The following is a 72,089-nucleotide window of genomic DNA, read 5'->3' as shown; positions in this document are numbered from 1 at the left end:
GACAGACAAGTGAGGCAGTTGAGAAACAAGTCGATATCAATGGTGAAAATCGAATGGGAGAAACATTATGGCGAGGAGGCCACATGGGAAAAGGAAGAGGAGATAAGAATCCGTTACCCGGAGTTATTCGTAGGACAAGGTAACTTAAGTTTGGGGACCAAATTTCTTTAAGGAGGGTAGACTGTAGGAACCCACACTTTATGTCCTCATCATGTTCATGAGTATCGGTATGATTATGACTTGTTTAGCTTGCATGTGTATGTTGTGATTTGTTTCGCTTGAGCTAACGCGATCCATGTCTTGATTTGAAGCCTTGTGATTTGTCTAAGTGTAGTATGCTTGTCTTATTCCTTCCTTGATGTGAAACTTAGGTTACGCCTTGCCTGAGTTATGCTAGCCGACGTTATTCCAATGCCGAGGTCATCCTTAGTCTAGTATTAGTATCTTGAAACCCCTTGTCGACCTCAGTCCTTGCCTTGACCACATTAGCCGAGATGTTACCTTGCACCCAAGTGATCTGGTCCTGGAAGTGGTACGACCTAGGCCGAGGTGTGGCGCATCTAGGCTAAGATGTGGCACAGCTTAGTCAAGTGTTGTCCTTCCTAGCCGAGGTCATTGCCACCTTAGTTGCCGAAGTCTTTGTTAGCCGATGTCACCCCTTGCCGGAGTGCCACTCCGTGTAGCTTGTTAGATATGCCTTGTTGTTAGCCGATGTCATAGTCTGTCAGAAAGCCCATACCGCTTTGCTTGTTGAACACCCTTCCACCATGCTTTGTCTGGCATGTCAGCCACCTTTTCAGGATGAACCCAACCAGTCGCCGCCACGTGTCTCAGCAGAGGGTTAACCCCAGAACCGGGTATAGAAAACTATCATTTGGTATCATAAACTTGCCTTGTAGAGAGAGAGAAGCTCTAGAAGAGGGAGAAGAGTTCTTGAGAGAGAAGTAGATCTTCAAGCTTGATTCCTAGAGATCGAACCGTTAGATCCGTGTTCTAAGGTTAGATTCTTGATCTGCTCATGATGTTCTTTATGTTTATGTTATTGCATTGCATGATTGAAAATGATTTGAGAGCCATGCATCGTTTTGAAGCTCGATTCTAGAAAGAGAAAATGACATTCATGTGTTCTTCAAGAAAGTCTTGTTTTGATCCGAAAGCTTTTCGCCTAGACTCAAGTTTTGTGTTTGTTCTTGCATGATTTTCAACTACGGGTACCCAGGTCCATGTTTTCAAACTCCTAGCACGAAAATCCCAGATTTGTGATGGCAGATTATGATCAAACATTCGTATTTTTCATGTTTTCACACTCATGTTCTTCATGTTCATCAACAGAGGGAAATCCAGAGTTTCCCGATCTCTTTTCCTTGCATGTGGCCCTCGGGAACACACCTCGGCGAAGAGGTGTGGAACCTCGGCCTAGACCTGGTTGGTGCCCAGCATGTTTTCGAAACCATTTGTGTACATACGAAACTTGTTGAAGGTGCATTCAATAGGCTTTGCCCTGTATTTGTAGGACTTGGGCTTGTCTCGACCCCGACGTGTGAAGAAACTATGTGAGTGGTATTTTTAATAAAGCTATGTTACACTTGCTTTCATAAATCTCGTCTTGCCTTGTTTTGAAAAGTACTTGATCTAGCATGAATGACTATCCCTATTTTGTATATCAAATGCTATCTTGTTTTGATGACTCGTCTTGAAAGTCCTTAGTTGCAGGGGACTATAATGCAACTGCACTCTTGTCTTGACAGTCCTTAGTGCTAGAGGACTCTAAACTTTCGCAGCACAGCTTGTCTTGACAGTCCTTAGTGCTAGAGGACTATAAACTTTCGCAGCACAGCTTGTCTTGACAGTCCTTAGTGCTAGAGGACTATAAACTTTCGCAGCACAGCTTGTCTTGAAAGTCCTTAGTTGCAGGGGACTATAATGCAACTGCACTCTTGTCTTGATATGTCATCACCCCTTGAAATAAGTAGATGTTATTAACATCCAAGGAACTTGAAAGCCGGCAAATGAACTTGACTTTTCCCTTGATTGTAAAGTATACTATTGTATTGTTTTGTAAGAAACCTTGGATATCAATCATGCAAAACCTTTATTTCTAATATCATTCACTGAGTATCCAAGCTCACCCTCTCTATATATATGTAGGTGATGAACAAGAGGGCATTGAGGCCTGGACGTGATTGCCGATGTGTTTTGGGTGCTTGCCGACATGTTTTGGATTGGCATTTTTGCACCATCTTGAAGATCATGCTTCTCGGCTTATTTTTCATTTGCACTTGTATATGTCGGCTTGAGAAGCCTTTTGGTCAAGATGTGTTTTGTATTTCATCTCATTCTTGTATTTAAGTTGTAAGACTTGTAAAGATGCTTGATGTATGACATTCCACTGGACTTATGCACGGCTCTCATGGACTATTTAGATTTTGTATATGTATATATATTGCTTCCGCACTTGAAAGCCCCATATTTTATACTCTGATTGTGTGTGATTTTTGTAAGACGGCCTTCGGTAACCTCGGGTTACTGGCCATCACGGCACCAAACTACTAGGGGCGGTTTGGGGGCGTGACAGTTTGCCTAATGTTCAAATCATTACTACAAGAATAATTAACATGAAACATAAGCAAGACAATTAACATGAAACATAAGCAAGACAATCTCAACAATTTCCATAATCATCTAATATAGCAACATCAATCCCAAATTCTCCATCGTTCCAACATCATGTGAATATCAACTCAATATGACTCCAATTCCACTTTTAAACATTACTTAGGTAAGTTATCTCATTTCTATTAAAATCCCAGGCTAAGGTTCCAAAATGATTTAATCCACAACTTCTATCCCCACAGTAGTTTCATAGAATTATTAGGATTTACCCATTTCATAATCTCCATGTATTCCAATACCATATTAATGTCAATTTTAACATAAAACTATCAATTAGTTTCAAAATCCCCTTTTTACTCCACATTTCAAACCTATGGCTTTAAAGAAAATTGGGGGTTTTCCTCTTTCCTTAGTCAAATCCTCAAATCATCAATTATTATTTATCAATATGCCAAAATATTCAACACCCTTGAAAGCCCCATTTGTACTCGAACAACTAGCCATTAATGTTTTCTAACCCATAATAAACTCAAAATCCCAAAATGTCACCAAAATCACTTTGAATCATAAATATTTAAGGCTAAGGAAACTCGCTACCTCAAGATTGGAAGCTAAAGATGAAGACCCAACTTGAAACTCCAATGAAATCGCAAAACAATCGGTAGAAGACTTGATCTATGCTTGCTCTTCAACCTTCTTGAAATATTTGTGGTGAATCTTGGGTAAAAAGGAGATAAATCAAGTGTTTGGAAGGTTGGGGTTTCGGGTTTCGGGTTTCGAGTTTAGAGGATGGGACGAGAAGAGAGGGAGAAAAATAAAGTTTTAGGACCAAGAAGCCACTTTATAAAGTCTGTTAGTGACCTGGTCGCTCGAGCGTAGAAAATAAACTCCCATAATCTCTGAAAATCGTGTTGTTCGCTCAAGTGAAGAAAAGCTCGCTCGAGCGAGTATGTTTCTAACACAGAAACTCAAAATTCAAACAGGCATAACTCTCTGGTTCAGACTCCATTTTAGGTCGTTCTTGTGTCCAAATCGAAGCTTCGAAAACAAGCTTTCCAATGGTTCTAGTCTCACATCTAAATTCAAAGTGTGGAAAGAGAAAAGGGCAAAAGAGTGAAGGTTAGTCAAAAACAAAAACTCAAATTTAGGGCTTTTGATCTAATCTTGCCTAATATCTTGTTAAGGCTTCAATCAAGGTTCCAAACATCACCCAAGGGTCCTCAATTATAATATTTATGGTTCACTTTGCCAACCCATCAATACCAAGAGTCCGACAACCATACAAGTTTTAAGGTGACGGGCAACACTTCACACCAATCCGATAATATTAGAATCCGAGTCATTACGTTAGGTATGGGCTGGGCCGGATTTTGTGGTCCACCAACCTAATCTCTTTAGGCCAGGTCTGCTACAAGATATGTATATACACATAGGTGTACGGTGTGTGTAACTCACACATTGAATCCCTATCAATTGTGGGCATTAGTTTTGCAGGAGTAATGGGCATTAGTTGCCAGCCTTCATTGCTGGAAGGTTACTCCTCTCTCTCCCATTGTGTATGAAAGGAGGCCCATCTCCCTTGGGTTCAACAGAGAAATTTTGCTCTCATATTATAGTCAAGTCAGTCTCTTTCTATAATATATTCTTCTTGTGTTGAGAGAGTGCTGCCATTGCCAGTTCGCCAAAGCTAACAGAAGGTGCTTCTACGTTAGTCGGTCTAAACTGTCGTATCCTAGGAGACAAAAGCCGATGTACCTCCAACACCCACGGTGAGGTGGCTAATCTATTTTAAGAAGACTCACACAGGCTTCGGTTTGATTCCTCTTCTTTCAATATATTATGTGTTATGTATTTCTGTTTCATGTTCCATAATGTAATTCATAAAATATAGATTTATTTGATGTTCTATAATTTAATTTATCAAATATGAATTTATTTGTTTTGTTTAATCACGCAATTTGTGCAACAAGCTTAAAACATATTATATATTCTTCATGGTATTTGAACAAATAAATTCATATGTAATTGGACTAGTTTATTTTCCCCAAGATTGTACACTGTTATAGGATTTCTCACTATTTCATGAGAAGAAATTCTAATTGTCCTTATGTACATCTCTTCGTGTGGGTAAGTAGTGCACTGTCCCCATAAATCTGCTACGTTTGCACATATTCTTTATTTTTTAACTAAGGTTACTGTTTCTTTTATATCACTGAACATGATTGTAAATTAATTTGATATGCATGCTGCTGTGGGTTTCTATAATACATGATATCAAATTTATTTTATTAAGGGAAAAGTGCTACTATTTTGTTTGGAGAACCTGGTGTTTTTTTTTTTTTTTTTTTAAAGATATAAAACTAAGGCTCATGTTCTAATGTTGGTAAAGAAATTAAATATTTGTCTTATGATGTTTGGTCCTAGTAGTGCTTTCCAGTGTAGTTTAATTTTTTGAGTCTAGGTTTTAATTTCCTACCATGGTGTACATTTTTCTAATGTTATAATATGTTTATTAGATCTTAGATTTTTAAGATAATTCACATGTTTTAAAATTTCTAGAATTATTTATTTACATGTTAATTGTACATGTTTAATGTGTAATAAGTTCATATGTAACTCTTGCTAATTAAAATTTTTAATTTAATTGTGGAGTTATGAATTTTAATTTTGTAACTTGTCTGTATTTATTTACTTTTTTATTGTGTAAATTAAATTGTAAATTTAATTTTGGAGTTTTAGTTGTGTAATAATTTCATACGTAACTGATGGGTATTAAAGTTTTAATTTAATTTAATTGTGGAGTTATAAGTTTATTTTTGTAACTCATCTAGCATTTTAATTCATTAGTTAATTTTATTATTAAATAGTTTTCTAGATGGTTTCAAGTTTCTTTAGATTGTTTGGCTTGTATTTTCTTGTAGTTTTCTGCTAATTTTCTTTACAGGAATAACTATGCGAAAGGGACTGGGAAAGCAAACACAAAACCAAGTGAATAGTCTTTGGGATGTACAAACAAAAAGTATGGACGACTAAGCTTTGTGATGAACATGAATACCTAAGCGTGGAAAGGATTTTGGACTATTTAAAATCCTTATGGATTGGTTACTCTCTTTATAATTGAAGCAATTTTTTGCTTGAGATGTAGTAGTGGTTAATTGCAAATTTTATTTTAAAGTAAGGTTGTTTGCTTGCATGTTGGAAGCAATTTATATGCATGTAATTGTTACAGCAATTTTTTACATTGCTTGTAATTTGGTTAGCAATTTTTAAATTGCTTGTAAGTTTGGAATTTGGTTTGATTTTTTGTAATAGAAACCAAAGTGTTTAGCCTTAGCTAAAGAGTAGTTCTTATTTGTTCAAAAATGACAACTAAGACGAATTTGGTTTCAAACCTTTGGGGTTTGAGAAAGTCTTTGGGTTTAATCGGTTTATTCCCAAAGTGTTGGAAAATCAAGTTTAGAGAAAGTGTTTGGTTATAATTTGATTATTTCCAAAGTATTTTTGTTTATAATCTGATTATTTCCAAAGTGTTTTGGTTTTGAGAAAAGAAACCAAATTTTAGTATTAGCCAAAATATTTCTGATTTTATTCAGAAATAATGGGCTCAATTCCGAGAGTACTGGTTAACTTTTATGAGTGGTATAATTTTGGTAGCAAATCTTATTTGCTTGGGAATTAGTTTGTTTTAACCTAGTTTTTCTCCTGAAAAACTTAATTCTAAATTTGTTTCCCATGGACTAGGAATCAACATGCTCTTCAAAGTTTTGTCTAAGGTTAACTGGGTCTTAAATGGGACCAATGTGACCCCTCCAATCTTCTTGGAAACTTTCCTGACCATGTTCGATTCTAGGGTAAGTGGCGAGATCAGTTTTGAATTAAATTTCAAACTTTGGATTTTCTAGTGTTAACTGGGTCTTAAATGGGACCAATGTGACCCCTCCAATCTTCTTGGAAACTTTCCTGACCATGTTCGATTCTAGGGTAAGTGGCGAGATCAGTTTTGAATTAAATTTCAAACTTTGGATTTTCTAGTGTTAAGTTTAGTGTCTGGAAAAATAAAATAGTGAAATTCTGTTGTGATTTTTCATAAATGGCTTCAAGAGGTGACCACAGAAATGTTGTTCCACCTACCAACCTTAAGCCTTGCGAGATTCGTAAAGGAAGATCTAAAGAGATCAAGTGTGATTAAAGGAAATCATAAGATTGCATGATAATATCTTTGAATTAATCAGAGGCGATTAGTGTCACGACCCAAACCCGCCCCTATGGGTTTAGCATCGTTACCGGCCAGTAATCCTTGGATTACCAAAGGCCTCTGAATAGGATAACATAAGATAGGGGCTGCGGAAGCAAATATAAAAAATAAACATCGTCCATTGAGCTGTGCAAACATACATGGAACAAAATAATTTTAAAATTTTATAAACCAACCCAAGGCATCACATAGGTACAGTAATTATACGTTACCCCATGTACAGATAACCAAAAGCAAACTGTTCATTAACAAGAGAACAAAGTGTTGATTGTTCAAAAGACATGGCCACACAACTTAACTTGATCCAGAACCTCCTCGGGAGGTGCAAAGGGTGGCTGACAAAACGGAATCCTAGGCCATCAACTTTGGCCCTAATCACGTGCCTGGTCACCTACATACATAATATAAATAGTGAACGAGAGCCTAGTGAATAATAACAAGGTAAAGGTTTTTAACGAATGATGTCCATCATAGAGTTAGAAATCAGAGTTTATATCAGAAATAGGGTCTTATGCATATTCAAATTTTCAAATCAAAAATAGGATCATATGCACGTTCCTACTCATAATCATTTTCATATTTGGATCTTGCATAAGATCATATGTGGTACATCCATTAGCTATCATATCAACTTGGTCCTAAGGCTTACATGTATAGTCGGTACCGACAACCATAAAGGTCCATATCTTGCGCGCAAGTAGCCATGGTATTGTTACCTCCACGCAAGGGCCACGTGAATATAGGCCTTGGTATTGTTACCCCCGGGCAAGGGCCACGTGAATATAGGCCTCGATTTTGTTACCCCTGGGTGAGGGCCACATACATATTGGCCATAGTATTGTTACCCCCGGGCGAGGGCCACGTGAACTAAGCATGCCACAAATACATTTCAGAAAAATGGACATTCATTCATAATTCATAAAATAGCATTTCAGAAAACATATCGTATCATATCAGTCAAAAAATACTTGTAATTAAACATAGCTTTACAGAGTTGTTACTCATAATTAACAGATGGCTCCAAGTAGACGAGTAGAATAGGTAATTCACTTAACTAGGCGCATGACCTACATTAACACATAACAAATACACATTTGAAACACGCGTTGGAATATATTTAACTCATTATGTTCTGTTCTTAGTGTGTTTCTACATTTTACCCTCATTACTATGCCTTAATCTTGGCTTAGGAATGCCTAGGATGCAATGAGGATACTAAAACACATTGGTAAACACTTGGCCAAATTTCTAAAAACAGGGTCCCCGCTCGAGCGGACATACAATATAAGAGGGGACGCTCGAGCGCAACTTCCCAAGCTCGAGCATTCTGCAAATTTTGAAAAGTACTGGTTATGCGATTTTCACGCTTGATGAACGCTCGATGGCCACTCAAGCGGGAGACTCATGCCCACGCTCGAGCGCAACTCTCGCCGCTCGAGCGGTCTGTAAAAATAAGAAACTTCTAGGAGCATGCATTTCACGCTCGAGCGTACTCCAGGTCGCTCGAGCAGAAATCCAAAAACAAAGGTTTCTGTTCAAGCGTAGAATCTTACGCTCGAGCGGAAGTGCAGAATTTGGAATTTTCAGATTGCACTCCCAAGTTGCAAATTCAAATTCAAATTCAAATCCAAAGCTATAATTCACATCCTTTTGGGCTCAAAACTTAAGATAACATGTGTAAACTTGTAAAATATGAAGGTGTAAAGATCATTTCATGAAATCAAGGCCCAAAAGTATGTCAATTGTGCAACATTCAACTTGAAATGTAAGAATATCATGTGATCATGTCATGCATGTGTAATTTGAGTTCATAACTTCCCAAAACATGATCAAATGAAATATTCAACTAAAAAACATGGTGAATTCTTAGTCTACAACCAAAATATGAACATGCATGTGAGGATTCTTATGAAAACAATTTCAAAACTTCATAATATGGACATGCACGTATGATTTGAGTTACAATTCTTTAATCCTAGCCCATTCTCATGTTAATCCACCTCTTTAACTTGAATTCTTACAAAAACTAACTCAATTACACAACTAAGGGTTAGATTCCTTACCTAGGCTTGTCAAGATGAGAGCTAGAAGCTTAATTTTGAGTTCCTAAGTCCAAATCCTTCAATTCCAGTAAATTCTTGCTCAATTCTTTAATCTTCTAGTTGAGATCCATCCTTCCTCTCTCTCTCTCATGTTGAGTTCATAGATGAGGAAACAAGGGTGTCAAAAATGTGTAGGAGTGATAGAAGTGGCCTTATATAGGCCCACTTAGTGATATTTAATTAATTTGGCTTAAGCTAAGCAAAGTGGCATTAAGTAATCTAATTTAATTGTTCCGAATCGAATTTCAATTGAACCTACCATAAAATTCTTAAAATTCTAATTAACACATAAATTAAGTCAATTTCTGAATCGGATGCCGACGAGGCCTTCAATTCACAAACCGAAACGAAAACACGAACAGATCTTTCTATGCTAAACAGATATAAGCACAATATTGCAACACACACAAAAGCAATTTAATTCAGAATTTCTCTTAATTACCGATTAAGCTTATTTAACCACGAATTAACGTAAATCAAGGTCAAGGTTATTACTATTAGTATGTTATCCTTATGTCAATTATAGCATATATGATTGCTACGTGACTTTGCTTAAAAGCAAAGATGAGACAATCCGTTAGGGTGGGTGAATATAATTTTGAATTTTTAAATTCCAAATATATTCTTAAATTTGTGGCTCCTAGTGAGTACAAGATCACTGATCACAGAGATACAAAATTGGTTGTTCCTAGGAGGTGTTAGACCACTGGCTACACAGTTATGAGATTGTGGTTCCTAGTAGTGAATAGATTAGGGATGGCAATTTGAAACCGGCCCGACGGGGATCCCCGATCCCGACCCCGATTTAAGCTGTTTTTCCCCAAAAAATACCCTCGGCGGGGAGAAGACGGTATCTGAAAATCAATCCCCGATCTGTTACGGGCCGAGGACGGTGATCAGTGTTTAAGCCCCGGCCCTGTCCCCGGCCCCGGCCCCATCCCTGAATTTCCCCGAAATGAAATTACTTTTATACCCCTTATATATATATATATATATATAAACAAAACCAAACCGTATATTTAATAAACCAAATCTGTGTTTAACTCTGATATATCTCTCACACTCACTCTTTATCTCTAACTCTGATATCTCTCTCTCTCTCACTCTCATCTCTCACTCTCTCGTTTCAACTCTCTCTCTCTCTCGTTGTTCTCTCTGGCCCCGACCTCCCTCTCTCTCACCGACGGCGACGTCACCACCACCATTGGTCTCGACCCCCTCTCTCTCTCACCGACAGCGACATCACCACCATTGCTGGTCTCTCTCACCGACGGCGACATCACCACCACCGCTGCCTCCTTGTTAGATCTGTCTCTGTGTGTGTGTGATCTGATCTGTGATTACTATTTAGATCTGTAATTTTTTTTTGTAAATTTATATCTGTCTCTCGTTGTTCATTTAGATCTGTGATTATTATTTAGATCTGTAATTTTTTTTGTAAATTCAGATCTGTAAATTTAGATCTCTCTCTCGTTGTTCTCTCTGTAAATTTAGATTTGTAATTTTTTTTTTAAATTTAAATCTGTGATTTGTTGTTCTGGTGTTGAAGCTCGGGGAGTTTTTGGGGCTGGGGAAACTCGATCCCCGTTAGGGGGCGGGGGTGAGGGCGGTAGTGGGTTCCCCGTCGGGGATGGGGACGGGAATGGGGGGAAGTTCGGCCATCGGGGATCGGGGACGGGGAGGGTGATCCCCGGCCCCGCCCCGCCCCGCCCCGTTGCCATTCCTAGAATAGATTACTGATCACATGTCAAGACATAATGGTTTCTAGTAGTGGTGAGGCTATTGATCGTATGTCAAGACATAATGATTCCTAGTAATGAAAGAGTCTATTGATCCTATGTTAGGACATTGTGATTCCTAGTACTAAAGTGACTACTGATCACAGGTTAAAACATTGTGATTCCTAGAAGTAGAAAGTCTATTGACCAAATGCTGAGAAATTAGTGATTCCTAGTGATAAGACTACTGACCATGTTATGAGGTTTCGAATAATAGACTATTGAACACTGGATTTGTGTTTCCTAATAGTAAGACTATTGGCTTCAGAGTGATAGGTTGGACCAAATATGTTTGGGTGCCTAATTCGATTGATGACATTATATGATTTTGAGAGTTTCATAATCATTGACCTTGTATGAATTTTTGGAAAAGGCCAAAAGCCTTTGTATAAATTCTACAAATGTGGGGGTGTCGTGCAAAATGTGGTAATACCTAAACCCAAGAGGGTTAGAATAAGCCTAAAAGTCCGTTGACTTTGTATTCAATGGTTATACACAATATAACAGTGCATAGCGATTTCTTGTGTTTAAGTCTCCTATTCCAAATATACACAAGAATACTATCATGGAATCCATAAATGCATCTTTTTTTGAAAATATATTACCTTGTCGTATCCAAGAAGGGGTTCCGAGTTCCATGAAAGAGGTTAAAAGTGACAATGATCACATAGATGATCATGTAAATGATCAAATCGATGATCAAGCTGAGGAAGTAGATAAGCCAAGAAGGGGCTAGGACTGTAAAGTCCTTTGGTCCGAGCTTCTTGACTTATATGTTAAAGGAAGAATCTCGAACTTTCCATGAAGTTGTGACTTCATTTGAAAGTCCTTTGTGGAAAGAAACAATTAAGAGTGAGATTGACTCTATCTTACAAAACCATACTAGGGAGTTGGTTGATCTAACCCCAGACAGTAAGGCCTTGGGGAGCAAGTGGATCTTTAGAAGAAAGATGAAAGTGGATGGATCAATTGATAAGTATAAAGCTAGGTGTGATGACCCCGACCTCCAAACTAGTACATTATATAATTTTAATGAGTTTAATTAATGTTTATGTGCTTAATTGTGTGATTACATGTTTAATTCTATGATTATCTGTTAACATATGGAATATCTGTTTAACTTGACAACTTAGAGTCAGAAATTGAAAGCCTAAACGACTTCAGAAACTGAAATTGACTAGCCTAATAGGCTAATTAGAATATTTAGAATTTTATGACAACTTTAATTGAAATTTGATTTGGATCAAAATAATTAGAATAAACTGATTGAATTAGTTAGAATTAAGCCTAATTAATTAATCTTAATCACATTTGATTAGGCTAACTTAATCACACCATATAAATAGCTTTAGATAGTTTATGAGCTCATTTTATACACACACTTGGCTGAGAATTGAGAGAGAGGAGAGGAGAGTTCAACATTTAGAGAGAGAAAAAGGAGATTTGTAGAGAATTGGTGGAAGATTCAAAGATTGGAGCTATAATACACTTGAATTCACATATTAGGTATGTAATTCGTTCTAAATTCTTGGAATCAAGCTATGTAGAAGTTGTATTCACCAAGGTTTTGAGTTCATTTGCATGGGATTGTTAAATAGAAGCTTCAATCACCTTGAATTTGAAAGTTAAGAGTTAAACATGTACATGCATGCATAATTTGTGTTGGAATTCATGAAATTCATACCTGCATGGCACAATTATACCTCAATCTGGAGAATCCTTCATGTTTTCATGCTCTTCATGTCACTTGATTATGTTTTGAATACATTTTGAAGAAATATATGCTCAAATTGAATTAAAACTTATTTTATAGCTTGAAATTGAAGTTTTGGTTAAGAATTTGCCATGGTTTCGAATAAATGGTTTCAAATTGGAAGTATTTTCATGTTATACAATGATTCTCCATGTTTTAGTACCAAAAACACAAGATTTGAAGCTTTGAATACCATGCTTGAACCTCAAACACAGTTCTGGAAATTCCAGAATTCGTGTTGTCCGCTCAAAAGAGAGAGACCCTGTTTGAGCTTGAAAATCGAGCTCCCAAAAGTCTTCTGAAATTTTACAGGTCGCTCGAGCGACCAAAGTGGCGCTCGAGCAAGGACCCCTTTCTCAGTCTTTCGCTCGAGTGACCATCGAGCAGGAATTTCATGTAACCAGTATTTTTATAGACCGCTCGAGTGACAGAAGTTACGCTCGAGCGACCACCTTTGTTTTTGAACCCCCGCTCGAGCGTAGGAAGTTACGCTCAAGCGGAGACCCTATTTTCAGTAAAATTCTACCAACTCTTTTAAGTGCATATTTACATCCTCATGTCACTCCGAGCATTCTTAGGCACCATTTGAACTCCTATAATCATACAATAAGTTAGAAACACATAAAGAGAATTGAATTAAAATGAAATGGAGTTTCATTTGTACTTTGTTATGTGTTTTGCTTAGATGGACGCTCGAGGCTTAGTGTCACCACAAACCACTGTGAGTAATAACTTTATAAAGATATGTTCAAGTTATTTCTATTTTCGAAAATGTTATTGCTATTGAAATTGATATATAATTGATTAAATGGTTCATTGAAGCGTTATGATGATTGATGAAATGGTCTATCGAAACATTATTTTCTCATAATGAATGAAGTTCTATTTTGAAATTATACTCGTGGCATCCTTTAGTGAGGCCCTTGCCAGGGGGAAATTAATACCGTGGCCCATTGTTTAATAGGCCCATGTCTGGGGGATATAATACCATGGCCCATTGGCCCTCGCCCAGGGGAAACAATACCGTGGCCCATCGGATAATTGAATATAATATATTGATTGACCCTCGAGGTCCTATTGCTACTAAAATATTGTTACTCTATTGGATGTACCACGTAATTTGTCATTGAATGAGAATTGTTATTGGAATAACACGGATCATTGAGAATTAAATTGAAATCGGAATTGTGTCAAATATGCTATCGATCAATGGTTTTGTTTATCGTGAAGGATTGACATGATGGCTAAACTAATTGATATTTGTACTGTTGTGGAACTTCATTCATATAACCTCTTTATCCTGTTATTACTCATTGGGCATTAGCTCACTATTTATGTTTATATATATATATATATGTAGGTGAGCATGTCGAACATCAAGGATAGAGATTGCCTCGGAGTCACCCCATGGTCAGCCTTTTGTGGAGCTCTTGAGATGGAGCACTTGGACTCATGACGAGCCAAGCAAGCCTAAACCCCTTTTGTTATGAACTCTTAGTTGAATTTTTGGTATAGGGGTTTTTGTATGTCTTTTATCTAGTTGAATTGTGGCTAAACCCCTGTTTGCTTTATTTTCCTTCTTCTTTTGAAAGCTTTTGTAATGTACAAGTACCTACCTTTGGAATGGTTGAACAATGCTACTGTAAGCTCTTTTCAATTATGCACAGCTCAATGGACTTCTTCTATATTTAATTTGCTTTTGCTAAGCCCCGTATTTAATATTGGTTGGATATTGTATAGAGGCTGTAGGTAATCCGTGATTACTGGCCGATCATGACGTAAACTTGTAGGGGCGGGTTTGGGTCTTGACACTAGGCTAGTTATCAAAGGATACAGGTAGCAAGAAGGCCTGGATTATTTTAATACGTATTCACTTGTGACAAGGATTACATCCATTCGCATGGTGATTGCGATAGCAGCTTTATATGGTCTGGAGACACATCATATGGATGTACAGACAACTTTCTTAAATGGAGATTTGAATGAAGAAATCTACATGGAGCAACCCGAGGGGTTTTCAACTCCAGGACAAAATAAGAAATTCTGTAAGCTTAGCAAATCATTGTAAGGTTTGAAGCAATCTCCTAAACAATGGCATGAGAAGTTTGATAATGCTATGTTGTCAAATTTGTTCAAAATCAATGAGTATGACAAATGCGTATATGTCAAAGACACTAACAGATGTAATGTTAGTTTGTGTCTGTAAGTTGATGACATACTCATTGTTGATAGTAATGATGAGATGATTAGAACTTCTAAGAGATTGTTAAACTCTAAGTTTGACATAAAAGATATGGGCTTTGCAGATGTCATTCTGGGTATAAAGATTACCAGAACATCTAGTAGTATTGTACTTTCTCAGTCTCACTATGTTGAGAAGATACTTAAGAAATTTGGTAAATCAGATACAAATGTATCTAGGACACCGATAGACATAAGTTTACATTTGACTAAGAATAATGGTGAGAGTGTCTCTTAGCTAGAATATTCTTGGGTCATTGGAAGTTTAATGTATCCGATGAGTTGTACAAGGCCGGATATAGCTGTAGACACCCCATTTTTGACCGTTCTCAAGACCTGGACGTCATTGTTTGTGCACTCAATGATTGTGATTATTTGTGCTCGTTTTGGTGCCCGAAGTCCTCGGCGAAATGCCTTGTCTTTGAGCCTTCAAACCCCATCCATTCTGTGCCCTGTTTTGGACCAAAATCTTCAAGCCTGCAACCCTTGGTGGCTACCAGCCACCAATTGATCCTGCCGGCCATCACTGGTGGCTGGTCGGCCACATTAGTGGCATGTTGGCCATTGATGCCTTTTTGCAGATATTTTCTTGACAGCTGTTCCAGTTGTTGGCACAATGGGCTTGATCACCATAAACGTGTATGGACTGATTTAACACAACTGAAAGCTTGTTTTTCTATAAATATGGGACCTTATCCCCCATTGTAGAGGGTTAGAAAATTTTGGAGCAATATTCTCTCTCTCTCTCTCTCTCTCTCTCTCTCTCTCTAGCAATTTTGTATACATTTACTCATAAATCCTATACTTTTGCATACACTTCCTTAATCAAACTTGATCACGTTTGAGCTGAGGTCCTTAGAAGCCTTCTTGGAGCTATAGAAGGGGTTTTTGGCTTGAATTTGTGCCTAAAATTGTTGCTTGCTTCAAAAGGTATAACACTCCTCTTTTACACTTGTTTTGCATACTTGTTTGTCCATCTCTTTCAACTATTTTTGGCCTATTTTTGAATTGTAAAAAACTCTATTTTTGTGGCCTAAAGATGGTGGTTTGAGGCCATTTTCAGTTAGGGGGTGGTTCACCCTTCTTACTTCCTTGTTTGTAAAGCTTTTGTACCTTTCTTTATCACTTTCAAACCAACTTTTTTGCGCCTCTTAACCACTGAATTTCAGAGGTTTTTTAGTGGCAAAAAACTTATTTTGAAGTCCAAATTTGGAGGGGTTAGCCTTCCCTTCTTATGTCTTGTTTGCATGCTTAGTTAGCTCTATATGTTAGCATGTTTTTCTAGCTTAACTTAGCTCAGGTCCAGCATGTTTTAGCCTCTAAAATAGCTTGCTTTAGCTCTGTTTTGGGCTGGTTAGTTCATTTGAGTCTTGTTTAGCATGGTTGTAGTGTAGTAGTCCTCACAAGTTAGTGTTTTAGGGTCTTAGACACCTCTTGTTTGAGTTGATAGCATCTTTTGGTATTGTTTTTCACTCCATTTCAGCACTATAAACTCTGTAACCTCCCTCTTTTCTTCACTCTTTCATTTTCTTTTGAGGGTTGTTTCAAGCTTGGGATCTTTTAAGCTTGAGATTGAGGTCATGCTTAATGGTTTAATCCTCTTTGAAGGTTCATTATCAATGGAATGATCTCTCTCTTGCCTTACATTTTTCCTTGGTTGACACTTCGTTCATCTTAGAGGACACTCACCAATGGACAAATTGATTAAAGAATGATTTGGTAACTAAAATGTGTAAACAAAATTGGCAAGTAAAAGTGGTAAGATAACCATTTCTTTGTGTTGCATTGCATGTGTTCAAATCAGACGTTAATCTGAACACAAAAAAAAATAGGACATTTCATACTCAAAAGTGATGAAATGTGCCGCTTTCTTAGGTCTTTGTTGCCCTTGATCATGCATGATAGGGTGATGGCATTTGAGTCTTGTTTTGCATTCATTGAATTTGTACAAATTGGTCCCTTAGCCATCATGCATGGAAATTGCTTGATTGATGGTTTGACGGCCAAATGCATCATTCTTTTGAGCTTGTGTTGATGATAAAGGGTGATACATGGTACAGACAACTCGTGAGACCACCCATTTCTTGCTCTATTTTGTCCTCTGTTGCAACAAGGAAAGACTTGGCTTCAGTGGCCGACAAACCCTCATCAGTGGCCGGCAACCCCCTCAGTGTTGGCAAGCAAACCCTTATCTGTGGCCAACCAGCCACTAGTGAAAAATTCAGTTTTGTGCTTCTGAAGCAAAGTAGTGTTGATCTGGAGGAGGAAAACAGTGAAGGTGTTGTGCAACAAAGGCAATTCGTAGCAGACAATGGATGTTTTTCGGGTGAAAAAACCGAGCATGCATGCATCCTTCGTTTCCCGAGGCCATTTAGTTAATTTGCTTAGTTAATTAGTTGTAGCTAATTCATGCAAATGTTGTAACTATTTAGCTTAGATAGTTAATTAGTTAGTTAATTAGTTCATGTTGTGTAATTAGTTAATTAAATAGCTTAGTTTAATTGATTAATTAGTTAAGTGTGTTGTAATAATTAGTTAAGTAGTGTAGCTTAGTTAGTTTCATTCGGACCCTCCTTCGCGAGGGCATAATGTTGTAATAAGTGTGCGTGTGTGCGTGTATGTCTTCTAATCCCATGTCTTTCTCCCTTTTATTTACCCGCTTTTGATGGTTAGATTAGGGGCATGTTTCAATTAGCATACTTTATGCTTGCATTCATTCATTCGTATTGCATGCACCGAGGCTTGACGCATCATTCAAACTGCATTGCCATTTCAATAATTCTTTGAATACGTGCTCAGACCGCATATTATTAAATTGCTTCATATGCCATATTAATAGTCGAGCCTATTAATTGCATTATTTGCATGTGTTGCATTAGGTATCTTGTATAGTTAGGAATCATGCATAGTTTTCTAACTCATATCTTCTTGGCTTGAAGTACAAGGTGAGTTTTAATGCTTTAGCATACTGGTATGAGTATGAGTGTTGCCATGATTAGCAGGCTTGCCATGAGGCTAAATGCTTACTTGTTAAACTGCATAAATGCCTGTGGATGAAGGCTTGTTGTTTGAATTGGAATGATTCAACAAATGTAAGTTTTAAGCCCACTTTGTTGAGTGGTAAATCAGTTTTAAGCCCACTATGTTTGGTGGCAAATCTGCAAACTTTACGCTCACTTGAGGTGGCAAATTCAAACCATTTTCGCAAACAAACATGAGTTGAATTGTTCCAAATTGAGCAAACTAGTCTATACTTGCTTGTGTGTATCACATAGTAATGCTAGTTTAATAACCAGAATAAGAGCACATAATGTTTATAAAAAATCATATCATGATTAGTAGAGGCCAATCTTTGATCGGGCGAGCAGAGATGCACAATTCATGACCTTGCCCTCTCGTACCTAAGTTCCCGAGCTGAGACAACTTTGGTGATGATGAATATGTGGCCTTTGGCATGAGTCACAGGTTTCCTAAATTTCTTCAAAATAAAATATTTCGGTGGTGACTCTGTATTTGGCAAAGCAGTCCAATTTTGGCATTTTTAATTCAAAATCAGTTTTCCAAAACGATTTACCGGATTTGGACTCTTTAGTATTTATCAGTTTCACATTGAACTTATGAGATTAGATTTAGAACCATGGGAGTCCAAACTGTAGGGCTTTCTTTCAAGCTTCCGAAAGGGAGCACGAAAAAGTCGAGCTACAATAGCTTACTCTGTTAACAGGCTTAGTAGATACATGAGTAATTCGAATGCCACTCATTGGAGAGGCATTATGTGGGTGTTAGGTTATCTACACTACACCTGGGATTATGTGCTGCATTATAGCAAATACCTAGTGATACTAGAAGGGTATAGTGACGCTAATTAGATATCTAATATAAAGGACTCCAAATCTATTAGTGGTTATGTGTATACCTTTGGAGAGGCAGCCGTGTCTTGGAAATCATCCAAGCAAATGTGTATATCGAGATCAACAATGGAATCTAAGTTTATTGATTTGGATAAAGCAACTGAATAAGTTGAATGGATTCAGCAATTCATTGAGGATATTTCACGTTGGTCGAGGCCTGTATCTGCTATATGTATTCATTGTGATAGCCAATTGGCGATTGGACGGGCACAGAGGCATATGTATAATGGAATGTCTAAACATATCTGTCGTAGACATAATTCCATATGACAACTACTCTCTAATGGAGTTGTCTCTCTAGACTATGTAAAGTCTAAGGACAACATTATGAATCCACTAACCAAAGGGTTAATTCTAGAGTTAGTAGAAACGTCATCAAGAGGAATGGGGTTAACGCCTTTAGTAACGTTACCGAAACGGAAAACCAACCTAGTTGATTGGAGATCCCAAGATCTAGGTTCAAAGGGACAACCTAATTTCGTGTAATGGGTGAATCACTAAAGAGGTAAATCCTCTTTCCCATTCCTTTGTACAGTGATACCTTGTAGGGGTGGAAGGTTAAGCTAATGCTTTTAATGACCTAAGTGATATGAATAATCAACTGTGATATAATGAGATACCTTATATAGGTCACCTATGTGAATGCGAATTGGGCCGCTTCTTTAAGAATTGGTAAGGCCGAATTCTTTAAAACCACTCACTGAACCAGGCTAGTGTTCTAGGGCCATACCGAACACAATAATGAGAACAAGAACAACGGTTGGACTAACTCCTATATGAGGTCTATTGTCTCAGTTTACACAAATGACAGAACAGTTCAAGACATCACATTCACTTGTCAGCCAGTAAATCCGATAGGCTTTCACTACGAAAGGTTCAAAGCCAACAACTAACTTTTTTAATGCAGGGTTAGTCTGGGTGCTCTCTCACCAAGTCTTTGTTGTAAACGCTGTTCGTTTTTCTTTTTTTGGTCAATTTTTATTCATGTAGGGGATTGTTGGAAAAAAATATTTTTTTGTGACTTTAATGGGAAATTAAAGTAGGTCCCAACCATTGGTTGAGGTGGGATTAAATGGGTTTAGATTCTTTGTAACAATGTCTTTACACTACAAAAAGAATGACAAAAAACCATTAAGAATTGAATGAGAAATTGTCTCATAAAGTTGGCCTCATGAATGAGGTATTGGGTATTATGTATAAGTACCAATCCCACATTGATTGTAGAGGAAAACTTTGATGGGTTTTTAAACCTCAAGATTTTGATAAGGGCATGAGCCCTTTGGGGCATCCAAATTTTTCGAAGGAAGGGAGTTATGGATGCTTCAAGGATGAGTTTAGGCCAAGACTATGGTCCAAGTTGGTTATGAAATTGCCACACGCGCGTGCACGCGCCGCCTACCTGCTCGGACCGGGCCTGGTCTGTGGGTCGTGGGTCATGGATCTTGGGCTTGGGGCTTGAGGCTTGCTGGAATGAGTTAGGGATTGGTGGTCTACCAACCTAATCATTTTGGGCCAAGTCTGCTACAAGATATCTATATACACATAGGTGTATAGTGTGTGTAACTCATACATTGAATCCCCATCAATTGTGTGCATTACTCCAGCAGTTTTGTAGGAGTAATAGGCATTAGTTACCAGCCTTCATGGCTGGAAGGTTACACCTCTCTCTGCCATTGTGTATAAAAGGAGGCCCATCTCCCTTAGGTTCAACAGAGAAATTTTGCTCTCATATTATAGTCAAGTCAGTCTCCTTCTATAATATATTCTTCCTGTGTTGAGAAAGTGCTGCCATTGTCGGTTCGCCAAAGCTAACAGAAGGTGCTTTTGCGTTAGCCGATCTAAACCATCGTATCCTAGAAGACAAAAGCCGACGTACATCCAACACTCACGGTGAGGCAGCTAATCTGTTTTAAGGAGACTGTAGTACCACACAAACTTTGGTTTGATTCCTCGTATTTCAATATATTATGTGTTATGTATTTCTATTTCATGTTCCATAATGTAATTTATCAAATATAAATTTATTTGATGTTCTATAATTTAATTTATCAAATATGAATTTATTTGTTTTGTTTAATCACGCAATTTGTGCAACAAGAACTGTGTCGCTGATCTCTCCGCCATCATTCTCTATCACAACTGATGTCTCACCGCCAAACTCTGTCCGTTGTCGATCTCTCTGATGCCATGTGGACCTGTATTGCCGAACAAATTACCCATGTTCAAACCTATATTACTAAACAATTTGTACATGCTCGGACCTATGTTACCTAACATTATAAAAACGTAAAATCCTATGCTTGTAAACAACTTTGACTCATCAAAGTTTAACAAACAGAGACAAGTGTGCATCAATTAGTTTGATTAACATATAAAACTAAAATTCATTGTATAACCAAAACATAAGTATGCATTAAGGTTACGTCCAAAGTGTCAAATATATAAATAAAAAAGTTTGGATCGATAGTGTAAAGCATATGAATAATGTTTGATTAGACACTGCCAAACTAATGCCTTTAATTCGGCCATGTGTTGTCATTGGTTTTGGCATATGTTAGGAGAGTTCAGTACCAAAAAAAAGTCAAACTGTTTTTACCATTTTTTTTTTGTTTTTTTTGTTTTTTTTTTTTGTGTGTTTGCTTTTGAAATAACTTATCATTACAAGGTTAGCCTCTTCTAAGTTGCGAATATCATTCAAGTTGTGAACCTGTTATGAGCTTACATTGTGATGCTTTATTCGTTTTCATGATATTGGGGTTACTGAAAATTTTTTTACTCACTGCCATTGTTGGTAAAGTATGTATTGTGAAATAGTTGCCACCATTTTTGCCAAAAGACTAGTCATCGGAAGATTTTGAAGGTTTTGAGAGTGTGTAGATTTGAGGCTTTTTAAGTGTGTAGGTAGTGATGGAGGTGAGTGTTCTCATAAACTCTATATTATGATTTAGTGGATGAGCGGATTTAATTGTGAGATGAGATGTCTCAAAATAATTCATGTCATTTTTAGGCGAAAAAAACACCTACGTAGTATGATCTGAAAGCTTGAATTATGAGCCATTTTTCCTGCAAACTCCACGTTAGTAGAGAGGCTACTAGAGTCTCTCTTATGAAACACACACTCCAAGTTTCAAGGTACAAAAATAGTGACTTTGGAGAGATGAACATAGAGAGAAACATTTTTTGAGAGATCTCTTATAGGTAAAATCCCACACAACACACATATATTTTTTTTTTCCATATCTAATATATAAAGATATGTAGATAGAGATCTACTATCATTCAAACTCTCTTATAGATAATTAAATAATTATCTTATCATACAATTCAAATAATTAAAGATAATACAATAATTATCTTATTATAATTATATGATAATAATCCTATAACCCATGTGGACGCGCCATGGGTTATGGATCGGGTCGGATCAAATCCAATTCCCAACATCTCCCACTCGTCGACATCTGGTATTATTTCTCAATCTCTCATTCAATCCACTTCTCATACGAAAAAATGAAGCGTGCGATCTGACAAGAAGGTATAAAGTAGGAATATTATATTAAGTCACTATCAAGCTAACATAGCACATCACTCAAAAAACTTGCCTATTCTCCGAATTCGCTAGATCACACCAGATCAAGCATTTTAAATCCCTTATAAGTCAACTCATAAACATGCTTAACCTCAAACGTTGTATTTGTACTCATGACTATGTCAAGAACACAAATCTGACATAATCGCCTGGGCAATGAGCTACAATATATGGGTTTGAAATCTAAGAATCTTCCCTAGCCACTCATGTTAATCCACTCAAACTTGATTTCTTTCTTAGACATGGTCCTCTAGATCATATTCATCATGATCCTAGGGTGACATGTTAAAGTAACAACATCCAGTCATCACTTCATGACATAGTTCCAAGTTCAAGGGCATAGTATAAACCAATTAATGGCTTAATAAGGCTCATGCAGTGCTAGAACAGGGACCCATCTAGTTACTCCTTTCTATGGTTGACTATAGCACATACAATATGATAAGTATGTTATGGTGGAGCTCCCACTCAATTGGATTTGTCACTCTCTAATGCCATACAAATCTTAGTCTAGTCGCTATACAAGCGCCTAACTTGAGTTTCTTAGCCTAGTCACTCATCAAGAGCCTATCTAAGACCTCACATTCAGCTATATTTAGGCTTCATGAAGTTGTGGAGAAACTCTATGTTCGACTTATGTAAGTCTCATCTCAGCTAATGCCAAAGCGACATCTACTAATAAACCAGTTTTGTTCACTCCTAAGTAACAAAACATTTACCTTGCTCGCTCTCCAAGCGCCAAGATAATCTATGTCTCATCATGCTCGCTCAACAAGCACCAGGGTGATCGCCAGTGTGAGAAAGCCAATCTTAGCCTGGTGACATATACATGTAATTCAAGATATGTGCTCAAACAATATATCATTATGCAAAATAAAAGGAAAACTAATTTCATTAATGCATGAGATCAAAAGGGTCCATCTAATACAAGTATATCAAATCCTACATAAGCCCAAACCCCTAATATGTCTATGAAAAAAATCCCTTGCAATGGGTTTGGTCAATGGATTAGCAACCATGTCGCTAGTGGAGACATGACTTAGGACCACCAAACCCTACGCAATGATGTCTCGAATAAAGTGATAATGGGCATCAATATGCTTAGTTCTTCCGTGATATTTGGGATATCTCACATAAGCTATAGTAGTTGTGCTACCACAATAGACTACAACAGCCTTATCCAAATAACTTGTTGCACTCAAGCTCTACAAGAATCTCTTTAACCATATTGCTTCTTGAATGGCAGAAATGCAAGCCACATATTCTAACTCCATCGTGAACGAGGAAACACACTATTGTTTCTTGCTACACCATGAAATGGCTTATTCTCTAAGTACAAAAGCATAACTAGCAACTGATTTACCCTCATCTCTATCAGCAGACCCATCTGCATCACTGAATCCAACCAATCTAAAAGAATCACCTTGGAACCATAAAGTGAAGTTTACAGTCCTTCACAAATATCGAAATATCCTTTTAACTGTAGCCCAATGTGCATATCTAGGATTACTTTGATATCAGCTAACCATTCCAACCATAAAACATATGTTGGGTTGAGTACACATGATAGCAGACATTAGACTACCAACAACACTCACATAGAGTGTAGAGATCCTAATTTTTGTAATTACCACTAAATCCCTAATCTTGAGTTTATTTCAATAAAGCCCTTGAATTTTTGCTTAATTGCATTTTAAACCCTAGAATCGGGAAGCATCGCGGATTTATTCGAGTAAACCCTAATCGATTCCGTAAATTAACAATCACCTTTAAAACCATATTATTAGTTATTAGACCCTATCATTAGATATTAATCACTCTAAAATTTTAATTCCCAGTAATGCCGTTTTTGCTCGGTTTCTCGCATTTGTTTGCGCTTTAATTTAACGGGACCCGAATTTGTTATTTTAACTATTTTCTAATGTTAGTATATTAATAACATATATCAAGGTTTCATAAATTTAGACTTGGTCCCTATATACTTTTATTTATTTCATTCCAACCCTTAATTGTAATATTTTATTAATTAATGTACTTGTATTATATTATGTTTATAAATGAAAATATCTCATAAAAATATCTTTTATATATATATATATATATATATGTGTGTGTGTGTGTGTGTCTTGGAGCCCAAGTTGTTGACCATGTGATGGATAAAAAGGGCCATAATTGCAACTTTGACAATTTGCACTTAGGGAACTTAGTCCCCAAGAAACCTTCCCAATCTTTTCTATATATATATATATATATATATATGCACACTTCTCCCCCCTCATTATATACATTTTCATCCATCCACTAGAGGAGTGAGAGAGAGTGATCTTGGAAAAAAAAAGAGAGAGGGAGAGAGTGAGAGAGAAGAAGAGGAGAAGAAAAGGAAGAATTGTGTTAGTCTTGTACAACAAAGGTAAACATACAACACCTCTTCTCTCAAGTTCTCTTACCACTTGTTTTTCCCCTCCTAATACATGCTCTTTGTATATATATGTTGTAGTCTAGGCCTACACTCTTGTATAAGTGTGTATTAATCAAGGAATGGTATGCTTCACTTTCTTTCTTAAATTTCCAGCAGCATATCTTTTCCCTCTCTTGAATTTATTTTCCCACCAAAACTCCATAAAATCAAAATCTGTTTTTATGGTACAATATTTGGTATGTCTAGAGTATGTGGTAATTTTTGTAGGTCCTAAGGATGCGTTTTATAACCTAAACAAATTTTCTAAGTTTGTTACTCACAGAACCAGAAAAACAGTCAACTTTATCTATTTTTAGAAAATTCCAGAAAAATAATCTTGAGCCCAATCTTATGTCAAAATCTTAATCTTGGTGTTATATTTTAACTAAAATTTGTTTGAGCTCAAGAGAGCGAGGGGTTTGAGAGAAAAACCGATTTGCGTAACGGTCAACGAATCTGGACAGATCTTGGTAATTCTGAATTATCTTAAAATCTAAAATACCTATCCTACTTTTGTAAATTGAGTTTGAAACTAGACTTATTTATCTACAAACTCAAATGAGACCAGGTACTTAGGGCCAATAAAAGTATTTTTTCAAAATTATTTTCGAACTGGTTCAAAATCTGGAAATCTGGAAATTTGTGTTAATATGCTCTTATTTGGTTTGCAACTCTTATATTCTATGTTTCTTGAATGTCTTAGTCTTGATATGTAATCTGTGATAAATTGTAAATTTTCTTTACCATGAATAAATTACTTCTTGTTTAGTTTGGATTCATAATTATACTGACCATGCTTTGCTATAACTAAGAACATAACGCACTTAATAAAGGGGAAATCAAATGGGATGGTAATGGGTTGCGATCATTGCATTAAATTTTATGAGATAATGAACGATTGATTCAAGAGTATGATATAATGGAATGTGTTCCATTTTTGTGAAGTCTTGCGCAAGTGTGTTTTCGAACCCTAACATGGCACGGGAGGTATTCTGGCTGCTTAACGGAAATGGGAGGCATAAGGGTGGCAGTGAGGGTCTCACACAGGGAAAGTATCCCTGGAAGCCCGTTCCCTTGGGGCAGACCGTGATGTCACCACTCGGATATGTAACCCAGGTGCGTGGGTATCATTGGTAAATTGTGCGGTAAGCGACGCATTGGTATTGTATTAACCAAGGGGGAGTCAGAATTGCCCGTGGCCAGTGTTTGTGGTTGGGTAGGAACGGCATTCTGCGGGGAGTTGCCTAGAACTAACTAAAATTGACTATTATTCATGAGAACTGAAATTTAATTATAAGCTCTGCTTAATTATTGCTTTCATTATATGTTATGATCATGCCGTTATGTTCTTGTGTATTTGGAATGGGAAAGGGGTCGGGGTGTGTATGTTTACTGGGCATTCCAAGCTCATGGCGTTTTATGCCAGGTAAAGGCGAGTTTTACACCAAGAACAGAATCCCTAAAAGCTTTGTGGAACCGTGGCTGTCTTAGAAATTAGATTGCATATTTCCTGTATTTTGGAAAATCTTTTTGTATCAAGGAACCGATATGTATCTAAAGACTTGAAGAATTTTATCTGTAACTATTATTAATATTTTGTTTTAGTGTAATTATTTGTATTTTGTGCTTAAAAATGATGTGTATCCTCTAGCTAAACCCCGGTGCATCGTTGTATTATATTATCAAAATTTGGGGCGTCACATAGAGAATATTAGCCATCTGCCTCTTTTCTTCCTTTATTTTAGGGCTCTGCATGGTACTAAGAATTTTACCTTTCTCAATTGAAGTGTCTATTGGTCTTAAATAGTGCATATGAAACTACTCTAAAATCCTCTTTATATAAGTCTCTTGGGATAAACTAAGAAGTCTCTTAGAATGATCTCCTGAGATCTTAACTCCTAGCACATAATTTGCCTGACCCATGTCCTTCATCTCAAAAGTAGAAGACAACCACTTATGAGTGGAACGAATCAATTCCAAATCATTCACAGCTAACAAAATATCGTCCACATACAATGATAAGATAAGAAACTTATTCTTAATCCTCTTGACATATACGCAATGGTCCTCTTCCATCATTACAAAGCCCATAGTGACAATAGCTTGATGAAACTGAATATACCATTGCCTAGATGACTGTTTTAGGCCATAAATAGAATGCTTCAAGTGACAAACCTTGCATTCTTTTCATTCAACCTGAAAACCTATTGGTTGATCAATATAGATCTCTTCGTCATCCATTTGGAACAATTCTAAATCTAGATGTGCGACGATAGCTAGAATGAAATGAATGGAGGCAAATCTCACTACAAGGGAGGATGTCTCCTCATAATCTATACCCTCTTGTTGGGTATAGCCCTTCACTACGAGTCGAGCCTTGTACTTGTCAATTGATCCATTATCCTTGTGCTTAATTTTTAAGACCCATTTGTTACCAATCATCTTGCGCCCAGACAGAAGGTCAACTAACTCCCATACATTATTCTTAGCCATTTAGCTCATCTCTTCCTGCATAACAGTTATCCATTTTTCAGAATTAGGTGATTTTGTGACTTCCTCCAAAGAAGTTGGCTCATCGGCATCCACATAAATACTCATAAAGGACTCATTCTATATCGAAGCGTCGGCAAGGAACTATTCAACATTGGCTTCTACGAATCTATGGATCTTGAGCGCCTCCTAATGGTATACTTCCACTTGGTAGAGGATTGCTTGTGACTCTCATCCTATTTGTGAGATCTAGAAGGGTCTCCCAAAGGTTCTTCTAACTCATAGAGTTCAAGATCCTTTTTTACCTCACCAATACTTGGAAAATCCTCTTATAGGAATTCAATATCGCATGACTCTGTTTCAATCATTCCCCCATCGGGGTGTTCATCATATATAACATAGCCTTTAGAGTGCTCTGAATACCTAATAAAAATACATTTATTAACTCCAGGACATAATTTCCCATACTTATGAGAAGTATTCTGAACATATCTAGCCGATCCTCATGGGCATAAACCTTATAAATTAGGCCTTTCACCGTTTCATAAATCATATGGAGTGGTAGGAACCGACTTTGAAGGCACTCAGTTAAGAACGTAGCCGCAATCATTAAAGCATCTCCCTGGTAACTTATTGGGAGATTAGCTTGTGCTATCATCGACCTAACCATGTCTAAAAGTGTGCAATTCTTTCCCTCTGCAACACTATGTTGTTGTAGAGTCCCAGGAATTGACAATTGTCTGCGTATCCCTTTTTCCTTATAAATTCTCCAAACTGATCAGACAAATATTCTCGACCCCTATTAGTTCAGAAAACCTTCAAGTTCCTTTCTTTCTGATTCTCAATCTCTGCTACAAAGTGTTTGAAATAATTCAAAGCTTCAGAGCGGTGAGATAACAGAAATACTGCGCCAAAATGCGAGAAATCATTTATAAATGTTATAAAATAGGATATGCCATGTTGTGACTTGACATTCATTGGTCCACAAATATCATAATGGACTAACTTTAATAGATGAATAGCTCTAGAAGCCTTACCAAAAGGCTTTCTACATGCCTTTCCAGCTAAACGAGGCTCAAATATAGGTAGGTTAACTTTGGTGAGAGAGGCCAATAGCCATTCTCTAGCCAATCTAGCAATTCTTTCTTGTCCTATATGGACTAGTCTTGCATGCCATTTAATGGAATCAGATACATTATCAGAAAAAGAAGGAGATGCAACACAAATAAGGGAATTATTATTCAATTCTAAATCAAAATCTAACATAAAGAAATCATACCTCAAATTACCATGACCATAAAATGTTCTAATGTCTTCAAAATGGAAAGAAAAACGTAACTTCAAAAGTGCTGAAACTGAAAGTAGATTACATCGGATAGTGGGTGCATGAAGCACATTATGAAAGAGCAAGTTGCGCCTAGTACGCAACTTGAGCTAAAAGGTACCAACTCTTAAGACTTCTTCTTGAACTCCATTTCTCTTCCTACCGACTGGTATCTGACGATAATCTACAAATCCAACCCGATCTCTAGGTACATGTTTGGTTGCTCCTATGTCTACAATCCAACCAAGGAGAGAGTAAGCAATAAAAACATGTGAACAAACAAATATATTTAGAGAGCTGGTAATAAGGTGTACCTGCTTCAGTTTAGAACACTCCTGAGCGAAGTGACCCTTTTATCCACAGTTATAGCATTTGAGTTTGGACTTGCCATTCTTTCCATCATGCTTGCCTCTGCAACACTTGGTTACTTTACCATCCCTTGGTGCCAGATTCTCAGCACTTGCTTGTCTAGCTCCTTTTTGTTGTCATTTGCGCTGAGGCTTGTATCCCTTGTGCTTTCCAACTTTAGCGACAAGTGTAGCAGTGCGGTTCGCATCTTTGCGCTTTGCCTCGAGCTCAAGGTATCGAGAAATGTCATCAAAAGTTTTGATTCTCTCATTGTGCGTGAGCACCAATTTCACATGTCCCCATGAAGGGTCAAGTAAGGATCTGATGACTGACAGAATCTGTTACTCATCAGTGAGATCATTGCCAGTTGCATTCATCTCTCTAATCATGGCAGATATCACCCTAGGGTGCTTAGCCATAGTATGTTTTGGGTCCATCATATATTGATTCAACTTCAATGTAAGGGCACACAACCTAGTTGCTATCGTGCCTCCATACTTCAGGCGTAATTGACCCCACATTTCTTGGTAGTTGGGAATTTTTCAAATTCCCCAACGAGGTCATCATGCATGAAGCTCAACAAGGTAAAGGGCACACTCTTATCCCTCTTAAACCAGTTTGCATAGGCATCTTGGTAACAACAATACTGTGCCATGTTCCTTGCCTCAGGTGTGGCCATGATGTTGGTCAAATGATCGAGCAACTCTTGCTCATTGAGAAGGTACTGAACCTTCCTGTGCCATATATCATAGTTATTTCCGTTCAATTTATCTCCCTTATTAAGTTTAGCAATAATATTCTTTGAGGCCATTTCACTAATTCATTGTGTAAGGATTTAATTAGTCACATATCTCAATATTTTATTCTAAATATTATTAGACCATAAAATTATTTTTCACATTATAAGATCGAAAATTTCACATTTTTAGGTGCTAGTAATCATCTCCCACAATGTAAGTAACAATAAAATGTCTATTTAATTTAAAATAAAATATAGGGCACAATTCTCATTATCCACAATTTTAAATTATACATGATATAAATGAGTCTATAAATTGTGCCATACAATTTGCACGTGGGCTCCACTTGAAGCTCTATTGGTATTTTAGTGCAACATGTTAAGGCAACCTTGAAATATATTGGTGATAATGAAACACATCTCCTTACATGGCTGTGGAAAAATACATCAAAATAATAATAATAATAATAATAATAATAATAATAATAATTTACAACCCAAAAGAATCCTACTACATTGATTCTAAATGCAAAAGGAAAAAACATGAGATGTCACTTCACCAATACATTTATGGGGTATACATTCAACCATACATGATAAAATAAAAACATGTGTACCAATGAATACCAATGTCACCTCCATTCAAAAAACAAAAAAAAAAAAAAAAAAAAAAACAAACAAACAAACAAACAAAAACAAAAAAATAAACAAACAAACAAAATTAAATTAAAATGAGCAATTAAAAAATAAAAGCAATTTAAATGGGTCACATGATGGAGTTCAACTACAATTCTATTTAAGGAATAGAGTGTTGGACAATAAAACCTAGGACTCATATTTAATATATTGATACATAACCAACATATTAATTAATCACAAAATAAATTAACACAACAACAAATATAAAGCATAACAAAATGCTAAAAAAAAGTTAATTGATTTTTTAAAATTAATCATGACAGTAATATAATAAATCAGAAAATTAATTTTGCTAAATATTTCAACAAAAAAAAAACTTAATTTAATTTTTTTGTTAATTTTTTTCAAATTATGAAATAAAACAAAAGCCCTGACATTTGCATGGGCCATGACTCCCAACTCACTGCTTGGACAGATCAGAAATTAGCAACAACATGCCCAACGTTTTTGGGCTGGACCAATGATCCATCTACCTAGCTTATGATACTAAGTCTGGCCCAACATAGCAAATATATTTATATAACAAGCCCACTTACCAATTAGTAAACACTTTTGCTCTACTGCTTTGCCATATTGGGAGCAGAACGCACGTCTGAACCGCGAGCCCGGTAGAGTTGTAATAGCAATATTCAAAAAATTATTTTCTGCTCAAACTGTTCAGAAAATACAAATTTAACTCAAAAAAGTTTGAAAAATCATATATTTTTTAATTTAACTCCGATTCAATTCTATTTTATATCAATAAAAAGCTTATGCAAAGTACAATCTAAATATATAAATTTCATTTACAAAAAAATAAAATAAAATGGAATCTTATTTTCTATTTTTGAGTACAAAAATCTGTTGTAATGGATAACCCCAAAAATCTCTTTAAATACGTCATAATATAAAATATTATTAATGATGCATCAATCTAATAATATAATATAAGCAATAAATATATCAATACCATACTAATCAAGAGGCAAAAACAAGCAAGAGGTTCTGATGCCACTAATAGAAATAATGGGTTACCTTAGGTAAAAAAAACACTCACGTGATAAGATCTGAAAACTTGAATTACGAACCCTTCTTGCAAATTCCATGTCAATAGAGAAGCTATTAGAGTCTCCCTTATAAAACACAAACTTCAAATTTCAAGGTATAAAAATGATGACCTTGGACACAGAGAAAAACATTTTTTTAGAGTTCTCTTATGGGTAAAATCCCACACAACACATGTATATTTGTTTTCCCCCTATATGATATATAAAGATGTGTAGATAGATATCTACTATCATTCAAGCTCTCTTATAAATAATTAAATAATTACCTTATCAAAAAAATTTAAATAATTAAAGATAATACAATAATTATCTTATTATGGGTTATGGATCTGGTCCGATCCAGTTCCCAATAGATGCTATTATTGTAATAAAAAAATGATAGAAATAGGCAGTCTAAATTATTAATTTGAGTGCTAATAGCAGCAAACATTCTTTAATGCACCTCAAACACGCTGACTTTTTGAAATGTTAATTTTCTTTTTTTTTTTGGTTTATTTTAGCCAAAAACTTACCACCCAAAGGAGGCTTGAGTGTATTTAATAGTTACTCTATTCTTGTAATTTTATCATTTAGGTAAATTACAGTGACTTTCTTTAGGTTTCTCCATAAATTTTGTATACTTATTTGTTTGGGAATAGAATTTAGCTAAGATAACTCATTAAAATATAAAATACGTTAAAATAGTCTATAAAATAAAATGTTACATTCGAGTTATAATCATTTTACTTTTCTTTTCACAATCATTAAATTAATTATAAAAAAAAATCAATTGTCTTTTCAAACACAACTATTTTAATCAAATTAAATAATTTAAAAAACTAATTAAAATAGTCAAGTTTCCAAGCAAAGCTTATATTAAACTCTCATAAAATTTAATTTATATAATATTTAATCTCATTTTTATTAAAAATTTCTTAATTATTTTAGAGATAAAACACAAACTTCTAGATTTGTCTTAAAAAGTTGGATCAGATTGAAAAATAAAAACATTAAAAAACCGATGTTGTTGACCAAAAAAATGGCCGAGCTCGAGAAGCAACGTAATTTACTTCTGGAAATTACACCGGGGGGGGTCACTTCAAAACGATGTCTCCCGCCAAACAAAATCACGTAATTTACGATCCGAACGCCACGTGTTTAGTTAGTTCAATCTCAGCCCCACGCGTACGAGTCCGGATCCTCTCCTTGAGGAGGGTCCTTGAGTTGCTGCGGGCAACGGCCACGATCTGTGGAAACAGATCCAACGGCTCTAATAAAAAAAAAAAAATTGAAAATGTAATGTTTTCGACTTCCTGCCCAAACGGTATATGCACACAGCTCTGTTCCCACCATTCCATTCCAGCACAGACCTTCTCCATTTCCACGCAGCCCCCTTCTCCTCACTCACCCCCACCCTCACCGGCGAACCCACGGCCAACGGCGACCCCCGACGACGACCCCCGACGGCGACCCACTCCTCAGTGAGTTCTTCTTCTTATGCTCTGTCTCTCTGTCTGTGTTTGCTGTCCCTTTCCCAATATTGATATACTATCCTGCATCATTGGGTGCATAATAATGAAAAGATTGTCATGGCTTGCTTGTTCTTTGCCTTGCCTTGCCTTGCCTTTTGACCTTGCTCTGCAGTATTAAGAATGAGTTGGGCCTTGGATGAAATTGGTGTCCATTGTGTTGAAATTTGGCTGTCAGTTGATGAATTTTATTGTTATCCATTTGTATTTATAGTTTTGTACTGTAATGGATTGTTGTCCATTTGATTATAATTTAATTTAGCTAATATATGATTTACAATTTGGCTGTTTGTTGCTGAATTCAAAATTATCATGTACATGTACTGAATTCAGTTGTTGTTTGTTGCTGTTCCAAGGTGGCTGAAATTTGGCTGTTATAGTTATCCAAATTAAGCTTTTCTATGATTTTTGTTTTTGTTTTTTGTTTGAAGTAAAAATAACCAAATAGTGTGGAAGCTGGTTTAGTTTAACATTTAGTAAAATGATGCCACTTAGCAATATTAGAGTGATTAATTCCCTAAGGATATAATTATTGTAACGCCCTCAAAATAAACACATTATATACATACACAATTGACATGTATTATTTAATGAAAACATTATATTAATTCATTCATCAGAGTATTACTAAATAAAAGCATTACATGTAACATCGAATAAAATGCCCTACAGGCTTACATCTCTCCAAGTCAACACTTGGATACAAAAAATATGAGTTCTAACCCAATACAAGAAAAGCCCTAGGCTTGAATGTTTACATGTACTAATAAATAAAGACAATTAACTAAATGTAGTCTTCTTCAAAGCCAAAAGCCAAATCCTCCCAAGCTAAGTCCTTGGAGGTAGTTTATCACCTGAACCTGAAAATGATGTTCCCATAAAGGGTGAGCCACGACCCAGTAGAAACATACTAAACCACATATAAGAAATGAATAAAGCAATAGTATTTGACAGATGGTTAACCAAGATAATCAACTACTTCATTTTACAGCCTCATGACACTATTGTCTAAGATACAATTTACTTTCCAATTTTATCAACATGGCTCAGAACCTGGCCAAACTTACAACAGTGAATTACATATACCATATTCACATCCTTCCAATATCAACAAACAAATGAGACTCAAGCTCAAATCACAACACTTCATACTTCCAGATTGATACACATTTTAGTGCTGTATCAATAAAAACACTTCTATATAATAAGCACACATAAAAGTGATGCTAATGGAGTCCATCCCCTATCTCCTCCCAAACAAAATCCGGTTTAGAGGTCCATCCCCTATCTTCCCCTAAACCGTGGAGTACATCCCCTATCTCCTCCCACACAAAACAATGTATGCAAATGCAATGCTCAATCAATACACGTATTTTCTGTATCAACACAATAGTCAAAGTTAATGACTTAACCAATGTGATTAGTTTCAGTTATTCCTAATCCTCATGCAATGTCTACAACAATCACGACTATCCTCCACCGATAGCCCAAAACAGTTATTTCTAAACAGGAAATAAATGTATCAACTAACATAATTCCAAAATTTTCATAGGTGAGTGATTAAACTAACCAACTACACCATTTAATCAATAATTTCCCCAATACCATGAATTTAGCCATATTCCCCAATTTCCTTAAATTAATTATACAAATTAATTTAATATTACAACTAGGGTTTTCCCAAAAATTACCAAAGTAAACCCAACATATCAATATACCAAAACTTAGAGCAAAACCTATAAAATGGAGTAGGAAATCCCTACCTTGAAGATAATAACCCAAAAGGAGAAGACAGAGATGATACCCCAAATACCAAAGTGCTCAAAATCGCCAACTATTCAGATTAAATGGAAGCCCTCGACTCACTCTATCTTTTTAATGAAGGATCTAGGGTAGAAACACTCCCTAAGTGGATCAAATCTAAGAGAGAAGGTGAGTAGAGAGAGAGAGAAGTCGGACCTAGGGTTTGGAATCAAAATAAGATGAAAAAGACTGATCAAATCCCGCTGCTGTGTATATAAACTGGACAGGCTCGCTCGAGCGAAGACTTGGTCGCTCGAGCGACCAGACACAGAGAAACCACGCTCGAGCCAAGGAAGCCTTGCTCGAGCCAACAACCCAAAAGCTCGCTCGAGCGAAAGAAAGCTCGATCGAGCGAAGAACTCAAACCCTCAGGTCTGTAACCAGACACACGCTCGAGCGAAGGAATTATAGCTCGAGCGAAGAACGGACCAACTCGCTCGAGCGAAGAAAATCTCGCTCGAGCCAAGAATGCAAAGCTACAGGTCCATACTGGACGCCACCTCTCGCTCGAGCGACCAACTCCTCACTCGAGCGAAGAACCAAAAAGCTGGACAGCAACACTTGGTTTCTAAACCCAACCAACCTGAAACAAACCTGCCCAACTCATCCTATAATTCCAAATGAGAAAATAAGGGACAACAACAACCATCATACAATGACAGAATCTACGGAACCTATGCCCGGACACAATAGTCAAAAGGGAAAAAAACCGGGGTCGCTATAATTATTGTCATAATAGAGTAAGTGGGAACTAACTATTTTCTTATCTGTTCAATGAGAATATTAATGGCAAGCAAGCACATGTACATGATAATTTTGAAAAAAAATATAAATAAATAAAATGTTTAGGTAAAGGAGAGTAAGTGTTATTCATGTCAAGTGTTGCCTTGAAAATACTGAATAACATTTTCAATATGGAATAGTTAGTCTGTTTAAAGCCAACCATTGACTCTGTATATCATTCTCAATATGGAATAGTTAGTTTAGTGTATCATTAGGTATCATATACTCCTTTTAATAAGTGCTTTCTTCTCCATTGGTAACAAAACTTGAATATGGAATAGTTAGTTTAGTGTATTATTAGTGTATTATTAGTGTATTATTAGGTATCATATACTCCTTTTAATAAGTGCCTCTACCTTACATAAACTGCTATTTCTTTAACCTTAAAACTACTGGTTTTTGACCCATGAGACTGCCAGTTAATAGAACACACTGTAAATTGGATAGAACAGGGTAATGTTATGGGCCTTTTGTAGACATGGCAGTCTCATGGGTCATGTAATTATTAACTGGTGTGTAGATATGTTATATTGAATCTCATGAATAATTTTTGACCCATGAGACTGCTAGTTATGAATAACTGAAATGCTTGTGTTATTAACTGTTATTTCTATCTATATTCAGTAATTTTCCTTATATGACATATGGTCCTATCTATAAACCAGATAAACCACATAAATTTCCTTAATTCGTTATGAATAATTCCTTATGAATAAACCAGATAAATAAACCACATAATTCCTTATGAATAAACCAGATAAGCCAGTTATGAATAATTCAATTTCCTTAATTGGAGTAATTTTCCTTATATGACATATGGTCCTATCTATAAACCAGATAAATGTTAATTATAAACCAATTTCAATTCATTTTCATAGCATTACAACCTAAGCAACCCAAAAATCTTATTAAGAAGCTCAACTATCATTAACTTAAGATTTTATTTATATGGGTTTTCAGTTGCATTTTGATATCGATATGGAACCTGAGAATGACTGTGATTGGAAGCCAAAATTGGGAATGATATTTGATTCTGAACAATGTGCGTATGAATTTTATAATACATATGGAGGAAGAATGGGGTTTAGCATAAGAAGAGATTATTGTAAGAAGAACAAGTTCACTAATCAACTTATTCATAGACTTTTGGTTTGCAACAAGGAGGGATTTCGAAAGGTTGACAAGCGAGACCCATTGTCAAAAAACTCTAGAGCTGAAACTAGGACTGGGTGTGAGGCTCGACTTTATATTAAATTACATGAGGGTAATGGAAAATATGTTGTGACTGATTTCAAAGAAAAACACAACCACGATCTTGTATCACCTGAGTGTGCCCACATGTTGCCATCACAAAGAAAGATCTCCACTACCCAAGCAATTCAATTAGATTTAGCGGCACAATCTGGTCTTCGTTTAGGCCAGTCTTTTGAACTCATGGGTAGGGAAGCTGGTGGAAGGCAATGTCTTGGTTTTACGAAGTTAGATTCTAAAAATTATTTGAGAACCAAAAGACAACAAAGTTTAGCATATGGGGAAGTAGGCAATGTGTTGCAATACTTTAAAGAAAAATCTTTGCAGAATCCTTCATTCTTCTATGCTGTTCAATTAGATAATGAGGAGCAAATAACCAATATGTTTTGGGCCGATGCACAAATGATCATGGATTATGCCCAATTTGGTGATGTTGTCACATTTGATATGACTTACAAGTTAAACAAAGAACATAGACCCTTCGCATCTTTTGTGGGATTCAACCATCACAGGGAAACAGTTATATTTGGTGCAGCATTGTTGTATGATGAGACCGCCGAATCGTTTGTATGGTTGTTTGAAAACTTTCTACAGGCTATGTCAAGGAAGGCACCGAAAACTTTGTTCACCGATCAAGATGCTGCAATGGCTAAAGCCATACCCATCGTTATGCCTGACACAAGTCACCGATTGTGTACTTGGCATTTGATGCAAAATGCATTAAAACATGTTAACTGTTTGTTCCAAGATAAGGGGGTCAAGGGTGTACTAAATAAATTCTTCTTTCACATTGAAGATGCAAATCAATGGAAATTAGAGTGGGCGGAAATGCTTGATAAATATGATGCGCATGAAAACCATTGGTTGAAATTGACTTTTGCGGTGAAAGAAAAATGGGGATGGCCTTATGTTAGATCAACATGGGCTGCGGGAATGAGTACCACACAACTTAGTGAATCTTTTAATGCTTTTTTGAAAGATTACATTCGTTCGGATTTCAACTTAAATGAATTCTTCATGCATTTCGAAAGGGTACTTTATGAGAAGCGATACAAGGAGTTAGAAGCGGGCTATGCTTTGTGCCAAAGGTTACCAAAGGTGAAAGCAACAATAAAAATGTTAATTCAAATGGGTAACGTCTACACAAAAAAGATCTTTGAGGAATTTCAAAATGAGTACTTTCAATCCATTGAATCAGACATAGAAGCAATTGAATATGGCGAAGCTAGTACCATTTACACAGTTGTTGATGTTGGTAACAAACATGCAAGGAAAGTGAAGTTGGAGAGGGATGGCTCTTTGGGTTGTAATTGTACAAAGTTTGAAAGGGAAGGAATCTTGTGTTCTCACTCATTGAAGGTCATTAGAGACATATTGAAGATGAAAGAGGTTCCTCCACAATACATTCTGAAGAGGTGGACCAAACAAGCAAGAGCCGAAACTGTGCAGCACATTAACGAAAATGACATTCAAGTAGATGTGAAATTCCAACAAGCTTCGCGGTATAAGACATTGATGACTGCATTTAGAGCAGTAGCAAGTAGAGCTGCTGAAACTGAAGAAACATATGATTTTTGTATTGCACAGCTTGCTACATTAGGTGCAGATGTTGAAGGCAAGTTAAGTGCACATTTTGGTGTTGGAAATGAAGCACGTAATGATGATGATACCGAAAGCTTTGAAGTGGAATGCGAAGATGTGAATCATGTGCAACCAAAAGGATTGAAGAAAAAGGTGGCAACTAGTAAGGGCAAAAGGAGGGTCAAAGGTGGATTCGAAGCGGCGTTGGTAGCGAACTCCAAAAAAAAATCCCGTGCTAATAGCTTGGCTTCGTCACAATCTATTGCAAGTTCAACGGTTGCACCTTCTCCATTATCTATTGGAGGAGATATATATGTTCGTGAACATGTTCCTCCGCTTCAACCTCTTCCTCCCCTTCATCCTCTTCCTCGATCTTTGCCCATGGGTGGTAATTACATTCCTCCGCCATTGATGTATCCCACATATCATGTAAGTTTTACTTTAACATTGTATTTTTTGTGTGGATATAATATGTGACTAAAACCATAACTGAAAGCATATATGACATTCTTGTAGGCGAACAATTTGCGGGAGATGTATGTGGTGCCAAATTATTTGCCAACTCAACCAACATTCCAGTCACTACTACAAGGTTCATGTGGATATGACATTGGGTTTCGATATTCTCAAGAATCAACTACTCCAATGTGTAGTCAGGTTCGTCGTTGATGTATTTTTAGTTTATAGTTGCTGAAAATTCTGTGATATCATGTATTTATAGTTGCTTAAAAATTCTGTCTTTTTTTTTGTAGGCTATGGACAACCATGAACAAAACCAAACTGATGCTGAAATTGGGCTGCAACGTGAAGTCATGGCCTCTGAAACTGTCAAGCAAACTGTTGCTGGAAAGTGATGTTAAAGTACTAATGTGTCAATTTTTAAGGACCAATGAATTAATTTAGATGTTAAAGTTGTACTGGTTGATGTTCATTTACAGTTGATTTTAATTTACATGTTAAACCCAAGTGAAATGGTTATTGTTAATGTTCATTTACCTTGGTTGATGTTGGTTGATGTTGGTTGATGTTAAAGTTGTACTGATTCTGTTATTCAACATTTTTTTTTAATTTATGTGTTGGTTGCTTGATGCTCATGTTCAGATTCAGGAAACTGGTATTGAACATGCTGTATTGAACATGTTAATTTAACTTGGTTGATGTTGGTTGATGTTCATTTAGGACCCTTGAACACTGTTATGCAGATTCTGAAATGGTTATTACCAGTAGGAGAATTCACCAGGTCTGCTGGTATACTCTGCTGGTTCTTATGGTTCATGTTCAGATTCTGAAATGGTTATTAACAGTAGCAGAAAATGGTTTTTTAACCCTGTTATTCAGATTATGTTTTGAACACTGTATGCTGGTTCTGGTATGCTGGTTTGAGCACTAAAAAGTTATAAACAGTAGCAAAATAACATGCAAAAGAACATGTATGCTGGTTCTGGATTCTGATTCTGTTTTGAACACTGTATGCTGGTTCTGGTATGCTGGTTTGAGCACTGAAAAGTTGTAAACAGTAGCAAAATAACATGCAACATAAACATGCAAAATAACATGTATACTGGTTCTGGATTCTGCACCCTGTTCTGCATTTTGTTGGTTCATATGCAAAAGAACATGGTTCATATGGTCCTGCATTCTGTTGGTTCATATGCAAAAGAACATGGTTCTGCATTCTGTTGGTTCATATGCAAAAGAACATGTGAAATGTGCCTATGCAAAATAAACAGTAGCAGATTTCACAACCAACATACATGCATTTTAAGCCACAGATTGTCCTGTAAATGAAAACATTCCCAAGTTCATAAAATCCAACTCATTCCCAAGTTCATTAAATCCACTAGGACAATAAACCATATAAAAACCATCTCAAATCATTCCCAACTTCCCAAATTCCATTCATAAAAACATCATAAAGTACAAACATCATAAATCCATAATAACATTAGTCAAATTTTTCGGATACTAACATTACATCATAAAGTAGATTACATCCATAAATCCATAATAACTTTAAATCCATAAATCCATAATAACATTACATCATAAAGTACAAAAGTAAAGCAAATACAATCAAATACACCATCGCCTTGAAAATATTTTCCACCATTCGAAGCCTTCGACCATAGTCGCCATGTTCATTTTCCACGTCATACAGCCTCCTCCTCAGCTCGTTAAAGTCTTCTACTGTAACACCATCAGAAGCTCTAGTGTTGGAACGGATTGTGGACGTCACATCTTCGTCATCTTCAGCCACGAACTTGAAGTAATTGCAATTGGGATTTTCAGTCTACAATGCAACCAACAATTAGTTAGTCTATTAAAACAAATTAAATTGTGACTACTTACATATTTAATATTTCCAATACAATACTTACATATTTTGATGGGCAAACAAAGAACAAACGCCCTTTATTTCCATTGTCATTAGTTTTTACGATATGTATGGCAGCTGTTCTTCCACAATTGCACATTCTCGGTTTTAATCTTATGTTGCTGTTGTCATTAGAAGAAGAAGCCATTTCTAAATCTACATAGACCATACAACACAAACAGTCAGCCCTCAAGAAACCAATTTAGTTTTGAAACCAACATTGTAGTGGGCTCATAAAAACCTATTCTATCTGTTATTCAGCATTCTAGTTCTACTGCCCTTCTCATTATTTGCTGTATTTTCACTCAGAAGGCTTGCTCTTCTGCATGTGCTAGGAAATAATGATTTTAAAATCTAGATTCTAGTACTCTTTATTTGGAAATAATGAATTTATCATGTGTCTTCTAGATCTCTCTCTCACTATACTATACAGATTCCCAATCCTCCACTACACTCTTCTAGATCTCTGTCTTCTCTCTTTCTCTCTCTCACTGACTCCTCAATTCTCAAGTAATACCATTACACCATATTCTTTCTTGTTGTTTGAGCAATTGAGAAAGTCACCATCTCTCTCTCTCTCTCTCTCTCTCTCTGGTTCTAGTTTTTAATCTATACCCATAAAACTCAAAACCATGATTTACCCATTAGTTCCTAATGGAAACCCATTAACCCCAATAAACTTAGCAATCCAAAACTCCTCACAAAGATCATTTTTTTCTTTCTTTTCTCAGAATCAAAACCCCATAAACACCATCGACAAGCCCTTAAGACCCAAAACTTACCTCCTCAAACCCATCACAATAACTCCAAATCAAGTCCCTCCCAATAAAACCAAGAAAAATAGGGTTCATGAGGACAGAAGAGGTTTTTCTCAAGTGGGTAGTCAGCAGATGTTGGTTTTGTGTGGATTTGGGTACTGGGTACAAGGTTTTAGGGGCTTCCCTTGGCTGGCTCTCAACTTCCACATGGCCCACAATCTCAATTTATATCCATCAACATTGCAGCTTGTGCAGAACACTGCTAACCTCCCTATGGTGATAAAGCCTCTCTATGGAATCTTGTTTGATGATCTTTATATTGGTGGTGATCACAGAATACCTTATATTTGTATTGGAGGTTAGTTGAATCCCCCAAATACACTTGTTAATCATTTTGGTTATACTAGTTGAAATTGATTTTTACCATAATGAGTTTGTTTTGTTCTTGTTATATTCTAACAATTGATAATGAGAGATTTGGGATATCAGTAAGCATATTTAACCTAAGGGTCAAGCTTCAATGACAAAGTAACAAGCAACAGTAAGTCATAGGAAAAAGTTTGGGATATCAGTAAGTTTACACTATCAACTTTCAGATATTCTATTAAACTACAATATATCTAAGCTTTACAAACATATAAAAAAGGAACTTTAGGATATGACCTTCACAGTCAAGAAGATGATGATTTAGGAAATCATTACATTGAGGATGATCTTTATACTTTAAGTAGAAAGCAACAGAATTCTTGTATTGCAATCAACACATATGCTGACATGATTGGTCTTATTTCTTACCATATACATTAATAATGAACTCATGCACATACAGTGAAACTTTCATGTATCACTAGTTTTCATTTACTATTAAGCATATTTAAATCTTAGTTTTCAGGAAACCATAAGCACAAAAAAACAAAGCCCCAAATTTGTGAAATGGTGAAAACACCTGCTTTGATTTCTTGCCATATACACAACCAACAAACTTACGCACACATGTCAAAACTAAATGCTAATTGCTGCTTATTTTCTATTCAATATACTTAGTTTTAACTAAATAAAAGACTAATGCAATATAAAATGACAAAGTTTGAGAGGACATGAAGCGTCCAATTTGTAAAATGGAAATAAAAGCTGTAGCCCCAAAGTTCAACAAAGCTTGGAGTTCAGCAAACTTCTTTTTTTTTTGGGTGAATAATGTTCAGCAAGCTTCATCTGTAAATTGCACTGCTGGGAATGACAGGTTTAAATCAACATGGGAAAAAGCTTCTAATGAAAAAAATTTGGAGTTCATGAAGATCACAATTCACGTGTTACTAGTTTCCTCATATTGGCTTGTCAATTTGTTGGTCTTCATGATTCTAGAAGCATCATAAAGAAGAAGAAGAAGAAGAAGAAAAACATATATCATCCTGATTTGCATTTTTTACTTTTTACCTACAATTCGAAATCATGTCATTGGACATTTTTTCCAAGTTCCCATATAAATTTAGGAATTGTACAAAGAAAACTCAAATATCCTAACACACATGGTTTCTTTCCATTCCCTCTTGTGCCCTTGCTGCACATACAGCTTGAACCATTATTTTTGTTGCACTTGATCAAATAATATCAGCCCCATGTTTTCATTCCCTCCATCCCTTTGCTTGTTTAGAGAGATTTGTGCTAACTATTATGATTCTCACAATTGATAATGCTAATGATTGATCAAAAGGTAATCATTATCCCCTGTAAATATTTGTAGTGAAATATGTAGAAAATGTATATAAACAAATGTTATACTAATTAATAAATCTTACTAATTTCCAAAATTAGAATAAGACCTACTTCAATAATATGGTATAGATGTCATATCAGTTAGTAAGAAAAATTAGCAATGTTTGGAACACAAAATAAATCCTGATAAGTTGGTTCTTAAATAGATGTCAAATCCTCATTCTAGACAGATTTAGGACATTAAAAGATCTGATAAGTTGGTTCTTTTGCGCATTTTCAGATCAAAGAGCAATGCTGAATTGATTTCATGAATCTGTCTTGCTTGATAAACAGCCCACTAGTTGACCAATGTGATGCATATGGACAGAGATGGAAAAAAGAAGAAGAAGAAGAAGAAGAAGAGGAAACCAAATCAAAGCCCTAAATTTGTAGCCGTTGGAATCCCAAATGACAGCCCTAATTTTGAAATTCCAAATCTAAAAGCCCTAAATTTTTTCAGACGTTTCAAAATCCCAAATCAAAGCCCTAATTTTGAAATTCCAAATCTGAAAAGCCCTAAATTTGTTCAGAAATTCCAACTCTAACAGCCCTACATTTTTTCAGACTCCTAACTTCTTAATTTCAGACGTTTGAAGACCAACCTGGTTCGTGATCTATGCTGAACTGATGGTGGTCGTCGCGGTGGAGTTCACGCAGCGTAGAGGCTGAAGCGGTGGAGCTGTGGTCGTCGTGGGGTCGCCGTTGGGATTGGTCGCCGGTTCGCCGGTAAGGGTAGGTTCGATGGACGAACACGATCGACTGTAAGGCTGAGTGAAACTGAGAGAGTGAGAGAGTGAGACAGTGAGACTGTAAGGCTGTGTTGTTGTTTTGTTTGGGCGGGAACTCGAAAAAATTTAATTTAATTTAATTTTTTTTTTTAATAATCTCAGCCGTTGGATGACCAACGGCTGATCTGAGCCGTTGCCCGCAGGAACTCAAGGACCTCCCTCAAGGAGAGGATCCGAACTCCACCCGTACTCCGGTGCGAAATCCAAGTCGCGGTTCCATTTCCCGTACTAGAACGCCACATTTAGTCCAGGTGGCGCTAATCCAGCGGATTATAATATTTGTTTTCGCATTTCTTCAGATTTTAAAATTTCAAAAAAAAAACTTCCCCATCTCATCCCGCATTTTAAATCATGAACGGCCCGCGACTCACGTCACCGTCTTTGAACTGTCGCCGGAAAATGACGTTAGCATGTTCCGGAGATGATCAGTGTTCAAAGAAGAACCGAGACCTTTCACAAACCGAAGATTGTTGTGAGCTTTTGTCGAGAAAGAAGTCGCGGAGTGTCACGTGCACGTCACATGGATCGACATCAGTGATCGGCAGAAGAAGAGAAATGGAGGACGCAGTGACAGTGGAGCTAGGGTTTCTGAGCAGAGATTCGAGAGAGTATGACTTCTTTGGCGTATACGATGGGCACGGAGGGTCAAGAGTGGCGTATTCTTGCCGTGATCGATTACACTGCTTGCTGGTGAAAGAGATCGAAGAGGAGATTGATGTGGAAACGAGGTCGGAGGAGGATTGGGAGAAGGTGATGGTGGCGTGTTTTGGGAAGATGGATGGGGAAGTGAATGATATAACGGCAAATATAGGTTCCACGGCGGTGGTGGCGGTGGTGGGGGAGGAGGAGGTGGTGGTTGCCAATTGCGGCGACTCAAGAGCTGTGCTGTCAAGACGAGGTGTCGCTGTATCTATGTCTAATGATCATAAGGTAATTTTGGATCTTTTGGATATTATGTTTCTATAAATTTTTAACTTTTCCTCATTTGTGCTTTAAAAAATCTCTGGATATAATCATTGAGGATTTACATGATAGTAATCTTTTATGGCTTTGATTTTGTTCCTTTTTGTATAAGTTTTTTTTGTAAAGTGTACAAATTGAGGTGAACTATCTCACGGTAATGCTCTGTTTGGTTGATAGAAATTGCAGATCATGAATTGATAGTTTATTTTTAGGAATTTCTTCCCAAAAGCATGACATCTGGATAATCTCATTCAAGTGCTTGGATAATTTAGAGTCTTCTCCAGGGAAACAATTTAAAAATTATTGGAGTGTATTAAGAAATGAATCAACCTCACTCTCTCTCTGTTTTTTTTAAAGAAGGATTCCAAGATTACTTTGGGGAGTAGGGAATCAGATTCCTCGGTCTAGGAAATTGATTAAGGTCAGATTAGAGATCAAAAATCACATTCCCATTCCGATTTTATCCAAATGGTAGAATCATGGTGATCCAAAATCACATTTTCATTCTCTCAGGGTTCCTATAAGCTAAAGTTTGCCTAACATTTCACAACACAGAATGACGGATGAGTGAGATTTCAACACCTATTGGCAGGGCAGTGGTTAGTATTTTCGAAGAATTATCCCCTGTTTCTGAAAAGTATAACTTATCCGGTTAGCCATACTTTTTTCATATTACCACTTATACCAAATTCTGTTCTTGCTATCTGCATAACCAAAATAGCGGTATTAGAACTACATTACTCCTTTGGCTTGGCTTCCTCGCAAGACCTATGCCATTTGGGGGTGTTGGAACAATCTTCTGTTTAAATATAATAATATGAAACAATTCAAACAAAATAAAATAAAACTTACAGTATTTATTTTGTTGAACCGAATAAATAATTCAAAGACCAAGTTGAGTGTGTGACACTCTGTCCATAAGACAGATTTGCCCCGCTACGGTACTTACGGTTGAGTGGCGTCTATCTCCCAAGATACAATGATCTTCACAAATTGTAATAGCACTCCAAACAATTTGTTCGACGAACCAAACCTGTGTTCTAACTCTCTGAAATTTATTCTAAAACTAAAATGTAGAATAATGCAAAACAAAACAACGTTGGACAACAAAAGGAGTATTTTTCAGACTGTTTTCCATGAACAAAACTGCTGAAAATGTTTGGTATATGTAGGCAACAAAAGCTGTCCGAACAGATAAGTTTCTATAACTTCAACAGATGCTAAACCCTTGAATAGATTTAGTATAGAAACTGGACAGATTTGAATCTGTGCAGATTTAGAAACTGTCCAGAATTTCAACAGATTGAAGAACAAGTCTGGACAGAATTTACTTGAAGTTTTGATCAACTCCCATCTGCAGAAACAAGTTGTGAATATATAGACCCGAACAAGTATAAAAAGAAGTGAACAGATGCTATTTGAATTGAACAGATGTCATTCAAAATTCAAACAGATTTGGAACAAAAACTGCCCAGACTGTTAAGAAACTGTCCGGTTTAAAACAGTTAGAAAAATCTGTTTGAAACTGAAAATCTGTTGTGGAATATTTGGACAGGAAAAAGTTTGTTTGGACAAAAAATGTAAATTCAAATTTGAATTAAATTCCCGCAATAATTTTTGAAAAAATTCAAAAGAATTTTGTCCAAAAAATTAATACAAGAACCGACCCGACCCACAACCCACACCCGCACATGGCACGGCTCGGCCGAACGGACGACGGCGTGCACGCGTGTGTGGTGGTTTGGGCTAAGGTACACTTTGTCCATAACTCCTCCCTTCTATAAACTTGGGGTGCCCCTTGGGGTGTAACCCAAGTATTGTAGGTTAGAGCTTACAAACCCAACAAAACTATCTTCAAATTTCAATGTGGGACAAGCCTCACAAGGAAACCCACATTCAAAACTTAAATGTTTAATTCCACAAACGCGAAAACGACGTTATGTTCCCATTTACTCATAAATGGTTTTGATGAACCGTCTTCACCGTGTGACTTGCCACGCGGCAAGGAACACTTCACCTCTTCGGACCCGCCCTAAAAGACGTTCGGGGCCCATTCAATTTTGGGCTCAAAGTCGGCCCAAAATATGCCTATATTAACCATTTTTCCAACAATCCCCCACATGAATGGAATTTGACGGAGAGAAAATGCAACAACATGATCTAATTACAAAGAGTAAAGAAATTGGAAATATTCTGCAAATGATAGGTAGCTTTTGGCTTTGAACCTTTCCTTGTGAGACACTATCGGATTTACTAACTAACCAGTGAACATGATGTCTTCAACTGTTCAGCCGTTTGTGTAAACCAAGACAATAGAACTCACACAGTATATTCCCAAACATAGTTTTGTTCTCACTTTTGTGTTCATTTTGGCCCTGAACAACCTGGTCTTTCATGAGTGCTCTAAAGACTTGTAGCCCTTCACAAATCTTATAGAACCGGCCCAGTTCACACTCACATAGGTGATTCTTATGAAGAGTATCATGCCATACTCCACTAGGTTTACCTAAATATAAGAATCATTAAAATTTTACTTAACCTCAAACGCTGCAGACATCACTATTGCATCAAAGAAATGGGTAGGAGTTAGATTCCCCAGTGATCCTTCTGAGTCAATCACAACTCGGTTGTCCCTTTGAACCTAGATCTTGGGATCTCCAGTCAACTAGGTTGGGTTGCCGTTGTGGTAACTCTTATTTAATAGGCTTAAGTCCCATTCCCCTCGACGAATTCTCAACTAACTCTCTTGCTAACCCTTTAGTTAGTGGATCCGCTATGTTGTCATTAGACTTAACATATTCTATGGAAATAATTCCATTAGAGAGTAGTTGTCTTACGGTGTTATGTTGACGATGAATGTGTTGTGACTTACCGTTATACATATGACTCTGTGCTCTACCTATAGCTAATTGACTATCACAATGTATACATATAGCAGGCATCGGTTTTGGCCATATTGGAATATCTTCAAGGAAGTGGTGAAGCCATTCTGCTTCTTCCCCTTCTTTGTCTAAAGCTATGAATTCAGATTCCATAGTAGACCTAGCAATACAAGTCTGTTTGGAAGATTTCCAAGATACAGCCTCCCCACCAAGAGTAAAGACATACCCACTGGTGGACTTCGAGTCTCTAGTATCCGATATCCAATTTGCATCACAGTATCTTTCAAGTACTGCTAGATATCTAGTATAATCTAGCCTAATATTACGAGTGAATCGGAGATATCTTAGAACCCTTATAATTGCTTTCTAGTGTTCTACTCCTGGATTACTTGTATATCTACTTAATTTACTTACTGCATAAGCTATATCCGGGCGAGTGCAGTTCATCAAGTACATTAAGCTTCCAATAATTTGGGCATACTCTAATTGAGAAATACTTTCCTGTATATTCTTAGAAAGATACAAATTAACATCTACAGGTGTTCTAGCAAGATGATCATCATCTTTGCTGAATTTGTCAAGTATTTTCTCAATGTAAGGAGATTGTGACAAAGCATATCCTTCTGATGTTTTGGTAATTTTCATACTAAGAATTACATCAGCAATGCCCATGTCTTCCATGTCAAAATGTTTATTCAACATTTTCTTAGTAGTTTTAATCATATCATTACTACTACCTATGATGAGCATATCATTTACATAAAGACATACAATGACATAACCTTTGTCTGTGTTTTTAATATAAACACATTTGTCACACTCATTAATTTTAAATCCATTTGACATCATTGCCTTGTCAAATTTCTCATGCCATTGCTTTGGCGCTTGTTTTAAACCATATAATGATTTAACTAATTTATACACTTTCTTTTCTTTTCCTGGAACAGAAAAACCTTCTGGTTGTTCCATGTAAATTTCTTCATTTAACTCACTATTTAAGAAAGCGGTTTTCACATCCATTTGATGAATTTCTAGATTGTATAGAGATGCAATGGCAATTAGCATTCTAATAGATGTTATTCTAGTAACCGATAAGTATGTGTCAAAGTAATCAAGACCTTCTTTTTGTCTAAAACCTTTGACCACAAGTCTTGCCTTGTATTTGTCAATTGATCCATCTGCTTTTATTTTCCTTTTGAAAATCCACTTGTACCCAAGAGGTTTACAACCTGGTGGCAAGTCCACTAATTCTCAATTGTGATTTTGCAAGATGAATTCAACTTTACTGTTGACAGCTTCTTTCCATAAAGGAGCTTTAGGACTGGACATAGCCTCTTTAAAAGTTAAAGGCTCATTTTCTAACAAATATGTTAGAAAATTTGGACCAAAAGATTTTGAGGTTCTAGCACGTTTATTACGCCTAGGTTCCTCTTCTTCATTTTGATCTAACTCTTGTTCTTGATCATTTTCTTGATCCTGACTAGTAATAGCATCATGAGATATTTTATTGTTACTAGTTTCCTGTCCAGTCTTATTTGGAAATACATGTTCAAAGAATGATGCATTCCTTGACTCAATAATAGTATTTACATGCATTTCGGTATGTTCTGATTTATGAATAAAAAATCGATATGCACTACTATTCTTAGCATAACCAATGAAAATGCAATCAATGGTCTTAGGACCTATCTTAGTCTTTTTAGGACTAGGAATAGCCACTTTAGCGAAACACCCCCACACTTTTAAGTATTTGTAGGATGGTACTCTTCCATGCCACAATTCATAAGGTGTTTGATTCACTTTCTTTCGGGGTACTTTATTTAAAATATAATTAGCAGAAAGTATTGCTTCCCCTCACAAGTTCTGAGGTAATCCAGAACTGATTAACATGGCATTCATCATTTCTTTTAAAGTCCTATTTTTCCTTTCAGCAATTTCATTTTGCTGAGGTGAGTAAGGAGTGGTGGTTTGATGAATTATTCCATGTTCTTTACAAAACTCACCAAAAGGTGATTCATATTCACCACATCTATCACTTCTAAGTTTTTTGATTTTCTTACCAAGTTGATTTTTAACTTCATTCTTATATTGAATGAAAGTTTCCAAAGCTTCATCCTTGGTTCGAATTAAATAAACATAACTATATCTAGTATAGTCATCTATAAAAGTGATAAAATACTTTTTCCCACATCTAGTTTGAATTGATTGAAAATCACAAATGTCACTATGAATTAATTCAAGTGGTTCCGTACTTCTTTCAATTGAATGAAAAGGAGTTTTAGATAATTTTGCCTCAACGCAAATTTCACATTTATGATTTGAATCAATGTCAAATTTAGGTAAACATTCCATATTGATTAATCTACGCAAAGATCCATAATTAACACATCCTAGTCTACTATGCCATAAATTTGAAGACTCAAGCAAGTAAGAAGAAGATGTATTATTATTAATAGCTGAGGGTACAACAGTCATTATATTTAACTTGAAAAGACCATCAGACATGTAACCTTTTCTTACATACATCTCGTTTTTGGTAAGTACAAACTTGTCACTTTCAAAAACTAGCCTAAACCCATTCTTACTCAACAAAGATCCGGAAACTAAATTCTTGCGAATGTCCGGTACATGCAGCACATTGTTGAGAGTGAGTTCCTTTCCAGATGTCATCTTGAGTACAATCTTTCCTTGTCCTTCAACTTTGGAAGTTGAGGAGTTGCCCATAAAAAGTTGTTCACCATTGTCTACTGAAGAATAAGATGTGAACATCTTTTTGTCGGCACAAATATGGCGAGTAGCACCAGTGTCCACCCACCATTCTTTAAGATTTCCGACAAGATTTGCCTCGGAAACAACTGCAGAAATATTTATGACATCTACACCATTGGAAATTATATCCATTTCAGTTATATCGACTTTAGTAACCTTCTTGTTCTTCCTTTGCCTTTGCAAAAATCAGTTCTTAAGAACTTCTCTGGCTGTTTACCATGATTCACTGGTACAGCCCCAACATAAGGAGAGGTTGGCGTAATGGCAATCACCATACCAGTACTGGTTTGAACATTAGTTCGACCAGTTTTAGTAGCCATAAATTCTAAATTATAAAATAAAATTATAATTAGAATTTTATACTACACAGAAAATTTAAACCGAAAAATACAAAATTTTAAATTCTGTAAAAATAAAAGAAACAAGAATTGTTACTTTTATTTTCAATTAACTTGAAAATAAAATAAAATTTTATTTAAACAAATTAAACCAAAACTACAGAAATAAATTCTGTTTAAAATAAAAGAAACAAAACAAAATGTAACTTTTATTTTCAATTAATTTGGAAATAAAATAAAATAAAATTTTATTTAACCAAATTAATTCCAAAACTACAGAAATAAATTCTGTTAAAATAAAAGAAACAAAACAAAATGTAACTTTTATTTTCAATTAATTTGGAAATAAAATAAAATGAAATTTTATTTAACCAAATAAAATCCACACAGAAAACTAATCCAAATTCATAGAATTAAATTCTGTAAAAATAAAAGAAACAAAAATGTAACTTTTATTTTTCAATTAATTTGGAAATAAAATAGAATTTTATTTAACCAAATTAATTTCACACAGAAAATTAAATTTCTGTAACATTCCAATAATTAAAATACTGAAATAGAATTTTTAATTAATGAAAATCCAGAAAATAATTTCTAAAAAATTCAAAATTAATTTCTGAAAAAATTTCACAAAAATATATTCTGAATTGTTAATGACACCAGTATCGTACTACTAGTTGTCAAAGAAAATAGACAGTATATTACTACTATCTGTCAAATAGCATATAATCACTATTTATTTTTCCAATCAGAATATTATTTTGTAAATCCACAGAAAATAATTTTCTTAAAAGAAGAAAGAGAAAAGGAAACAAACGAAAAAATTCTGTAAACAGAATAAATTCTTATCTGGCTTAAGATTGTTGGAACAATCTTCTGTGTAAATAAAATAATATGAAACAATTCAAACAAAATAAAATAAAACTTACAGTATTTATTTTGTTGAACCAAATAAATAATTCAAAGACCAAGTTGAGTGTGTGACACTCTGTCCTTAAGACAGATTCGCCCCACTACGGTGCTTACGGTTGAGTAGTGTCTATCTCCCAGGATACAATGATCTTCACAAATTGTAGTAGCACTCCAAACAATTTGTTCGACGAACCAAACCTGTGTCCTAACTCTCTAAAATTTATTCTAAGACTAAAATGTAGAATAATGCAAAACAAAACAACGTTGGACAGTAAAAGGAGTATTTTTCAGACTGTTTTCCATGAACGAAACTGCTGGAAATGTTTGGTATATGTAGGCAACAAAAGCTGTCCGAACAGATAAGTTTCTATAACTTCAACAGATGCTAAACCCTTGAACAGATTTAGTATAGAAACTGGATAGATTTGAATCTGTGCAGATTTAGAAACTGTCCAGAATTTCAACAGATTGAAGAACAAGTCTGGACAGAATTTACTTGAAGTTTTGATCAACCCCCATCTACAGAAACAAGTCTTGAATATATAGACCCGAACATGTATAAAAAGAAGTGAACAGATGCTATTTGAATTGAACAGATGTCATTCAAAATTCAAACAGATTTGGAACAACAACTGTCCAGACTGTTAAGAAACTGTTCGGTTTAAAACAGTTAGAAAAATCTGTTTGAAACTGAAAATCTGTTGTGGAATATTTAGACAGGAAAAAGTTTGTTTGGACAAATAATTTAAATTCAAATTTGAATTAAATTCCCGCAATAATTTTTGAAAAAATTCAAAAGAATTTTGTCCAAAAAATTAATACAAGAACCGACCCAACCCACAACTCGCACCCGCGCACGGCTTGTGTAGTGGTTTGGGCTAAGGTACACTTTGTCCATAACTCCTCCCTTCTACAAACTTGGGGTACCCCTTGGGGCCCAACCCAAGTATTGTAGGCTAGAGCTTATAAACTCAACAAAACTCTCTTCAAGTTTCAATGCGGGACAAGCCTCACAACGAAACCCACATTTAAAACTTAAATGTTCAATTCCACAAACCCAAAAACGACGTCATGTTCCCATTCACTCATAAATGGTTTTGATAAGCCGTCTTCACCGTGTGACTTGCCATGCAGCAAGGAACACTTCACCTCTTCGGACCCGCCCCAAAAGACGTTCGGGGCCCACTCAATTTTGGGCTCAAAGTCGGCTCAAAATATGCCTATATTAACCATTTTTCCAACAGGGGGCCCATAGACGTCTATTGAATTTCTTAAATTAGTACAGAAATTTGTAGAATTAATATGTTTTCTCACACTATTGACCATGAGATTATTAGCCTGGTTTGGCATGTGTAAAAAAAGTCAAAAAGTTAAAAACTTATCACTATTCACCAAAAAAAAAATATTAAAAAATTAATTTTACACACAAAATTACAAGTCAATCTTTTCAAAATCAGATTTGTGGCTGCGTTTTTTAAGAAAAATTGCACAGTTGGGGTGCAATTTTAACACACTGTTGTTCGGCCCGTGGGGGTTTATCACAGGTCCCGTTTTGATGATCTGAACCGTTTAATGTGTAGAACTCGTCGAGTACTATACGTCCATAAAAAATCACATTGATCGGATGTCACTAACTACATGATCAAATTAGTTTTGTATAAAAAAATGGATGGTGTTATAGTTAACGGTTGAAAAAAAAAACTAATCTGATCAGATAGCTATTGATATCCGATCAACGTGATTTTTTACAGGTATATAGTACTCGACGAGTTCTACACATTGAACGGTTCAGATTATCAAAACGGGACTCGTGATGTCCCCCACGGGCTGAACAACACTGTCCAGTGCAATGCCCGAAAAGTAGCCAATCAATTCTTAGTATTAATTCAACTGTGCAGATAGTACGCCCGTACAACTCACACTCTTAATCTTCTCCTATACACTAATTTATACAATTTTTTAATACACATTTTTTCATAAAAAGTCAAAAAGTTAACCCAAACAATTATCTTTTTTTCCTCAACTTTTTAGTCTAAAAAGTTAAAAAAATACACTTATTTAGGACACCCCAAACAACATGCAAACTTTTGAAGGGTTAATTATGGCCAGGACTTCTGCTTCCCTATGATATTGTATGAACTGTGAAGGCCTCTAGATAGAGGACTTTAGTGACAAAACGCTGATGGGTAGTAAAATAAAACAAAAGTTCGGAGCTTTAGTAGGAGGCAAGGTTCTAAAAAGTAGTTACGGTCGCCGTAACGGTGGCGGTAGCACGTTTGCGGTTGCGGGGTGTAAAGATCATAGTGTAACGGTTGCGGTAACCGAAATCACAAATTTTTTTATTTTTTGCACAATTTGATAAAAACTTACCGATACGCATATTTTTTTCCATAATCATATTTATTGAGTTTTAAAATAAATATTGATCAATTTTTTGTAAATTTTTAAGTATGATCCAATATATTTCATATTTTTAAATCACTATAAATTGAGTTTTTTACATTTTATTTTAATAATTAATGACTTTATATGTCATAAATCCATACTACACTTGTGGCAAAAAAATAAAAAATTTATTGGACTTAGATGTATAAAATTATTTTTTTAATTATTATACTTGTGGAAGCATATACAAGTTTTAACTTGAATGGTTTTAAACAATAAATTATACATGTTAATGTAATCATATAAAAATAAAAAATAAATTACAAAGAATTTTTTTATTTTTTATTTTTATTTTTGATTTGGATCACTTGAATATTCATTCTCTTTTTGGATAACCTGTAAATAAAAATAAAATAAACTAATTAAAAAAATTGGCATGTATAAAATATGTATTAATATATAATTATAAGTGTTATATTTTCTAAAAAAATTAATCATTAACTATTATATATAAGATAAATAATGACAAACGTAAAAGAATAAATAAGAGCCTAAATATATATATATATATATATATATATATATATATTTTAATCAAGCCAAATAGATAATGACCATTATTATTATTATTATTATTATTATTATTATTATTATTATTATTATTATTTTCAAACAATATATAGATAGACACACTCAAACAAAATAGTTGAGTGATAGCAGCTGAATAGAATAGCATAGGTCTTACAGTTTTAACAAATCAATAACATGTCCATCTTCCGTCTTCTCTCTCTATCTGTTACTCCTCCATCTTCCCTCTTCATCTTCCCTTTTGTCTCTCTATCCCTCTTCCCCAATTTTCTGTTTTTTTTTTTTAAAGAAGCAGTTCGGAACCGTTACGTAACGGTACGTAACAGGCCGTTATGGCACCGTTACGACCGCTACGGCAGCCGTTACGGCCGACACACCTGTGAATTTCAATCATACCACAAAAGTGGTCGTAACGGGTGGCCGTAACCACCACAACCATTATGTAACAGCGTTACGTAACGGTTGCGGCCGCTTTTTAAAACTTTGGTAAGAGGTTTACCAAGTATTATGCATCAAAATGCATTTTAGGAAGTTCTATTATTGTATAAGAATCTCATAAACCTGCACAAAGTCCTCAGTTATGAAAGTGAAGTCCTCCAAATTTGTATGACATTTGACATGAATTCAAATAAAGGCCTTTTTGCAAAACTAATTTAAGGATATAAATTTGAATTCTAAGGCTTTTCAGCTTGAGCATATTGGACTGTTGATTTCTCTCCTGGTTTCATTTTTGCACATTGCTTCAAATTTTTACTTCAAGTTTAATTCTTTGAGGAACCAAGTTCATGCATGCTTGGATTGTATTTGTGAATCAATACCTCAATTCAAGCATACCAGTTAAACAAATTCTGATGATCAATCTGGGTTTGGAGATAATTAGGTTGCACCTGCTATTCTTTATTTTGCTAAGGATGATCACTTTTAATGAATGTAGTCATCTTTTAATCTTGGTTAGTATGAGGTAAAAGTGTCCTAGTTAAATCTATGTATCCAAAATTTGCTAATGTTCGTAGAATATTAGGCTCAATTCGTGATGATGATGACAACATGGTTGTGGTGCTGCAACTTGCAATTCAGTGGAGTCGTCATTGGGCATGGCTGGAATGTGGAATGTGGCCATTGGTCAGATCGTGTTCTTGCCTTGTCAGGAGTTTATATAGTTTAAAGAGATGCTAGACATATTTTTACCTCCAGCTTTTGGGAATGTCATGAATGATTCTGTATATAGTTTTTGATTAGTGAGTTCACCCCTTGTGCATATACTGTAGGTCCAAAGTATTCTGATTCCAATATGACTTCTATGGGCGCTTAGTGTCACATCTCATCCCACATTGGCTAGGTAAGCAAAGTTCATGGCTTGGGCCTAGCCCAAAGTGGACAATACCATTACGGCTTGGATGGGGACCCTACATATAGAGTGAAGAATCTAATTAGTTCGAGGTGGTAAATCTCGATTAATTTATTTGTGGTCCCTCCACTTTTTCATACACGATAAATTTTCTTGATATTCTCCAAAATTATCAGCATAATAGATTTTTAACTGGAAAGCAGTTTAAGATATGCTTGAAACATTCAGCATTATGGAGTTCTACATAACACGCCATCTTTACAAAATTAAAGCATCTATTAATATATTTTTCCAGTAGAGAGAAATTATCAGGAGGTTTCCATGTTTTTGAGAAAGAAAAAGGGGACTCCAAATCTTCGAGATTAGTAAACCCACCATGCTTAGCTTGAAGTTGTATTGACCTGTTTGTTTGGCAGTAATGATCTAAGTGGCACAAACTGGGCCATGGGACATAAGCATAACACAAGATGGCAAATCCTAAAAATTTAGGACACTGAAACAAATAGGGTATATGATTCTCATATATACGTCAAATGCACAACTTTTGTTGACATTTTAAATATCTATTTAAGAATTCCATAATGTGAAGATGAAGCTTGAAAAGTTCATTTTGGTAGTTATACTTTGTATATTTCTACATTGTGTTTCTGTCAATATAGAAAAGTGTATTCTCGACTTGTGATTGGTGTGCATGACCTCAGTGTCAAATTCTATTAAAAATAATAAAATGTTGAGCAGTTTGGGCTGTGTTGTAGAGTGTTATGTATCAGCAAAATTTCCAGAATAATGAAATCTAATTTTGAACACATCCACAAGGTATGAGACACATGCTTGGAGTGTCATGAGGAGTTGGTGTCCCCACGGAAATGGCAGCATTGTAGTAAATGCTCATGCTTGTTGCCTATTATTCTGGTTGAACTGGAAAATTCAAGTGAATTACATGTTGGTTCTTTACTGCCCTGGTTGCTAACCTCTTGTTTGAACAATTATGCCACATGAGTCATGAACTTGATTACAAAAAAATTAAAAAATAAATTCACTCTACATCCATCATATTTATCAATTTATCATTATATTGTAATTAATGGATCCAATTTCTATTAAAAATATATATATCTCGTTTGATCTTGCATATACAGTTCCAGATTATTTTGTTGATATCATTTCTATGCACAGCCTGACAGACCTGATGAGTTGGAGAGAATTGAAGGTGCTGGTGGAAGGGTTATAGACTGGAATGGGCCTCGAGTCTTAGGAGTTCTTTCTACTTCAAGATCCATAGGTATGTAAAAATTTATTATGCGATTATACTTGATTCCATAGATGAATCTGGTTTTCTGAGAAAATTATCAAATCTTGGATTGATACTTTGGTAATTAATTAGCTGAGTGTAGCAAGTAGTTGGTTGTTTTGGAGTAGATTCTGGTGGTGGAATGTCTTTTCTTGGTGTCCATTGAAAATTTGGGTTCAGCATGTAATTGTTTTGTGTTTGAACTGCTTATTTGCACAATCTGACTGGAAATAACTTTTGAGCTGATTCTTGGGAAAGCATATACCATATGTTTCTAGGAGCACGAGTGAATCTTTCCTAAACATTACTTTCCTAAGCAGGATTTTCATAACCACCTTAGAATAGGTTTCGTTGGTTAGGCTCCTTCTAATTATTGGTTAGACAGAGAAGAAGAAAATGAAAATCTAGCCAAGCAAAAATAAAGGATTGTGTTGGTTTTGTGCTTCAGCATGACCATTTGTGTGGTGGTCAGAGTTGTTAGACAGGGATAATGACTGTATTATTTGCTAAGAGTTGATATACTATATTGTCTTTCTTCTTTTGCTAGACACCAACGTCCGCATCTCTATTTGTAGTATAAATGGACATGTTAAACATTTTAAGTTGATGTTGGGCATGGCCATGTGTCCTTTTTACAAAATTTATAAGGGTGCACATTGTTTCTAAAGACCATAGAAAATCATTAAAATCCATTTCACCTATTAGTTAATATATCAGTTTCTCAGGAGCATTTGGCAGATCCTAAACTCTAACCTGATGCCTTGGGTCAAGTTGGGGGATGGATTTGGGCTCATAATTGATGAGCAAACTCTTGACCCATACAACAATTAACTTTAAGGACAACCATGAGGCCCACAACAATCATGTTAAACTCAGTGGCTCAAGTGCTCTTAGATACTGGCGGCTGCAATTTTGTTTCCTCATGAGGTTTTGAAATTTGAATGCAGGGGATCACTACCTCAAACCATTTGTAATACCGAAACCAGAAATCATAGTGAGCAAAAGAACTAGTGCAGATGAATTTCTGATTCTAGCTACTGATGGCTTATGGGATGTTGTTTCAAATGAGGTTGCATGCCAGGTCGTGAGGAGATGTCTGGATGGCAGAATTAAGAGGAGACTAAAAGCGACTCTAAATGAAAGCAAATTCAGTGAGGTTGTAAATCAAAGCCGGGCCGCGGAGGCAGCAGCAGCATTAATTGAGCTGGCAATGGCTCGGGGTAGCAAAGATAACATCAGTGTGGTAGTAGTGTACTTGAATAAAACACAAAAATGTACAGTGCAATAGAGTACATAAGTAATATCTCCCCTCTTTACTCACCGTTTAATTGGGTGTTTTACTTTGCCTATCTAATTTTGAGATTGACCTTGTGAATTTCCAATTTCTCAGCTTTGAAACATAATGATTACTTTGATTGCAACAATCCAACGATTCAGATAGTAACGGGTGCTCTATATTGATAGGTAACCACAACTCTTTTTTAAAAGAACTTTGTTCCCGAGTCCAAAGAATAGGGAATGATGGTGTACATACTTATAAAGTAGAGTAAATTTAAGCCTGAGGAAGTATTAGTGTCGTTTCCGCGATAAGGCATGTTTTATCAACTGCAATTGCTTCGATAAAGCGTGTTTCACATGAAAGTAGTGTGGGGTAAGTATTTCTTCATCTTTTTATTGGAATGGTCCACCCACAACCATCTGTCGTTGTCCTCTTTTGAATGCATAATCTCAGAATAATGATTCCCACGAACTACCTCCCTTTTTTTTTTTTTTTTAATGCTCTATTGATTGCAAGGAAACTCTTATGCTGTGTTTGGTTGGGGTTTTTGGGATGGGATTTGGAAAAGGAATGAGAAATGTAATCCTATTTATGTTTGGTTATAATAAAAAATATATGGGAAAAGAAAGGGGGTGAGAAATAAATAAAGAAATAGGAGACCTTTTAGGACATCAATTCTATTTTATAACCAACACAACCAAACATAGTTGGGATTTGGAATTCTATTAATTCTTTCTCCTTTTCCTTTCATTTCCATTTCCCTTTCCATTTCCCTTCCTAAATCCCCTAACCAAACACAGCGTTAGAAAACTAAAATATTCATGGGAAAGCCAATCTACGACTGCGAAGGTCCAAACACTTCTAAAAACGTGTCTGGGAATTCAATTACTGTTTTCCCTTCAACAGCAATTTTCTCGGCAGTCAAACAGAGCCTGTTTACACCTTCCTTCTGCAATTTTGGATGAGAAACAAAGAAAGCCACAGTGGTGTGGTGTTATGTTGCCAATGACTTTGTAGTTTGTACAGTCTTTTAATAGATTGATTTTCTTCTTTTTTGGAATCCAATTTCCCAAACTGCATATTTGGAAGTGTTCCTATAAACCATTTTCCTTCTTAACACGGTCACTAGGTGGTTCCCTATCTTTAAAATAAATAAATAAGTAAATAAATAAAACACGTGGTCAGAAAATGGTTGAAATACACACTTCAAGAATTGAATAAGAAAAATATTTATAGCATAAAATATATACATATGGTCTACAAGAGTGAGCATAGTTTGAATTGATTCGGTTTAGGAATAAATCAAAGATTAAATCATTATTTATAATTTTATAAAATTTGGAATCAAACTAAATCATGAAAGTCTAGTAAAACGCTATCCAATTCAATTTGAAAGCACGATATTTAGGAATTTTGTCATTGTTCACAATTTAATAAAAAATATTGTTTACAATCTAAGAATTGTATAGTTAATTATTTATAATTAGTTCTATCACCATACAATATGATTGCAAGTTTGTATATATATTTGATATTAATAAGATATTTGAGCATTTACTATATGCAGCAAATTATATATATATATACACATACATATATTTAGTTTGGTTTGATTTCAAATTGGTTCCATAACTATAAAATCATTAACTAAATCATGAATTCATCTATTTTAATAATAAAGATTGAACTATGCATTGAGAAAATCAAATCAAATCAAATCAAATCAAATTATGTGGTTCGATCTAAATTTAATCAATTTGTGATTTTTTCAGTTTCTTTGTTCAGCTCCAATTTTTAGGAATGAAATTGATAAATGTAAACTTGGAGAATTGCAGTGATACGCAATGCGTATTTTGAATCTAGTGAGAATGGTTTGGGATAAGGGATTGGGGTAAGAGGATCTGACTCAATCTCTTCCAATGTTATCTTATTCTGGAAAGAGTATTTTGATCTCGAGAGAAAAAAAAAATTAAGTTATTTATATGAAGAATTCTTAAATTATTAAAAAATATTACTTTTATCTTTTGAATTATAAAAGTGTACAAATAGACTTTTTAAATTATTGAAAAGTATCGCTTTACCCTTTAAACTATAAAAGCATACAAATGGACCATTTAAACTATTAACGCGTTTTAATTTGACCCCTTCTATTATAGGGTTCAATTAGTATGCTTTTAACATTTAGGAGGTCTATTTATATGCTTTTGTAGTTTAAAGAATTAAAGTTATACTTCTCAATCATTTAGGAGTTTATTTATACGTTTTTATAGTTTAGAAGGTCAAAGCGATATTTTTTAATAATTTACGGGATCTCCATATAAATAATCCAAAAAATTTATTCAAAAAAGATTGTTAGAAAATGAAGTGTTCAAATCGAATATAATTTGAAAGTAGTTTACATCATATTAAATTTGAATTTATACAATGTATTTATTTTTTTTGGGAATGCACCATTAAATCCCAAATTTCAATCTTTTGATCCATTTAGTCCTAATTTTAATCTTATGAATCAATAAGTCCCATCCCAGTGTTAAAGATGAATTGGCCCATGGTTTAACACGTAAAGCAAGGGTAACTGTGGGTTTTGTTGATGTTGAATTTATGTCTATGCCCCAAATCTTTTCTGTGGGTAATTTTAGTTTCCCTCCAAAGCAAACGGAATGGAAGAGACGCAAATGGGAATTTCTGCTGTGTTCTGATGTTAATGGGATAGTGATTGGTGTGCTTGTGATCTATGTGCAATTGGAAACATTGAATCCGTGCAGATTGGGATTGTGAAAAGGACGTGTTCCTCTCCGGCTTCTCTTTGGCAAAGGCCTGGCTGGTTCAATCTATCATGGTGGAGGACAATGAGAACTATGTAAGCACCCAGTCCATCTACATGATGAACAAACAAGGGCACATTCCTGAATCGGGACTGGACAAGAGTGGTAGGCAAGGAGATACCATTGCTAGAGAGTTAGGTCACAACCCCTATGCTTTTGGGCTGGGATACAAGCCTACTACCGAAGACTGGAAGAGAAAGGGGGATGATTTGAGAGGGAGACTTAAAGCAAAGAGGGCCGGAAGGCAGTATGAACTAGTCCACAAGCCAATTCGGGGAACCCTGAACGGACGCTTTGTCCGCCAAGGGGAAGATTTCCCTTTCTGTGGATGTTCAGAGCCATGGGTCGACCAGGAAACAAAGACAAGGTGCTTGGGATTTGAGATCTTTTTCGGACACCAGTTACCAGAAGATGAGGATGAGCAAATTGACCTGAGTGTTAGTACAGAGCAAGGCAGGAATGCAAGCCTGGACGTCGATGAGGAGGAGTTGTGAGGGATGGCATTGGCTGACCTACTAGCAAGTTCCAATGCTAGGGTTAAGCCCGTTAACTTGGGGGATAGTATTACTATCTGTATGATCAGGGATAAACTAGCAGTGGATTTCACTGGTCTCATCGTGGACGCAGCAGAGGCTCCACCCCTGGTCTGGCAATTTGAGAAGGGCACTATTGGCTATTCTGAACCGAATAATGAGTCTGAATCTAATTCCATCGAGTTTGTTGAGTCGGGATCAGATTCGAGTTCTTCTGAGGAGTCTGAGTCTGGTACTTCTGGGGTTGGTAACTCGAATGCCACGGTCCTGTCTAGGCCTTCTTTTAGTTTTTCTTTCGAGTCAACTGTAACCGAGGATCTTGACTTTTTGAATGGGAATGTAGTAGATTTCACTTACTTCTCTGTGCCTTTAATTTGTTGCACTGATCTTGATTTTCAAAATTTTGAATTAAATGAAAGGAAGAAACTCCTCGGGCTTTGAAAATTCTGGTTGATCACGAGGAGGAGAGGCGTGTTAAGCCATTCATAGATGAAATCATTGTAATTAATGTGCTACTGAGGAGGATTCCCCGCTTGGTCCAGATCGGGTCCACGTTGTCTTCACTGGAATGTGAGCATTTTATCGCTTTATTAAAAGATTTCAAAGATGTTTTTGCGTGGTCCTACGAAGACATACCTGGAATCGATCCTGAGATTGTACAGCACCGGATTCCTCTTGACCCTAAGGCCCGATCAGTGAAACAGAAGCTCCGCAAAGTTCGTCCAGATAGGGCGTTGAAGATTAAAGAAGAGATCACCAAATAGATTGATGCGGGTTTCTTGATGGTGTCTAAGTACTTGTCTTGGCTGGCTAATATCGTTCCAGTTCTGAAGAAGGACGATAGAATCAGGGTTTGTGTCGAATTTCATGATCTGAACAGAGCTAGCCCGAAAGATGACTTTCCACTGTCGCACATCGACGAGTTGGTAGATTTCACTGCTGGCCATGCCTTGCTTTCGTTTATGGATGGGTTTTCCAGGTATAATTAGATTCTAATGGCACTGGAGGACAGAGAGAAAACTGTTTTCACTACGCCATGGGGTACTTACTGCTACTGAGTCATGCCTTTTGGATTGAAAAATGCTAGGGCTACCTATCAGAGGGCTGTGACCATGATCTTGCATGACATGATCCATAAAGAAGTTAAGGTGTATGTAGACAACGTGATTCTCAAGTCTAAAGAGCGCGAAGGCCACTACACCGCACTGGAGAAATTGTTTGAACGGATCAGGGAGTACAAACTGAGGTTGAACCCACAAAAATGCACCTTTGGGGTGACTACTGGGATTTCTGATCACACAGAGGGGAATTGAAGTAGATCCATCCAAAATCAAGGCCATCTTAGAAATGCCACCACCAAGGACTAAAAAGGAGGTGCGTGGCTTTCTGGGTAAAGTGCAATTCATAAGATTGTTTATCTCGAAATTAACCTTAATTTGTGAACCACTATTTGGTCTCTTGAAGAAAGGGAAGAAGTTCCAATGGGATGATCGATGTCAGTTTGCCTTCGAGCAGGTCAAGCAATACTTGCAGAATCCACATGTATTGTCACCACTAGAACCGAGAAAACCACTGATTTTGTACTTGTCGGTGACAAATTCGACCATGGGATGCATGCTAGCTCAAGAATCAGAAGCTAAGGTAGAAAAGGCCATCTATTATTTGATTAAGAAGATGCTGGACTATAGGACATACTACACTTCCCTGGAAAAAACTTGTCTAGCTTTAGTATGGGCGACAAAGAAGCTGAGACACCACCTATTAGCTCACTCCGTAATCCTTGTTTCGAGATTAGATCCCATCAAATATCTCTTTGAGAAACTGGTGCTTACGGGTAGGCTCGCTCGTTGGTTGTTTATTCTCTCCGAATTTGACCTCAAGTACGTCATGTGCAAATCCGTCAAAGGGAGAGTAATGGCAGAATTTTTAGTGGACCACTCAGTGGAAGGAGATGAAGAGGTAGAGTATCTATTTCCAGATAAAGACATTCTACAGATAGAGGAAGAAACATGGACAATGTACTTTGACGAAGCATCTAATCAATATGGATATGGGATAGATGTGTTGCTCATAGCACCCAAGGATTCCCACATACCCTTAGCTTTCAAACTCCGACTCAGAGTGTCTAACAACGAAGCAGAATATGAGGCATGCATTGCAAGACCAGAAGTTGCCCTAGAACTAGGGGCAATAAGGTTGGGCATCATCGGAGACTCAAACCTGATTGTTTCTCAAGCCAACGGGGATTGGAAAGTCAAGGAAGAGAACATGAAGGTTTATCATTAGACCCTGAATATTCTAATTTTGAGGTTTGAAAAGCTAATGTTTACACATCTGCTGAGAGAGAACAACAAGTTCGCTGATGCATTGGCAACTCTATCTTCTATGGTAGACATCTCGCTTGGAGTCAAGATGCGTCCAATTATCATCGAATAGAAGTATGCACCTGTTTATGCGACACTTTCAGCAACCGCAATAGACGAAGTTCAAGACAAGAACCCCTGGTATTACGACATTTGGAACTTTCTGGAAAAAGATACGTATCCACCAGGGGCAAATGACAAGGATAAACGGGGAATACGGCGTCTGGCCATCCAATTCATCATTTGCGGGAACAAGCTGTACAAGAGAGGCCATCTGGGAATGCACAAACTCTGTGTTGAAGAAGAAGAGTTGAAGCGTCTCATGGAGGTCATTCATAAAGGGGAATGTGGAGCACACATGAATGGTATGATGCTGGCTAAGAAGATTCTCAGGCAAGGCTATTATTGATCAACTATGGAGGAGGATTGTATTAGTTTTGTGCGGCGATGCCATAAATGTCAAATCCATGCTAATCGCATGAATATTCCACCGTCAAAGCTTTATAACATGACTTCACCGTGGCCTTTCTCCGTCTGGGAAATTGACTTCATCGGGGCAGTCTCGCCAAAGGGTTCAAATGGGCATGAGTTCATCCTGGTAGCGATTGATTATTTTACTAAGTGGGTGGAAGCTCAGTCTTACTCTATGTTGAAAGTGTCACATGTGGCCAAGTTCATCGAGAACAACATCATCTGTAGGTACAGGCTACCAAACGAGATCATCTTAGACAATGGCTCGCACTTTAAGAAAGAAGTGGTAGATTTGCTGGAGAAATACAATGTGATTTTTCATAAGTCATCAACATACAGACCACAGACTAACGGAACTGTTGAAGCAGCCAATAAGAATGTCAAGAATATCCTACAGAAGATGGTAGAAATCTACAAAGACTAGCCAGATAAACTACCTTTTGCACTCTAGGGGTACAAAACTTCAATCCGAACATCCACAGGGGTAACCCCCTATTCTCTAGTGTATGGGATGGAAGTTGTTTTATCGATTGAGATTGAAGTACCCTCGCTACGAGTTATGGCCGAGTGTTAGATAACAGAGGCGGATTGGCAGAAGAGCAGGTTCGAAAGGCGTTATATCACATCCAAGGGTATCAGCGAAGAATTGCTAGGGCCTTCAATAAGAAAGTCAAGTCCAGAAATCTCAAAGACGGTGATATGGTGCTTAAGGACAACCGAGCCCCCATTCATGACCCTAGGGGCAAGTTCAAACCCAATTGGACTAGTCCTTACATCATCAAATTTATCTGGTCAAGAGGGGCGATTACCCTTATGGACCTAGAAGGTCTGGAGTTCTCATAATTGATCAATATGGACAAGTGGAAGAAATACTATCACTGAGAGGCTGGCTATCACTGAGAGGCTGGCTAGGCCAAAAACCTGAAAGGGCAACCTAAGCCGAAAGCCCAAAATGGCGACCTAGACAAAAGTTAGAGTATGAAAAATTAGAAACAAAGAAAAATCGAGCTTGCAAGGTCAAAAACCCAAAAGGGTGGCTTTGGCAAAAGTTAGAGCGCAAAAGGAGACAGTTAACACTCGAGTGAACCCGAACTGAACTACACAAGGCCTGATTCCCATTTTTGGGATATGTAGACAACTTTATCCCGAAGTTCGGCCAGAACCATCTCCAACTCAACTATCTTGTCCATTTATTTGATCGGTCTATCTTTTTTCATCACCTGTGAACGTGGTAGTGTTACCCCCATTTGGCAGAAGGACCGGTTGCAAAATAGAGAAGTGATGACGAGTGCAGTTATGAGCAGTTATGATCTCCTGATTTGGAGTTGTACATCTTGAGGATTGATTCCATGTGTGTCAGGTAGTGACCGTTTCTGAAAATTGTTTTGAAAAGTTTTAATGAATTGATTTTCCCGAAAATTCTATCTTTTACAACTTAGACCATTTTTGGGATCAAAAAGGAAGATTTTCAATGCTCACAACCTTAATTCTATTGATTTCAACACAAGTACATTCTCTAACTCTCTGATTAAATCAAAGTTGCTTTTACATCATAAAAACTTGAAAAGAAAATTCAAAGCAATAAAACTAGGGGCACAAATAAATCAGGTGGTCCTATGTCTCCTGCTCGCACTCGTGGAAATCTCTACTGCCAAAGTTGGCCTAACTTGTTCCTTGTCCTCGAACCAAGCCAAGCACTCACCAGAAAGGGTGTAACTGAAGCCAACAGTAGAGGCTAGAAGCTCTCTCGTCCTCCAAGGTACCGAGTCAGGTTTGAAGCACGAATTAAGGATGAAGCCGAGTATTCTACCCCCTCTTCTGGATGGGTCTGATCATTTCCAAACTGGCGTTTGAACCAAAAAGGGAAATAGAACACACAATGCGTGAGGCCAATCAATTGTATACCCAGCTGTCGGGACATGTTATAGCTCATCTCAGTCAAATTAAGCCAGGGGTAACGCCAGGCAATGTCAGCCACAGATCTGTTGCACATCCAATCACACCACAGTTCTTCTGTGGGAAAGTCCACTAGTTGTGGACGAAAGAAATATGCTAGGGCTGAATACTCAGGGCAAGGGTCCACCATCTTAAGCTTATCCATTAGCCACACCTGGGAAGGGATGAAAAACAAGAGAGATTAAAGAATAAAAAGATATACGTTAAGAGAAAAGTGAAGAAAAGGGCTTTAAGAGAAAAATAGAAAGTGAGTGCCGAGTAATGTGAGAAATCATAAATAAGGAAGGTTGGGAAATAAGACCTGAAGAAGCAGTGGACTCCAGCAAACCAAGTAGTCTCTTGCCTATGAAAAACATCCAAACCCACCAAAGTCTCGACTAACACCAAACTCATACAACTCTTACCCTCTTTGAGACAATGAGCCACTTCAACCAACCTAATGCTAGCTTTACCATAACCAGGGGCAAGAAGGAAGTGCGCAAGTAAGCATAAGCAAGGAGCATGTTAATGATAACCTCGCCGGAGTAGGTCATCCATGTCTTCAATATCGGAAAGCCGATGAATTAAGCTAGGTATATCCAGCTCCTTGTCATGAGCCAAGGATCGAGCCTCATGTAAAGTGAGCCCACACATTCGTTCAAGTGCCCGTGCATGGCCAAAACGAGACTGGGGCATAATCTCCTCATCACGTCGGGATTCCATTAAAGATTGAAATTCTTCGAGTGTAAGGAACATTTCTTGGGCCCCAAAGTGAAATACGTGTGTAACCGGGTTCTTGCATCGAATAGCAACATGGAGAAACAGAAAACAAAGCGAAGTACGGCTCAAAGGAAAAAGAGCATTTATACCAAAACCGCGAAAGTTCACTTTTTCCGAGCCATCCAGAGTGGCTGTCCAGTCTTGGAGCCTATTGTTGAGTAAAATCTCCATCTCAAAAGCAAAATACCAAAGACTTGCTATTCTACCCAAAAAACAGCATGGGAACACCTTTTATAGTGTTTAAGAAAGAGTAGTGCAGGACACCTAGATTACACTAACCAACATCCCTTTTGGACTCGGTTGTGCCCTAATAGGGCCCGGTCGTGCCTTTTTAGGCCCGGTCGTGTCTTAATGTATGGCCAAAATAGAATGTTTGCAAGGGAGGTCCGCTTTGGCAAGGCATTCTGTTGTTTTTGGTTTGAGTCTAGGCTTGGTCCCATCAAGTGTTTTTTAGTGTTTTTAGGTTGTTTTTATTTCGTTTTTCCATTATTGAGTTGTATTTTGCATTTTGTCCGGTGGTAGGTTATTATCCGATTCAAGAATGAAGTCAAAGCGATCATTTACAGTTTTAAAATCTTGTAAAGTGTTGATATACAAGGGTTATGCCATTAATCACATGCTATGTAAGGAGAAACCATCAAAATGTTTTCTTTTCATAAACTGTTGGGTCTAACTCCGATCATTGTTTTACAAAAGCAAAAACAAAAGAAAAGTTTTCAAAAACAAAACAAAAGGTCTATCTGAAGCTACATAGTTCCTAACTACAAAGCAAAAGAGAGAAAAAGAAACAAATCAACCCATCCTGGCCCTCTTCATCCTCGGTCGTGGGGGAGGTGCATCACTATCATCACTAGCACTATTGGACTGGATGTCGACGTCATCCCCCTCATCCTCAAGGGTCATGTACTCATCAAAGGTATCCTCAGAGGGCGAGCGTCGTCTCACTCTACCTCTTTTCCGATCAGCCTATCCTCTACCTCTCACCCGGGCCCGTCTTCCTCTACTTCTCGCAGTTAGAGGAGGTCCTGCAGGTGCAGCTAGTGCTGGCTCAAGCTGCAAAGAGTACAGATATCATAATAGATTCAATAGCATAGTGAGCAAGATTGCAACAATAGTGGACTATGGACAAAGTGTAACTCGATCCCATGAGTGACCAGAGCAGTCTGTCTCCTCCGCACCATGAGAAGCAATCAGTCAACCGTTCGAAGAAGGTCATCAACATACCCCATATGCACATGCAAAAGAGAGAGGACTTGAGAATGTGGAACAAAGTGGTAAAGCAAAGTGGGCAGAAATATAGAGGAAGTATATACCTACTCGACGCCGGGAGCAACCACCAACTAGTGATCTTCTCCTCAATGCATTCAAGAGGGATCTGCTCAATCACCCTGTCTGGTCGCATGTATACAACCTCAGTCGGAATCGTAGAAAGCCCAGGAATGGGAGTTGCAGTGGGAACACCTCCGACAGCGGCAGCAGCAGCTTTAGGAAGTGCACGGACTACACCCCTAGTAAGAGAAGCCATAACACGAGTCTGTAAGAATGTGATGAAGTCACCGGCCTCGTGGTACAGGTCACCATCCTCTTTCTGCATAAGGTGATCAATCAGGGGCCCCTCATAGAGATCATCGGCGATCCTTATACTTGAAGGAAAATGATATGGAACATCAGGATTGGCTCAGCCCTGAGTCTAACGAATGAATCCCTCTCCCAAATGATATACCCTGTCAAAGGGACCTCGAACAGGATCCGCATGGAGGAAGACTTCCATGCAGCCACATAGGTCATCCTCGATGCTTGATGAATGCTTGCCCAGGGTTGCCAATCAATCTGCGAGTAGAAGATGCAAGGAAAGTATTAGATATCAAGGGTTGAACAGTGTGGAAACAATAAAAGTAGTGAAGATAAAGACTAGTATCAAGTTTTGTTACCCTTTCCGCGGTGACAGTGTCAGAAAAGCGGCGGAAGTAAGGAAAGTCACGATCTGCGCATCGTTGCCACTCAAACTGGGAGTTGTAGTACTGAGAGTGGGGTACAGATAACTCGATTGGCCGAACTGGGACTGGGGCAAGGGAAGTGAAGTAAGAGTAGACCCACAGCTGCAAAAGGAAACATGTTTATGAATGAATAGACAAAAAAAACAAGTATTGGCAATGAGAGCATATACGAACTGAAAAAGCAAAGCAAGAATGTGTAAACAAAATTAAGAGAAAGAGAAGAAAGTGTACCTCCCAAGCTCTCTAATAGCCACCAAGTGAGTCTACCTTTCGGTGGGATGCCAAACTCATATAACAGTATAGGGTGGCCAGGCTAGCACCACCCCAGTCATACTCCACCACCCGTGGTAGATTCACCAGTGTGCCCAAGATGTATAGCCCCACAGTATTTTCCTTGTTTCCAAACAGGGTAGTACCAAGGAGATACATGAGAAAATCGCGAGTGTACTAAACAATCTTCTTTGGCGTAGCTGGATGAAAGTCAGAGAAGTGGTCCAAGAACTAGCTGTAACCTACCATCCCGTGGCCGGCGGTATCTGGGATCGCTCCGAGAAGATAAAGTTATGCAGCTCTCCACCGCGTCATGTCAAGATCGAATGGGATCGAGTCGCTAACCCCTACCCGCAAGCCTGTGAGCATCGAAAAGTCGTACGGGGTCAGAGCCAACTCCCCGATCGATGAGAAGTGGCAGGAGTTGGTGGTGTCCCACTACCTCTCCACTAAGGCCTCGTATAGCTGTGGCTCGGCCCTCATATGTATGAGTCCTGAGTAGAAGGGACCAAAGCTGGCAGCGTCAACTAGTATGCGAACCTCTGTAGGGAGCCTCTGTACCAATGCCGAGGGCCAGAAACAGTCCCCGTAGCTGCCTATTTCCTAGCTATCACTTATGGTGGATGAGTGTTGTCAGTATTCGCATTAAAGGACAATAAAGGACTTGCTTAAATATGTTCAAAACAAAGAAAAAGTTTGCTTACCGTAGAGGCGTCGGCAAATAAGTGCTCCGCGGGCTCTTGCAACAGGACATCCTCGTCAATCCCGAGAATAAGACCATCAAATCCCAGAATACCACCAGGGGTCAAGGGGTGTGTGCGTGGCTGGTAGGTGGCCGTATCGAATGGTCTATCAGCAAAATGGAGTAACTTAGGCTCTGGCACGGGGGGAGGAACATCCTTGACCACCATGTCCCCACCTAGGATGACTCTAATATTCGTGGCAGTGTCCGGAATGGGAACCTCGTCACTAGCCATAGAGGGAAATTGAGAAAAATGAAGAAAAGTAGGTAGGTGGGTGAGAGTGAGTGAAAAACCCCAAATATAAACTCTAGGAAAGAGAAAATAAAGAGAGAATGGAAAATCAAGAGAGGGTAGGTACAGCCCGAGCAATCACGTGAGAAACCAAGAAAAACAAAGAGAAATCCCAAAACCCCGTCAAAACCAATTCTAATCGGTTCAAAATGAAGAGGAGCGAGAGGGTTTTCAAAAGAAAATCTGCGAGGGTTGTTGGGTATCGTAAGTGGAAGGAAAATCTAGTGAGAGGAGAAGCTTAAAGAGAGAGAGAAAGAGAGTGATTTCAAATAAGAGTGGGGACAGAATAAGGGTTTGGGAATGTTTTAAGTAACCACGGGTTGTGGTTTTACCAAACTGCCCTCTACCGCCATTGCGACCTGGCCGGCTCTATTGGAGCCCGGTCGTGCTTCATTTTGGCTCGGCCGGCCCCAAGTGCATTACAAATTGTTTATTTTGTTATTTATTTCAATAAATAGGTGATCTTGTTTAAACTGGGTGGGTCCTAGTTCAAAAAGAAAAACAAAACACAGAGTAGAAAAAGGAAAAGGAAAAAAATAGAAAAAAAAACAACAACAACGACGACGACGAAAATAAGAAAAGGAAAATAAAATAACAGAAAGAGCAGGAAAGGAATAAATAATACATGAAAGAGAATAAAAGAAAAAAGACAGAAAATGGGAAGAAAAGTGTTTTGTTTTCTCCGTAATTTGTTCTGATTTTCAAACATTACGAAATCATAATCCAAATGTCATTCATTTCTTTATATATATATATATATATATTTTCCTGAGGTATGTTAATTTCAAATTAGGCCCACCTAGGCCCCCTTTCAAAAAAAAAAAGGGGGCAAAATTGATTTCAAATTTTAAATTCAAGCATCGTTTTGATTTGTGCATCATTTTGGCTTACCTAACTTGTGATCTACTCTCCATACCCTCAATCGGGTTATCTTCATAAGCTTCATTCTCCGAGGCATTTTCAAAAACAAGTTCCCGGGATGGGATAATCTCATTGCATCGAGTTCCGAAAACTTGTTTGCCCTTTCGCTGATTCAAGGGCTTTTTGAACCTTGCACCATCTTTCCTCCTTTTACGTGACACGCATTAGGTTGTCTATTTCACTTAGTTAAAAATGTCAGGTGCGCCTGTTCATTTACACCATCTTTCCTCCTCTTGCGTGAGATGCGTTAGGTTGTCAATT

At 36.8% G+C, this 72,089-nt stretch overlaps 2 protein-coding genes across 2 annotated transcripts; both read left to right on the top strand.

Moving 5' to 3' along the window:
• Positions 1–36,406: 36,406 nt before the first annotated feature.
• On the top strand, positions 36,407–39,297 carry LOC145819928 (protein FAR1-RELATED SEQUENCE 5-like). The gene is made up of 4 exons (XM_082913960.1): positions 36,407–38,701; positions 38,789–38,929; positions 39,025–39,111; positions 39,211–39,297. The coding sequence occupies exons 1-4, from the start codon at positions 36,419–36,421 to the stop codon at positions 39,295–39,297; spliced, it is 2,598 nt and encodes an 865-aa protein (XP_082770086.1). The 5' UTR covers positions 36,407–36,418.
• Positions 39,298–44,242: 4,945 nt separating this feature from the next.
• On the top strand, positions 44,243–58,843 carry LOC114312008 (putative protein phosphatase 2C 8). Its single transcript, XM_028258164.2, has 3 exons — positions 44,243–44,874; positions 57,306–57,411; positions 58,368–58,843. Exons 1-3 carry the CDS (start codon positions 44,296–44,298, stop codon positions 58,706–58,708), a joined length of 1,026 nt encoding a protein of 341 aa, XP_028113965.2. The 5' UTR covers positions 44,243–44,295; the 3' UTR covers positions 58,709–58,843.
• The last annotated feature ends 13,246 nt before the right edge of the window (positions 58,844–72,089 follow it).

This window comes from Camellia sinensis, chromosome 1, assembly GCF_055761805.1.
Source record: "Camellia sinensis isolate YWXY chromosome 1, ASM5576180v1, whole genome shotgun sequence".
Lineage (NCBI taxonomy): Eukaryota > Viridiplantae > Streptophyta > Magnoliopsida > Ericales > Theaceae > Camellia > Camellia sinensis.
The sequence above is the reverse complement of the archived record's forward strand: the minus strand, read 5'-3'. Positions and strand labels throughout refer to the sequence as shown.

What these genes read in the sequence shown, in the direction of transcription:
- LOC145819928 (XM_082913960.1), top strand. Translation starts at nt 36,419, where the DNA reads ATGGAACCTGAGAATGACTGTGATTGGAAGCCAAAATTGGGAATGATA. An exon ending in TGATGTATCCCACATATCAT is followed by an intron (nt 38,702 to 38,788) that starts GTAAGTTTTACT and finishes ACATTCTTGTAG; the next exon opens with GCGAACAATTTGCGGGAGAT. An exon ending in CTGAAACTGTCAAGCAAACT is followed by an intron (nt 39,112 to 39,210) that starts GTTGCTGGAAAG and finishes GTTCATTTACAG; the next exon opens with TTGATTTTAATTTACATGTT.
- LOC114312008 (XM_028258164.2), top strand. Translation starts at nt 44,296, where the DNA reads ATGAACGGCCCGCGACTCACGTCACCGTCTTTGAACTGTCGCCGGAAA. An exon ending in CTATGTCTAATGATCATAAG is followed by an intron (nt 44,875 to 57,305) that starts GTAATTTTGGAT and finishes TTCTATGCACAG; the next exon opens with CCTGACAGACCTGATGAGTT. An exon ending in TTCTACTTCAAGATCCATAG is followed by an intron (nt 57,412 to 58,367) that starts GTATGTAAAAAT and finishes ATTTGAATGCAG; the next exon opens with GGGATCACTACCTCAAACCA.